The 72,089-nt window shown below is 43.5% G+C and overlaps 1 protein-coding gene across 2 annotated transcripts; it reads left to right on the top strand.

The window, feature by feature from the left end:
• The first annotated feature begins 57,905 nt into the window (after positions 1-57,905).
• On the top strand, positions 57,906-71,809 carry ALKAL2 (ALK and LTK ligand 2). Of its 2 annotated transcripts, XM_081189274.1 has the most exons (6): positions 57,906-58,221; positions 60,618-60,952; positions 67,158-67,211; positions 67,308-67,388; positions 70,177-70,242; positions 71,180-71,809. In XM_081189274.1, the coding sequence occupies exons 2-5, from the start codon at positions 60,682-60,684 to the stop codon at positions 70,239-70,241; spliced, it is 471 nt and encodes a 156-aa protein (XP_081045400.1). In that variant the 5' UTR covers positions 57,906-58,221; positions 60,618-60,681; the 3' UTR covers position 70,242; positions 71,180-71,809. The 2 variants fall into 2 exon arrangements, with proteins under 2 accessions (XP_081045400.1, XP_081045401.1); XM_081189275.1 differs by lacking the exon at positions 57,906-58,221 and having other exon boundaries at positions 60,234-60,952.
• The last annotated feature ends 280 nt before the right edge of the window (positions 71,810-72,089 follow it).

The raw sequence follows: 72,089 nt of genomic DNA, 5'->3' as shown, positions 1-72,089 counted from the left end.
TGTTGTTGTTTAGTTGTGTCCAACTCTTTGGGACCCCATGGACCAGAGCACGCCTGGCACTCCTGTCTTCCACTGCCCCCCACAGTTTGGTCAAACTCATGCTGGTAGCTTCAAGAACACTGTCCAACCATCTTGTCCTCTGTCGTCCCCTTCTCCTTGTGCCCTCCATGTTTCCCAACATCAGGGTCTTTTCCAGGGAGTCTTCTCTTCTCATGAGGTAGCCAAAGTACTGGAGCCTCAGCTTCACGATCTGTCCTTCCAGGGAGCACTCAGGGCTGATTTCCTTAAGAATGGATAGGTTTGATCTTCTTGCAGTCCATGGGACTCTCAAGAGTCTCCTCCAGCACCATAATTCAAAAGCATCAATTCTTCAGCGATCAGCCTTCTTTATGGTCCAGCTCTCACTTCCATACATCACTACTGGGAAAACCATAGCTTTAACTATACGGATCTTTATTGGCAAGGTGATGTCTCTGCTTTTTAAGATGCTGTCTAGGTTTGTCCAACATAGGCTGTCAAGTAAAAGCCCTCTGGATTGGTCAAACCAGGACTAAACATCCACCCTAGCACTTTGCCCTTATCTGATCAACAAGCAACACTGCCTATCATTTCTTAACCAGCTGCCATTGTTCATTTGCACTTGTTTGTGTTTTTTTGCTCCTGGTATCCATGGCAGTGGCCCTGAGACTGGACCACTGTTGGACATAGCTTATTCTGGAATGGATTAAATATAAGGCTTCCCATATCACTATCCTGGCTTTGACAGAAGCTCTCTTCACGTCTTCATTAGTCTGTTTATTTGGATGCTGCTTTCCCACAAAATCCTTCCCAAGTGGCTCCCAACATATCAAATGAACAATACAACAATTCAGAAACCCATATTAAGAACAATTACAAGCAATCATAATGTCGAGAAATACACACACACACACACACACACACCGTACAACATTGTATAAAACAATGCAAATAAACTAAACTTATTTAACAGCTTAAAACTAAACAGGAGTGGGAATCATGCCAACAGAAATAAACTGGCAATATGCAGGGCACTAGCACTGCACAGACTCTCAAGGAAAAGTGACTTTAGAATGCAGGGAATTTAGATCACATATCCCTTAAAATAGGTGGCACTGTGAGTTAAACCACAGAGCCTAGGGCTTGCCGATCAGAAGGTCAGCAGTTCGAATCCCCACAACGGGGTGAGCTCCCATTGTTTGGTCCCTAGCAGTTTGAAAGCACGTCAACGTGCAAGTAGTTAAATAGGTACCACTCCAGCAGGAAGGTAAACAGCGTTTCCATGCGCTTCTCTGGTTCGCCAGAAGCAGCTTAGTCATGCTGGCCACATGACCCAGAAGCTGTACGCCTGCTCCCTCGGCCAGTAAAGCGAGATGAGTGCCGCAACCCCAGAGTCGTCCGTGACTGGACCTAATGGTCAGGGGTCTCTTTATCTTTACCTTTTTTATCCCTTAAAATGCCCAATATCTTCCATTACTACAGGCTGCTTGAAATAAAAGAAACTAACTGTTTTTAATATGCATTTTATAAAGCGGTATATGAGCAGATGAATATTATTTTAATAGCTATCACAGGCATTTGTATTTTAGGAAAATATTCATTTCTGTAACAAAGTGAATCGTCCATAACAGATAGATATAAGTAGATATATGGAACGCAAGGAGGGTTGCGACAAAAAGTTGTATTAACTGCCATCAGTACTCTGTAATATCTGTAAACATTTTATTGGATAAATAGCTGTGATCGGAGACAGAAGAAGCAGAGAGACAGTGCCTGCTTTCTTTACCCAATATAATATTTACACCATCTATAAAATATATACAGTAGGTCTAGTTAGAGAGCCATACAGCAGTTGGTGGGGGGAGGGAATGTTGTTGTTCAATCCTAGTAATCTGTTCCAGTTGGCCTGCATTCCCAATATCAGTTTTATTGGACTTTGAAGAGTTTCAGAGTGATTTTTGCAGCAGCTGTGCAAATATTTTAGAATATTATCATCTGGACTAGGGGCAGAAGCTGGGATGATGTGACACATGCAGCCTTGCAAAATCAAAAAACAAGAGTTTTTGTTCAAATTCCGCTTCATCTCTAAATTCACTTTGTGGCCTTTTGTCAAAAACGTTGATTGTATGACTAAACCCGGAGTCCCAACATGCCAGTGCCTAAGGTCCTAGAGCAGGCAGACTCACTTTGATATGAACATTTCTGGGGTTCTCCCATTTTTTTCAGGTTGTGGAGGGACTGAGACAACCTTTAGGATATTTGCAGTTACTTGCGAGGGGAGAACAGGCCTGAGATGCTGGCTTCTGGTAACAACTGAGAGCAATAGCCAAGCTTTAGGATATTTTCCTATCTCTGTTCTGAATCACTGCCAGCTGGACTAGTTTTCTATTGCACAGAATCATCAATCTCCCTCTAATATTACAATACAGTATTGTCTTCTTTACGTTCCTTCATCAGTGGGCACCTTTATAAAGGGTCATAAAGGGTACTGAACTTGAAGGGACATGGTGATTTTGTTCTATGCTCAGTTAATGTATATGCTTAACAATGGACCTCTCTCTCAATGGCATACATGCAAACCTCCCCATTCACTTTAGTGAGAGGTAAAGCATAGCCTTTAACTGGAATCTGCCAGTGGGATTCCATCACTAAGAAGACCACCGTAGAAGGAAAGAGAAGGTCTGGCCATCCTTAGGATAACTCCCAGGTCCTTCATAAACAGTCATTTAAAAAATCCTCACAACATATCAAGGTCAGTGTGAAGAGATATTTAAAGCTGGAGTTTCAAAAAAAGGGGGGGGGGATGATAAGTTACATCAGTTTTCAATAGGCCTTAACATTTCTGAATTCCTTGGGAGTGTTGCCAAGTTTCAGTAGCTCCAATGCAAGCATATTTCTAGCTTAGAAATATTGGGGTTTAGGGGCAATTGTCTTTTTAAATATATAATTGGCTCCACAGTTGGAGCCACCTTCAACCTTTAGGTGTGTGAAAAGGCTGGCATCTGTAGGTGTTCTTCTCATATGATGGATAAGGAACAGAAGGTAGAACCCAATAGTACTTTCAGGGTCTCATGGGACAAGGCAGTATTCGTCCTTCATGAGATATCACATGATTTTAAAATATGAGAGAACCAGAAGATCCAACACTGTCACGAGAGGTAAAAGATTGGAAGGGATAAAGTTGGTAATGGACATGTTTAAAACACTCTTCTGATGGGGTTCTCATACAACAGGGGTAACCAAAATAGTGCCCTCAAGATGTTGTTGGGTTACAATTCCCATCAGCCCCAGTCAGCATGGCTATGATCAAGGATTATGAGAGCTGCAGTCCAGCAATATATGAAAGATGTAAGTTATTCCTGTCCTACAAACATCTTGTAGCTGATGTGTGATTCCTGTGATTTGACTGTATACACATTATACCTTTGAAGATCATTCAAAGCACATTTCCCTCCTCAGAGAATACTGGGCACTGTAGTTTGTTAAGGGTTGCTGGGAATTCGAACTCTATGAAGAATAAATTACAGTGCCCAGAATTTTTTAGGAGAGAGAATGTGAATTAAAGTTATGATATACACGCAGTCTATGCTCCCCAAACTGCTATCCCAACTGAGCACTGGTATTTTTGAGAAGGCCAAATCAAAGCCCAGCTACACTACATTTGTTCAAACATTTGGATGCAAGACTGGTGGTTAAAATGAAATTTTAAATATGGTAATAATCCTAGAAATCAAATGCAAAACCCAGCTTCCATGTATGGGCCTATTTTTCAGGTTCTGTAACATGAAGCGAGGGCCTTCTACTCTTCTCCCACAGCCCCCCTCTTTCATTCATGCAGTAGTGACCCATAAATTATGCCCTCCTGAAGATTAATTGGGCACTGCGTCAAGTGATGAAGTGCCTTGCGGGCCGTGTCATCTGACAGGATGGACTTATTCAGGCCTGATGGTGTACACTTTTCACCTGCCGGAAATGAATGTTGGTTGAAGGACCTAAAGGGGGGCATTGTAGATAGGTTGCAGTTGTAGGTCAGTTGTCAGCGAGTTGGCAATTTTGGCAACTTGGGTGGTGGATAAGGCATTGGGTAGAATCCTTGGATGGAAAACATGAGGAGGGGGGAAGTGGTGCATCACTCCCAGCCCAGAACTGTGTGATAACAGGGTATTAGAGGGTTATAGCAGGAAATCTCTGTCCAAAAACCAAGGTGGGTGGCAGATGGGCCATAGGCTTCCTTCAGCCAGTGTGGTGTAGTGGTTAAGAGCAGTAGACTCGTAATCTGGTGAACCGGGTTCACGTCTCCGCTCCTCCACATGCAGCTGCTGGGTGACCTTGGGCCAGTCACACTTCTTTGAAGTCTCTCAGCCCCACTCACCTCACAGAGTGTTTGTTGTGGGAGAGGAAGCCGTTTTGAGACTCCTTCGGGTAGTGATAAAGTGGGATATCAAATCCAAACTCCTCCTCTTCTTCTGCAGAGGCTTGGGAGGGTCATACATATAGACCTGCAGCTTACAGATAACCCATCAATCCTGGGCTTGACCCTGTCATGTGACAGCCCTCTGCCAGGGGGGCTGTGAAGGATACACACCCAATGCCTCAGCCAAATCCAACCTATATCTGGAATCAATAAAGTTGTGGCCAATTTTTAAATCCCAGAATGCTGTCCTGTTTCCCTACTTGGCTCACACGTTGCTCCCTGTGGGGTGGGTCACTGCAAGTAGGTCCATAATGAGCTAGCTGGACCAATGGTCTGACTCAGCATAAGTCAACTTCCTGTGTTCCTATTCTTGCCAATAACAAGGGTGATATGAAAATCGTGGAACTTGTGCTGGCCCCGGGGGGTTACCGTGTGGCGAGGTCCGAGTCCAGTCTGAGGTCAAGGGTGTGGTATGGAGGCTGCCCATCAAGGCTGAAGTGGGGTTCAAGGCAGGGAGTTGGGTGAGGTCAGGATCTCTGGCAAAAGAGCAGGACAGGGTGCAGGCAGGAACAGGCTACAAACAACATTGCTCCTGCATCCTAGGACTGGGCAGGCTGGCTTTTATCCGCCCCGAGGCATAGGGCGGCCCCGGTCCACAGGTGACTTGCCTCTCATGGCCTGGAGGCAAGCACTCCTCCTGCAAGAACTTAGTTCTCTCCACCTCTCTGCCCTGAGCCTCTGCTGCTCAGGAGAGGCTGGAGGGTTACCGGACCCAAAGGCAACCTCCTCTTCCCCTAACGGGGCTGAGAGTGGAGCACCTGCAGGCAATGGGTCCTCCATCACCTCAGGAGCCAGAGCAGACTCAGCTGGTGCCTGCACCTGAGGATCCAGCACAGGTGAGGACCCTTCAGGCTCATGCCCCAGCCCCGGCTCAGCTGGTTCTGGAGGCGGGGACTCCTGTGCAGGCTGGGATTCCTCAGGTTCAGTCTCTGAATCGGATTCCCAGGCCATCACAGAACTGTAATGGAAAACGGACAGGTGACCTCTGAGTGGCAGGTTGCTACTGGCAAATGATGCTCTGGATGGAGGCAACTCCTTATGAAGCAATGCAGGTTTCATGCTGCCCTGTCTTCTTGGTTATCAAGTTGGTTATCAGGTTAGTGTAAAAATGGCCCACTATGTTCCATCATTTTACACTCTGGTACCGTGAAACACATTTTCCTGGACAGAGAATTCTTAATGTGAAATAATTTAATGCAGACAAATTTCTTCCTTCCTTTTTCCATTTCTTATCCACGGCACCAAACTCCTAACATTAAGTTATTCCCTTCAGAGTCGTAGGGCAGAATCTGGCTTACTAACTTCCTGGCTAATGGATTTTTCAACACAAATTGGACTTATATGGCTCTATTTTCCTCTTGGGGGGATTACTGCTGGGTTGTGATCATTCCGCTGGTGTCCTTTATCTATTATTTACATTTCAAAAATGTGCTCTTTCCTCCCCCACCCCTCCCTAAATTGTACAGTTATTCCTGGCATCAATAAGAAGGTTTAAGTCGGTATAATAAACGGCCAATTACTGTATGTTTTCTAAGCCAGTATGTTGCAGAAACACATGTTGGGTGTGTGGTGTTTTGTCATTGAGAGTTAGCCTCTCCTGGCACAAGCAAAACAGAGTGATTAATGGTGTTCATAGGGGTCTAAGAAGTACACTAATATGAGCCACGGTACAGAGTGTCCAGGAAATCAGGATAAAATAAATGCATTGTTGGAGCATCTAAATACTCATCAAGGGAAATACTATATGACATAGCCTAGTTCAGACAAGCTCCAAACTAGAAGTCTTATACAGTGGTACCTCTGGTTAAGAACTTAATTCATTCTGGAGGTCTGTTCTTAACCTGAAACTGTTCTTAACCTGAAGCACCACTTTAGCTAATGGGGCCTCCCACTGCCGCTGCGCTGCCGCTGCACGATTTCTGTTCTCATCCTGAAGCAAAGTTCTTAACCTGAGGTACTATTTCTGGGTTAGCGGAGTCTGTAACCTGAAGCGTCTGTAACCTGAAGTGTCTGTAACCTGAAGCATCTGTAACCCAAGGTACCACTGTACAGAGATATCTGGCATCCTCCTAACAGTTACAGATAGGTAGCCGTGTTGGTCTGCCATAGTCAAAATAAAAAAATTCCTTCCTGTAGCACCTTAAAGACCAACTAAGTTAGTTCTTGGTATAAGCTTTCGTGTGCATGCACACTTCTTCAGATACACTGAAACAGAAGTTGCCAGATCCTTCTATATAGTGAGAAGGTGGGGAGGGGTATTACTCAGAAGGGTGGTGGGAATGGGAGATTGGCAGATAGCTGGGATGAGCCTGTTGACGACTCTTAACGACTGTAATAGGTCTTACAGGAAAAGGCAAGGGGTGAGAAGGTGAGAAATGGCTTAGTCATGTATAATGAGATAAGAATCCAATGTCTCTGTTCAGACCAGGTCTCTCCATTGTTTTAAGTTTGGTAATGAGTTGCAATTCAGCAGCTTCTCTTTCCAGTCTATTTCTGAAATCCCTTTGTAGTAAAACAGCTACTTTGAGATCTTGTATAGAATGTCAAGGGAGATTGAAGTGTTCTCCTACTGGTTTCTCTGTTTTGTGATTCTTGATGTCAGATTTATGTCCGTTTATTCTTTGGCGTAAGGTTTGGCCTGTTTGTCCAATATAGAGAGCTGAAGGACACTGTTGGCATTTGATGGCATACACAATGTTAGACGATGAGCAATTAAATAGTCCCGAGATGGTATGTGTGATGTTGTTGGGGCCAGTAATGGTGTTGTCCGGGTGTATGTGGCAGCAAAGTTGGCATCTGGGTTTATTGCAGGCTCTGGTGCCAGTGTCCGTGTTACGTGTGGTTGTAGTATTATTGTGGGTTAGGAGTTGTTTAAGATTGGGTGGCTGTCTGTAGGCAATGAAAGGTCTTCCTCCCAGAGCTTGAGAAAGAGAACTGTCATTGTCCAGGAGAGGTTGTAGATCTTTGATGATGCGTTGAACTGTTTTAACTTGGGAGCTGTATGTGATGACTAGTGGTGTTCTGTTATTTTCTTTTTTGGGTCTGTCTTGCAGCAAGTTCTCTCTGGGTATCAGTCTGGCTCTGTTGATCTGTTGTCTAACTTCATCTGCTGGGTATTTTAGTTCTGAAAAGGTTTGCTGTAGATCTCTTAGGTGAGAGTCTCTGTCTGTAGAATTGGAACAGATGCGGCTGTAACGTAGTGCCTGGCTATATACAATGGACTGTTTGGTATGTTTGGGATGGTAGCTAGAGGCATGTAGATATGTTTGTCGGTCAGTTGGTTTAGGGTATAAGGTGGTGTCTATGTGTCCATCCTGTATTTTTATAGTAGTGTCCAAAAAATGTATTTCTTGCATGATTCATTGTAAGGTTGATTGTGGGGTGAAAATCATTGAATTTCTGGTGAAAGGTGTCCAGGGTCTGTTGACCATGTGTCCAGATGATAAAAATATCGTCAATGTATCGCAGGTACAAGAGAGGTTTGAGTGGGTAGGAGTTTAGGAAACGTTGTTCTAAATCTGCCATGAAGATGTTGGCATACTGTGGGGCCATGCGGGTGCCCATTGCTGTGCCGCTGATCTGAAGGAACAGGTCATCACCGAATTTGAAGTTGTTGTGGGTAAGGACAAATTGGCAGAGTTTGGTGGCAAGGTCCGCTGTGGTTTTATCTGAAATGGTTTCCTTATAGCTTGTAAACCATCGTTGTGTGGGATGTTGGTATACAGAGATTCCACGTCCATAGTAGCTAGTATAGTATTGTTGGGAAGATTATTTAAAGATTGTATTTTCCTCAGAAAATCTGTGGTGTCATGTACATAGCTGGGAGCACTGATGGCATATGGTTTCAGAACAAAGTCCATATAACCGGAGACACCCACTGTAATAGTGCCAATACCTGAAATGATGGGGCGTCCTGGATTTCCTGGTTTGTGTATTTTAGGTAGAAGATAGAAAGTTCCTGGTCGAGGTTCTGTTGGTGTGTTGGTGAGGATCTGTTCTTGGATGTGTGGGGGTAGCTCCTTAACAATCTTGTTCAGTTCTTTCTTGTATTCTTGTGTGGGGTCTGAGTCCAATTTTGTGTAAAAGGCGGTATTGGAAAGTTGTCTGTGAGCTATTACTCTTAACGACCTATTAGCAGTGGCGTAGCGTGGGGGGTGCAGGGGGGGCCGGCCGCACCGGGCGCAACATCTGGGGGTTAGGGTTAGGGGGCGCAAATCCACGGGTTAGGGGGCGCAAATTACTTGACTTGCCCCGGGTGCTGACAACCCACACTACGCCACTGCCTATTACAGTCGTTAAGAGTCGTCAACAGGCTCATCCCAGCTATCTGCCAATCTCCCATTCCCACCACCCTTCTGAGTAATACCCCTCCCCACCTTCTCACTATATAGAAGGGTCTGGCAACTTCTGTTTCAGTGTATCTGAAGAAGTGTGCATGCACACGAAAGCTTATACCAAGAACTAACTTAGTTGGTCTTTAAGGTGCTACAGGAAGGAATTTTTTTATCCTCCTAACAGTATATGTAATTTAATACATCATGCAGTGAACATATGCATGTATCTCCTTTGGGGAATGTTCATAACTCAGCAGTACAGTACAATCCTTTTGTGCAGAAGTTCAGCCTCCTTCATCTCCATATACAGCTGACTGCTATCTGAAACCCTGGAGAGTCCGTGCAGATAGCTTCTTATGTACTTACTTTGCCAAATCTTTGTTAGGCATTACAAGCATAAAACATCCATACACACACACACACACACACACACACACAAATAAACACCCATGTAAAATATGTAATAACAAGGATTTTCATTGAAATTTATTCCCGCTAAATAGTGCCATTCAGCACTCTAAGGGGATGAATGGGTGGATGTTCCACAGGGCGGGCGCCACCACCGAGAAGGCCCTCTGCCTGGTTCCCTGCAACCTCACATCTCACAGTGAGGAAACCATCAGAAGGCCCTCAGAGCTGGACCTCAGTGTCCAGGCTGAACAATGGGGGTGGAGATGCTCCTTCAGGTATACTGGGCCAAGGCCATTTAGGGCTTTAAAGGTCAGCACCAACACTTTGAATTGTGCTCAGAAATATACTTAAAATTGCTCTGCTTCTTGTTTTGAAAAGAACTAAATAATAGCTACCACCGGGCTTATCTGGCTTTTCTCTAATATGTTCATTCGGTTCCATATTTGTGTGCTTGTTATTTTATACTATTTGGTGAAACCAGACATTTGTAAGTTAACAGAAAACATGTATTTGTGGTTGACTTACTAGAAGCCGCAAATTATCTTGCTTTGACAAAACACTGCTAAATATGCAGACTCCCTTGATCTGTTCCTAATCCTGACATACTTTCACATGCAATGGGATAAGAGAGAGATGCTATACTGATATTGAATCTATCCTTTCCCATAAGGAAATATAAATTCCTGTAATAAGCTGAGCCGGTCATTAAACATTTATATAGTCAATGGTATTTGACACAGTTGATACCACCGTTATGTGTTTAGAATCCACCCCCAAAAAAGAGGAAACAGCCCAGCTGTTTTCTTTCTAGCAACGCTCATGCTGTTTATGCACATATTAATAGATCACACTTTTACTGGGTTCTGCAGCCCAAATACTGAAAATATATTGATCAGCTGTTCTTCACATTCAAGCCTGTAAAATTAGAGATCATAAAAATCTGTTATTGGACCACTTCTTACATCAACAATGAACTTACAGAACAACCATATGTATGGTCTATTCATAAATAAGTCCCATGATGTTCAGTTGGTCTTACTCCTAGGTAAGCGTGTTGGGATTGCAGCGTTTGCTGACTGTCAGTTGACATCCAGCAGGCACCCTTGCTGTACTCTTTTCAGCAAGGGGACGTGGGTGGTGCTGTGGTCTAAACCACTGAGCCTCTTGGGCTTGCTGATTAGAAGGTCGGCGGTTTGAATCCCCACAATGGGATGAGCTCCCATTGCTCAGTCCCTGCTCTTGCCAACCTAGCAGTTCAAAAGCATGTCAAAGTGCAAGTAGATTAAAAGGTACCACTCCAGCAGAAAGGTAAACGGCGTTTCCGTGCGCTTTGGTTTCTGTCACTGTGTCCCATTGAACCAGAAGTGGTTTAGTCATGCTGGCCACATGACCCGGATAGCTGTCTGTGGACAAACACCGGTCTGAAAGCGAGATGAACATCACAACCCCATAGTCGCCTTTGACTGGACTTAGCCGTCCAGGGGTCCTTTACCTTTTTTTTACCTTACTCTTTTCATCACCTGCTTAAAACGCTTTTCTTTAGGCAGGCTTATCTGGACACAAAGATTTTGGTGCCTCTTGATCTCCTTACTTTTAAATATTTTTCATTCTTTTTAACTGTATTTCCTGATTAATATTTCTTGTAAACCACTTACAACCACTTGCTAAAAATCAAGAAGTGTATAACTTTAGCTAAATAAAAATAAATGAAATTAAATTTGAGAGTGACACATCACCTAGTACTACACCTAGACCAAAGCAGTGTAGAACTTAAAAGATAACTGGATAACTGAAACATTGCTGGGTGCACTCCAGACATGTGCAGTGTGCCATTGTCTCTGCCTCTCGAAGAAGAAAAATATATATTAAAAAATCAATTATTCTCTGCACAGCTATGGACAGGCAAAGAGCTTCCATGTAAAGGGGCCCAAATATGTTTTTCGGACAAGATTGACCTCTTATTTAGAAATTAAGCGGTACCACATGACACAAGTTGAATTCATGGATTGTTTACATCTACACATCTGTTGCCAAAAAAACTAAACACACATAAACTTTTAAAATGAGAGGAGAACTTGATTCGAGTTGAATGCTTCTCTACACCCAATCCATTTAACCATTCATTATCCAAAACCCTTTTGGGGCACGTGTAGGTAAAGGTAAAGGGACCCCTGACCATTAGGTCCAGTCGTGGCCGACTCTGGGGTTGCGGTGCTCATCTCGCTTTATTGGCCAAGGGAGCCTGCGTAAAGCTTCCGGGTCATGTGGCCAGCATGACTAAGCCGCTTCTGGCAAACCAGAGCAGCGCACGGAAATGCTGTTTACTTTCCCGCCGGAGCGGTACGTATTTATCTACTTGCACTTTTGACATGCTTTCAAACTGCTAGGTTGGCAGGAGCAGGGACCAAGCAAAGGGAGCTCACCCCATCGTGGGGAGCACATCAAATCATATTTGCAATGCATAGCTCAGTCCTAAAAAGTGTAGTACAGTGGTGCCTCGCAAGACGAAAAGAATCCGTTCTGTGATTCTCTTCGTCTAGCGGTTTTTTCATCTTGCGAAGCAAGCCCATTGACGGATTAGCGGATTAGCGCTATTAGCGGCTTTTAGCGGCTTATCTGCTGATCGGATCAGCTGATAAGCGGCTTAGCAGCTTAGAAAAAGGGGGGGAAAGGGGGGAAAAACCAGCAGGAACTCGCAAGACATTGTCGTCTTGCGAAGCAAGCCCATAGGAAATTCGTTTTGCGAAGCACCTCCAAAACGGAAAACTCTTTCGTCTAGCGCAGGGGTCTGCAACCCACAGCTCCGGAGCCGCATGTGGCTCTTTTACACCTTTGCCGTGGCTCCGGGGTGGATACTAGCGAGGGGAGGAGGCGCATTGTGTGCCCTGACACTCCCCACTGTGCCAGGCGCTGTACTGGCTGTGACGTCGCATGGGGGTGGTGCGTGCGTTAGTCACGCACCATCCCAACGTCACCTTCCCGCCCGCCCGCTGCATTGTAAGGGGCATGTACGCTGGTCACTGCATTGAAAGGGGGCATGTACGCTGGTCACTGTTTTGAAGGGGAGTGAAGAACACACACACAAAAAAAAGGTAACTTGTTAATTTAACGTTTATTTCTATGAGGAGGAGTAATTCTGAGGGGTCAAACAAAGAAATAATAAAAAAGTGACAAAAAGGTTATTTTTATAATGACGAGTTTTGTGGCTCCCAGTTTTTTTTTCTTCGGAAATGGGTCCAAGTGGCTCTTTTTGTCTTAAAGGTTGCAGACCCCTGGTCTAGCGAGTTTTCCGTCTTGCGAGGCATTCGTCTTGCGGGGCACCACTGTAATGATCTGCTCATGTTCAGAGTTCATCACACCAGACTAATCCTAATCAACATGTGTCATGTATGGGATTTGGGACAATATCTTCTAGGTTTGGGAAAGGGTGTGGAGTCATGTGCAGAGAGTAGATCCTCCAAGTTTCCCTATTTTCCAGGGACAGTCCCAGATTTACAGAAGTTGTTCCAGTTTCTGATTTGATTCCAGAATGTCCCACTTTTCCTTAGGATGTCTCTGTTTTCATTGGAGAAAGGGTATGGAGTTATGCAATACCCAAGCCAAGGAGATAAAAACCTTTAGAAGACATCTGAAGTCAGCTCAATATAAGGAAGTTGTTTTTTTGATGTTTAATTTTTTTTTTGTGCTTTTATATATGTTGGAAGTCGCCCAGAGTGGCTGGGGCAACCCAGTCAGATGAGTGGGATAGTAGTAGTAGTAGTAGTAGTAGTAGTAGTAAATAGGACATCCCTATTTTCACTGGAGAAATGTTGGAGGGTATGAGGTAGGCATAAAGCCCAAACTTTTCATTTTAGAAATTCCTTACTCACATGCAGATCTTTATCCCCCTAGCAAAACTGGACCCCTTAATCTAATGACTGCATCTACTGGAACTTATTTACTTGGGAGTAATTCCCCACTGAATTCACTGAGACTTACTTCTGTGTAGACATGTACAAGATTGCACTCTCAGTCTGCGGTTCTCAACTACTGAATTTGGACAAATGTAACAAATTTTGGCAGAGCTGCTTCAGAGTGGAGGGCTCTGCCATGAGTTTGATTCAGTGTTTATTTCTGATGTCAGAAACAGAACATGAAAAATGACCAAACATATTTAATTTCTGGCTATCTTTAGGTCCCAACTGTAATATAATATCCTTGTCCTGGAGCCCTAATATCTCAGTCTTAGAATCTGCATAGAAGGACATAGCCTGGACATTTGAAATTAATTAGGCCTTGCCATATATTTGGATGTGTACCAAGTTAAGTTTTAAAGACAGTTTAAATGAATTAATAAATGTGAATCCATTAATGCTTTGGTAATGCACTCACTGATAAGAAACAGTAACTGAGATATTACCCACTTCCCACAATACTTGAAAAACAAGCAAGCCCCGTGCTATTTTTCTAGAAAAAGAGGTGCCAGAACTCACCATGAACACCTCCCTTGTTCTCTTATAATGGCAATGGTATCCACTTGAGAGGTGCCGGAACTGAGTTCTGGGGAGTTCTGGCTGAATAGAAGCCCATTTGTGGCGACGACTGACAAAATGCTGAGGTAAAAGCCCTCTTCTCTAAATATTTTGGATAGCAAATGAGCCTTTCCTGAATAGTCTTAAAGCAATCTCAAATAATACTTAAAATGATATAATCACTAAATCAAATCAGGAAATGGCCTGTGGAACAGAACAAACTGAAAGTGGTGTTGGTGTCGTGATTCTGAGCAGAAAAGCTATTGGCTTCCTAAACTTGCTCCACCCAGGGTAGAAAGTGAGGGGGGTTGGTGACTGACCAGGAATGTGACCTTGCAAATCATAATGGACAGTTCAGTGAAAACGTTTAACCCAGTGTGTGGGAGCTTTGAAAAAGGCATGTTCCATGCTATGGATTATCGGGGGGGGGGGGGGACGACGACTAAAAATAAAACAGCTGCTATCATAATACCGTTATACAAATATATGGCTTGACTGCATTTGGAATAATGTGTACAGGTCTGGTTGCCTCACCTAAAATTTACATTATTGAATCAGAAAAGGTTCTGATAAGGGCAAGCAAAATGATCAAGTGGACACCCCTATGAGGGAATTATGTGTGGCATCACGAAAGTGAGAGGAGAAAATCTTTTCTTTATCCACTTTCTCCACATAGGCTTGCCATGTGTCCTCTTTTTCCAGGACACATCCTCTTTTTCAGGGGTAGAATTTCTGTTCAGGTGATTTTTTAAAAAATTGCCAAAAAGTCTCTGGCTACACTTTCCGGATGAGACATAGACATAACTGGTGGTTGAAGACTTGCTTTCCTCTTCTCTTCTCCTGCTCCCCTCAGCAATATATCACAGCTTCTACAGCCTACGTATAGTAGGGGTATTTAAAATGAGAGTCATCATAGCATCCTCTTTTTTGCTCTTCAAAATATGGCAACCCTTTTCTCTAAAATAAAAAGTCTCGAAAGTCTTGTTTATTATTTTATCATTATTCTATTTATTGTTTTTGTATTCTGTCTTTTTCATCCAAGATCTCAAGGCAGCGTAAATTGTTCTCACTTTTATCCTCAAGAGGTAAAAGGTAAAGGACCCCTGGACAGATAAGTCCAGCCAAAGGTGACTCTGGGGTTATGGTGCTCATCTCACTTTCAGGGAGCTGGCGTTTGTCTGCAGACAGCTTTCCGGGTCATGTGACCAGCATGACTAAACTGCTTCTGGCTCAACGGAACACTGTGACAGAAACCAGAGTGCATGGAAACACCGTTTATCTTCCTGCTGCAGTGGTACCTATTTATCTACTTACACTTTGACATGCTTTCGAACTGCTAGGTTGGCAGGAGCTGAGAGAGAGCAACGGGAGCTCACCCTGTTGTGGGGATTCAAACTGCCAACCTTCTGATCAGCAAACCCAAGAGGCTCAGTGGTTTAGACCACAGCACTAGGTTAGGCTGTGACAGGTCCAAGATCATCTAATGAGCTTCATCCCTAAACCTGGATTTCCCTGGTCTGACTCTCTAGCCACTACACTAGTGCTTCCTGAAAATGTTTAGCTTTGACACTGGGGGAGTCTCCAGCTTTAATGCACACTATCTGTCAAAGCAACCATGTGCTACAGGGCTTGGTCTGGCTTACATCTCTTGAAATTTGATCAATATCTAATTAGACATGTCACAACGGTAAGAAATTCTAGCCAAAAATCTGATTCCTTTACAAGCCGGCACATCCAAATGAATGCATGAATGGAAGAAATAGCAAGGTCCAGTTTCTGAATTTGAAATATTGGATTATGGTGAAACTATTTTGCATTTAAAGTATTTGGCCATGCAATTGGGACTCCACTCGGGTAATGCATCAGAAGGTGCAAACAGCCAGAGTCATTTCCCTATCCATCTGAATTATTATGTACACAATGGTTGCAATTAGAGGTAAAACAGCCTAGAAAAGCATATAGCCTGAATGCCCTAATCTTTGAATGGATTTAAATAATTTAGTAAAGCTGGAGTTAAACTAACATGGTTGTTAAAAAGCCCAGGCAGCTAGAAGTTTCTTCAATTATTTAATCTGGCAACCCAGGATGTACAGTAGACATAAGTGAAAAAGACCTTGTCCAAACACTCATCAAGATTATATTTGTTTTCATTTAAAGCATTTTGCCAGCATACAATATGAAACATGGTTTATTAAAGAGAAGTACTTGTATCTTGGCAATCTTATTCCGTTGCTTGAATATTTATCAGGAAACTGTTTCCCAACAGATTGGGTTGTGGGGTGTGTAGCACAACATTTCCTAAAAATGGAAGAAAGCCACCTCTACTCTTTCTTTACATCTTTATGCAGAATAACCCAACATTGGATTCTGCCAAACCTTGAGACCTTGTTCTAGGAGAAAGATCATTCAATAACCTAAAAAGTTATCACAGGTAGACAATCTGGGTGTTGAAATGGATCAAACCAAAAATGAAGTACAATAAAATAAAGTAGAACCCATTGCTGATCTGTAAAACTCATGGATTCGGATACTGATGACATTTATAGTGATTTATACTTCTCATATTTTTCTTTCAATCCCCTATTTTTACTGCAGCCTCAGTAACACCTCCCATGCAGTTCTGAAGCATACCCAAACTTAAGGAGCAGGTTTTAGCAGGTGCAGAGAACTTCAGAGGGAACAGCAATCTGGTTGTGCCCCACTGAAGATTGGCAAGGGCCAATCCATCTATTAGCCAAGGCTCTGTAGTGAAATTTTAAGTAGCTTTGCCACCACAGGGTTGTAAGCACTCTCCAAGGTCGGCTCTCCCACAATGCCGCATTCTGAGGAAGGACCCTCCATTCTCCAGAGAAAGACCTGGGCAAAATGGTCCCAGGGGTCTTTCAGGAGAAAAAAGAAGGTGCTGTCAGCAGTGGAAGCAGAGGAGTTTGGTTCACAGGGAGATGGTGTTCTGTCCCAGCTGGATGACTGGGTTCTAGCTCAGATGGGAGCTTGTCCTAAGTACAGGGTCTAGGGACGCCAGGTCACATACCACTAGCACCACTTCCAGATTTAAGAAACAAAGTTCTGGTGATGCAAGGTCAAGTAATGTAGAGCACAAGACCAGATGAGGAAGGTCAGGTGAAGCAGAGATCAAAGTACGAAAGGCAAACATGGAAAGTGGGTAGACTCTGGACAGCTCCAAGTGGAACCCATGCTGGAGCTTCAGATAAGACTCCAGCCTCCTTTGACCAGCCCTGATGAATGATATCTCTACACTTAAAAAGACACAGCCTTCTTTAGGAGCCATGGAATCCTGTGGTGTAGAGGAGGCTATGGCTTGGTCATGACCTCTGAGCTGGAGTCCTTAGACTCTAAAAACAGTAATGCAAAATCTTCAGACTGGAGAGTGCTGGTACCCCAAGTTCTTCTAGTGCTGGAACTTCAGCCGAGGCATGGACGTCACAGGTTGGCTCATACAGAGCATCATCCTCCCAGTTAGATGTACCTTCTGAATCCTTGACCTCTTCCTCTGATAGTGGGGAGCCAGGGCCCTCTGCCTCTGCCTCGCCTCACGTGGCACAATGATTTGTTCTGACCCTGGACTGGCACACACTGAGAACAGATAATTGAATTAGGATGGTTATATGTACTAGTTCTTAATCTATTATATATACAGTGGTACCTCGGGTTAAGTACTTAATTCGTTCCAGAGGTCTGTTCTTAACCTGAAACTGTTCTTAACCTGAAGCATCACTTTAGCTAATGGGGCCTCCCACTGCTGCCACGCTGCCGGAGCAAGATTTCTGTTTTTATCCTGAAGCAAAGTTCTTAACCTGAAGCACTATTTCTCGGTTAGCTGAGTCTGTAACCTGAAGCGTATGTAACCCGAGGTACCACTGTAAGGAAGTATTAGGTTTAGGTTTATTAAATTTTCACATCACTTTCCACTTTTAAAAAAGCCCTGAAGCAATTTACAAAGTTTAACAAAAAAATCACATAAGCATTATGATTAATCAAATTTAATAACATCTTTGGCAATGCCCAAATGCCCAGGAAAAAAATGTCTTTAATTTAGTGCTGAAAGAATGACAAGTTTGGGGCCAGGCGGGTCTCCCTGGGGAAAACATGTCATACAAATCTAGGCAACAAAGTTCAGTGTTCAATGCAAAAGCGAATTTCACTAGGGAAAATGACCATTGACAAAGGTCATGTGTTTACTGTCTGCTTGGGACAGTAAAAATAGAGCATTGGCCAAGCACCTGCAAGGCCATAATATAAGGCTACCGTTTCCACTTGCTGCTTTGCAAGCTGTATATCTTTCTTCATATACTTCATGGGACCATATTTCCTTCCCCACCAACCCACAACTTCTGTACCAATGTTGTTGTTTAGCCGTTTAGTCGTGTCCGACTCTTCATGACCCCATGGACCAGAGCACGCCAGGCACTCCTGTCTTCCACTCTGTACCAATACTTTAATATTAATGTTGTTTCAAATACTGAGAGGTTTCAAAAGTAATAAGCTGTGTTCTTGCCCTCGTCTTCCTGTTTGAACCATTATCAGAATACCACTTTCCTTACTGATCTTAGAAGAAAGCATAAATCATAAGATTTGGCTAATATAAGAAAGCTGGAATGAAGCTTCCGTTCAAATTCAGTGTAATGGATTTAGGTGTTGCTCGTGCGTAAGTTGCCGCCACTGCTGGCGAGGTTACCTGGTTTAACCCTTTCTGACTGAACAGCCTCCAGCATTGTGACTGTCTCAGTCGCTGGCAGAATCCGTCAGTGGGCGTTTCTTGAACTTCTTCCAGCACAAAAGTTCTTTGATGCCAAGTCTCCTCCTACTCTCCCTGCGCGGAAGTCTTCTGCGCAGGGAGGGTGTGGGCAGCGGAGTACCCGTACTCTCTCTGCTGGTCTCCAGAGAGGAGTCTTAGAGCCTCCTCTCCGATTCCCCCATCTGCCCCCCTTCTCTACTGGTGTTACGCTGATTTCCTTCCCCAGTGAACGGGCTGCCTCTCTCCCTACTGGGACCCTCTCCGCCATCCCTCTGGAGCCTTCCCTCCGCCTCTAGCTCCGATGGCAGTTCCCTGACATTCAGCAACTGTAGTAGGAAAGTAAAAGCTGCCCTTTGCATCATAATTAAAAGAGCATCAGCCTTTGAGTAGAAAGAAAGGAAATTCAAAGTTAATAATAATTATTATTTTTAGAGAAGTCAGAATAATAAGCTGATAATGAGCCCATGTGGTTTTGAGGAACTGTCCCAGTACTCTGGTTTATTAGAAGTCAGTTGATTCCTTTCTGGTAATTTACATGGAAAGTTGTGGACAGCAGCTATTATTACAGCCTTCTCTACAATAGAGGATGTTTTTAATTTTTCTCTGCCACTTCCTAGCAGGACAGCTTTTCTATAGTTTAATTAGCAAGAGGAGAAAAAGGAGAGGAAACAGGTTAAGCGATGCTCGTGTCTGAAAGCTTACTGGAATTCTCAACAGCAAATGAACTGCGGAGGATGCTTTACAGTTAATGATGCCACAGGATGAGGGAGTGACATGATATCTTTGTGAAAAATTTCAAGGGGAAAATGATTAGTATCTGTGAAAGAATTTCAGAATCAAACAGACAAACAAGGGTAACAACTATCTACCTGCCTGTGAATTTATCTATCTGCCTATCTCATCTTCGTTACCACAATTTGCCTTCCTGACAGGTTATGAATCATTTTAATGATACAACAATACACCTTAGGAAGCAATCCTGTGGTCTCTGAAAGGGCAACCCAGGCACAAATCTTCCTTGACCTCACTTGCAGAGAGGGAGATCTGTGGGTGGTCTGTGTCCAACTGGTTTAGGCCTGGTTTTAGATCAGAAAGTGCTTTGGAGATAGATAGATGATAGATAGATAGATAGATAGATAGATAGATAGATAGATAGATAGATGATAGATAGATATGATGAACTCTGTCGTGAGAGAAACAGGGGGAGTGTGTCCCTCTTAATTATTCTTGATCTCCAAGTGGTTTTTTTAAAAAATAAATATGACCAGTGCTATTTTTCTAGAAAAAGAGGAGCCAAAACTCAGCACGAACACCTCTCTTGTTCTCTTAGAATGGCAATGGCGCCCACTTGAGAGGTGCCAGAACTGAGTTCCGGTGAGTTCTGGCTTTTTTTATAAAAAGGGCCTGCCTTTGACCATGGTATCCTTCTGGAGCAGCTATTAGAGCTGGGACTGGGTAGCATCACTTTGAAGTGGCTGCAGTCCTAATTGAAGCCTTCCATGTGGGGTTCCTCAGCGTTGCATTCTATGGTGGTTTTAAAATACTTGTTGTTGTTGTAAGCCTCTTTGGGTTGCAATGGCAAAGAAAAGTGACAAACCAATTTGATAAATCATTATCAACAGTGCTTTTTCTTTCTTTCTAGAAAAATAGGTGCTGGTACTCATCATGAAGTTGTTACCGTAAATGCCACACTTTTAAACAACAACAACAAAAAGGGGGGTGGTACTGCGTACCCTTGCGTACCAGAAGAAGAAGAAGAAGAAGAAGAAGAAGAAGAAGAAGAAGAAGAAGAAGAAGAAGAAGAAGAAGAAGAAGAAAGCACCGATTATCCCCATTATCACTCTCAGAGGGATCCTTGTGGCAGCTTCATAAACCTATGCCCTTGGTGTTCCAGTGGGCTCAGAATGGGGGAAAGAGGCTTTGTGGGTGCATCCGGGGAAGCTTGGGATCTGCTGGATTCAAAGTCCTCCGATTCCCTTGACGCACCCCGGAACAGGAAATGGGAGTGGGGAAGGGCAGTATGCCAACCCTGGGTCATCGAACCATAGAGTTGGAAGGGTCCCAACAATATGGAAATACTGGCATATAATTTTTATAAGATTACACTGTCTTGGCATTTATCAATCCCAAAATATAAGGGACATAGCCCATTTCCCCCATAAATCTCTTTGGCTGATTTATTTGTGTTCTCTTAAGACAAGTTTATTTTATCATTGTTACAATGAACCAGATTTCCTCAATCTAATCTGATATAAGGATGGTACGTTATTCTTTTTCCAATGGGGTAAGAAGAAAGGATTTGATGCTTTTATTTAGGGAGTGCCCTATCATTCAATTTATTTATTTTTAATAAGGCCCTAATACCAGCATGTAAGTGGCAGGTTATTTTACACCTCATGACTTCAAGAGAGTATGTTTAGGGATTTGGGTATAGATGGATAGATGATAGATAGATGATAGATAGATAGATAGATAGATAGATAGATAGATAGATAGATAGACAGAGAAAATGATTTGGAGGTGGCAGTCAATTTATTAACAGCTGATTGTAGGGAGAGGAAAGGTTTTCCAAAGGCCATCACACATCTACCCTGCCAACACGAACCCAGCAAAATTTGGCTGTTCCTCTGCTTTGGTTCTCTTCCTGCTTCATTTTTGAATCTCTCTGCCCCAAAACAATAGCTTAAAACAATATAAACTAAACACCAAACCAGTTTAGAACAGGAGTTGCGCCTGCACTTGACTGTGTATGTTTCCAGCAAATGTTTTGGTTACGAATTCTATTCATGGCTTTCTAACTAGAAGGATATATTTATATCTATATATTTATGTGAATGATATGCAATATAATCCAGCTGAAATGTGCTAGTTTGTTCTTTGCAACCATATGCAGCTCTCTCAGATATATCATGGCTGTGCCTCACTTAGGATTTTTACTATATGACTCCTATATTTCTGCAAGGGACTTGGGGGGAAAAGTATGCATTCCCTAACACTGGAAATTAATTTCCTAGGCATAAGAATAACATAGCATTTATTCCTGTGCATTATAATAAAGGATTTTGGTGCTCCATTGAAAATGTAGCAATTTCCTCTCTAGCTAACAATAATTGGCTAATTGTGGCATAAACAGGGTTTTCTTTCCCCTTCTCATAAAAAAAAAAACAATAGGAAGGAAATTGCAGGGTAGAAATTCTGTGAATGAGAGTTACTGCATCCCCAAATACGAAATGAACCACTTATGAAATACGATGGAGAATTATTAGTTTATCTTCCCACGCAAAAAGGGTCAGAAGATTAGCCAGGAGCAGAGTCGCCTTTGAATTGTCCCCTTTTTGAAAGCAATTGAATTGCACAATCTGGAGGTGGCATCTCTTTTCCCGGCACCCCAGCAGAGAACAGAGGATTTCAGTGTGGCAGGGTGCTGTTTGAGTGGAGAGGGCAGGGCGTCAGGGAAAGAGAAGAGCCAGGCAGCCTTGGGCTCCTACCTTCTCAGGTCAGCCTTTTTATTATTGGTATCACTATCCATTTACATTTTTGTTGCGTCTTGTAATTAAGTAAATTCCCTTGACATGTTGCTATATTTAAGTCATGTTGTTGTTGCTTAGTCATTTAGTCGTGTCCAACTCTTCATGACCCCATGGACCAGAGCACGCCAGGCACTCCTGTCTTGCACTGCCTCCCACAGTTTGGTCAAACTCATGCTGGTAGCTTTGAGAACACTGTCCAACCATCTCGTCCTCTGTCGTCCCCTTCTCCTTGTGCCCCCCATCTTTCCCAACATCGGGTCTTTTCCATGGAGTCTTCTCTTCTCATGAGGTGGCCAAAGTATTGGAGCCTCAGCTTCACGATCTGTCCTTCCAGTGAGCACTCAGGGCTGATTTCCTTAAGAATGGAGAGGTTTGATCTTCTTGCAGTCCATGGGACTCTCAAGAGTCTCCTCCAGCACCATAATTCAAAAGCATCAATTCTTTGGCGATCAGCCTTCTTTATGGTCCAGCTCTCACTTCCATACATCACTACTGGGAAAACCATAGCTTTAACTATACGGACCTTTGTTGGCAAGGTGATGTCTCTGCTTTTTAAGATGCTGTCAAGGTTTGTCATTGCTTTTCTCCCAAGAAGCAGGCGTCTTTTAATTTCGTGGCTGCTGTCACCACCTGCAGTGATCATGGAGTTCAAGAAAGTAAAATCTCACTGCCTCCATTTCTTCCCCTTCTATTTGCCAGGAGGTGATGGGACCAGTGGCCATGATCTTGGTTTTTTTGATGTTTAGCTTCAGACCATATTTTGCACTCTCCTCTTTCACCCTCATTAAAAAGTTCTTTAATTCCTCCTCACTTTCTGCCATCAAGGTTGTGTCATCTGCATATCTGAAGTTGTTGATATTTCTTCCGGCGATCTTAATTCCAGCTTGGGATTCATCCAGCCCAGCCTTTTGCATGATGAAGTCATTTAAGTCATATACTTTATTAATAATATTTATTATGTGCTGTTGTTGGGAACCGCTTTGCTTGCTTTCTTTTTATGAATAAGCATAAAATTCATTCCTGCACAAGGATTCCACTGAACAACTCTAACACCAGCCTTGCAGACCTCAGAGACTTCAAAATAAAGCAAGAGCCCTTCAAACAGTCAGCCAGCTCCTCCAGGGTGTTTTTCAGCCTGCATATGACTCCCAGTGGCTCTAGCTACCTGCAGAGTCAACATCTTCTACATTACAGCCACCTTCTTGAGAGAGAATAGTTCAGCCAGCAGGGGCCCCTTGGAGCTGTCCAAGGTTTTGTTTTTATCTGCTCTCCTCTTGGACTTGGCACTGCTGGATTCCCCTGTGAGCCCAGAGCTCCCATGAAACTGGACAGTGACGGTGCTCTAGGGGAAAGCCCTTTGTTCTTGTCGGGGCTACTGAACAGCAAAATAGAAAAGCATACTTTGCTGAGGTCATGTGCAAAAAGAATCAGGTGCAGGGTATGATATTTTCACACATCCAGACTCCTCATATCTCCAGGTAGAAACTGAGGGCAAGCCCATCTTATGTTGAAGAGGTCAGAAAAGTTGCCAGAAAAGCTCATGGTGTGTGTGTGTGTGTGTGTGTGTGTGTGTGTGTCCCTAGCTAGAATATGTCCGTGTATGGTGGTAGAGAGAAAGAAGGGAGGATGGAACACATGTCTTGCTGGAATGTGTTCTTCACCAATCACAACCTTCCTAATCACAGAGATGAAGTTGAACCTCTGAGCTGGGGAGAGGGGTGCTGGGTGTTGAAGTGCAAGAAAAGTCTATTGTCTATCTCTGGCTGAAATGTGTCCCTGAACTGTGGTACCTGTGTGTGTGTGTCCTTTGAGAGGGAGGAGGACAGAAAAACTACAGAAAGAAAACCTGTTCTCTGTCCATGGATAAAAAAATGTGTGCGTCTGTGTGTGCGAAAGAAAGAAAGAAAGAAAGAAAGAAAGAAAGAAAGAAAGAGGGAGGGGGGAGAGAATGGGGTGTGCATTTGTGTGCATGTGGTATAATATGTTTTGGTCCCACCTTCTGCTTGTTTGTGGTCCCTGTGACATTTTCCCTAAGGGGATGGAAGGGGAGGGAGGCTTTTTAAAAATAATAATTATTATTTTTATTTGTGTTTTTTACATACAGTTCCAAAAGAATAAGTAAAAGTTAATGGGGGGTGGGAATGAAAACAAAACCACAACCTAACAGGAACACAAGACAAGACAGCTAAGGACTTCCCTTCCACTCCTTCTCTGGTGTCTTTCTTTTCCTTCTCTTCTGTGTATTCAAAGTTACCAAGTTCTACTCTTCTTATTAATTTTCTTTTATTGCCCTTTATACTGCTGAATTTATTCAAGTCCTGCTAATCTGTCCACTTGTTCATTCTGATTTTTAAAATCCTCTACAAACATTTTCCAATCCTTTTTTATATTCTTGATTGTCTTGTTCTCTTATCTGACTAGTCAGACCTGCTAGTTCCACATATTCCAATAACTTAAAGTGCCATTCCTCTTTGGTGGGTATTCTTCTGTTCTCCATTTTTGTGCAAGCAAAGTTCTGGATGCCATAGTGGCATACATAAATTATTTTCTTTTTTATATTCGGGGACTTCTGTTGTTACTGTTCCCAGAAGGAAAGCTTCTGGCTTCTTGGGAAATGTTCTCTTAAGTATTCTTTTTTTTGTTTGTTATAGATCATTTCCCAGAATCCCTTAATTACTTTACACGACATACCACATGTGGTAGAATGATCCTTCTACCTCTTTACACTTCCAGCATTTGCCTGCCTCAGCTTTAAATATTTTCACTAGTCTAAGGTAAAGGTAAAGGATCCCTGACAGTTAAGTCCAGTTGCAGACGACTCTGGGGTTGCGGCACTCATCTCGCTTTACAGGCTGAGGGAGCCGGTGTTTGTCCACAGACAGTTTTTCCGGGTCATGTGGCCAGCATGACTAAGCTGCTTCTGGTGAAACCAGAGCAGCACACGGAAACACTGTTTACCTTCCCGCCAGAGCGGTACCTATTTACCTCCTTGCACTTTTGGGGTGTGCTTTTGAACTGCTAGGTTGGCAGGAGCGGGGACCAAGCAATGGGACCTCACCCTGTTGTGGGGATTCGAACCGCCGACCTTCTGATTGGCACCATCTGTGGATCATTTTCATGTGGTTTTCCTTCAATAAATAACACACAGTATATTTGAGGTCCGTTGGGGAGGGTAGGCTTTTCACCTCTGTGCTAGGAGGTAAAAAAATTGCATCATGGTAGAGCACCTCAATAAGAGCATGGTGTTGTGATATAGGCCATGATGTGACTATGTCAGTTTTCCTGGACCATCTGCCTGAGACCTGGTAAGTTCATGGCCCTAACTTATTCCTGGTTAGATTGAGTAGAGGCTCACCAGAGTCCCTGAAGGCAGCAGGGCTTTAAGAACATTGAGTCATTGTTAAGAAGGCAAATTGGATCACCACAGTTGGTACAGCATGAGACACTTAATCTCAGGATCATGAGTTTGAGCCTCATGTTGGGCAAACGTTTCCTACATTGTAGGGGATTGGACTACTTGACCATCATGGTCCCTTCAAACTCTATGATTCTACATCTGTATGCTGTGGTGAAAAACAATCCCATACATTCCCCCCCTCCCCCCCAAAAAAGAAAGGTTGTGGAGTGATTTTTTAAAAGCAAGGTCTTGCATTCCTTCCATGTTTCATTTTTAAAAGCATTATACAACAATTACAGCTATGCCCATTAACTACCATGTAGCTGGATTGGATTGGACAGGGCCTCTTCGTGTAGCTAAAGAAGGAATGTGACAGGACTCTAGTCATCTGCTAAAACAATGTAAACACAATAAACATTTTATTGTTTATTGTGGGGGGGGGGGTGAAAGCATCCCAACAGGACTGACAAAGTAGAATCCTAAGGAAAATTGACTTCAGAAAAGGCTGGCAACAACGAGCAAGGCCAAAGCCAAATTTATAGTCTTTTCTTTCTGGGTAAAATCTCAACTACTGGAAATGAGATTAGGCCCTTGTTTCGACTCCAGTTACAAAGAAAGTCTTGTGAAACCATGGCAAAAACCAGCAGCAAATCTGCAGGTGGTAGGTTGAAAGAACAGTAATGGGAATATATTTTACATGAGGCCTAGTCATATTCTTTGCAGGAGCACAAGTGGAAAGGTGCAAAGAAGGTATCTAGAACATTTATGAAGCAAGCTGGGCAGAAACAAATTCCAAACTAAGTGGACAAAAGGTTGAAGACAGATCCCAAACCAGAAATCTCAAATCAAGAAAGAACAGAGGAGTATCACTTGATGGTACTACACGTTACACATAACAGAAGAGTCCCTTACATGCTAACAATGGACAGTTCAGTCTATGTCCAGTTGCTGTCAAGTTTTCCACAAGTCCATCTCTTCATTAATCTCTAATAATAATAATGATGATGATGATGATGATGATGATGATGAACCTGTCTGACAATTGGCACTGTTTTGAATGCATTTTTCCCTCAGGATGCACATTTTCCAACATAATATACAATGGTACCTCGGGTTAAGTACTTAATTCATTCCGGGGGTCCATTCTTAACCTGAAACTGTTCTTAACCTGAAGCACCGCTTTAGCTAATGGGGCCTCCTGCTGCCGCCGTGCCGCCGGAGCACAATTTCTGTTCTTATCCTGAAGCAAAGTTCTTAACCTGAAGCACTATTTCTGGGTTAGCGGAGTCTGTAACCTGAAGCGTCTGTAACCTGAAGCGTATGTAACCCGAGGCACCGCTGTATCCTAAAAGTGCTCACTTTTGTATGCATTTTGAGTGCGCACACACAAAATGCACTTCTGGTATATTCTTTTGAGCAGAGAATTGTAGTGCAAAATTTGGTTGATCACATGAGGTTCTCCTCAGTACCGTATCACCATGAACATAGGAAGTGGGAAAGCCTGCATGCATGAGCTTCTTCCCTGGGTCCTTGGAGCTGTGCATAGGCTCTCCCACCTCAGATGGTCATCCTAATGCATAGATGGCAAGGCTGAGAAAACCTGTGGAGCATCAGAGGTATTGCCAAAGGTGCAGTCACCCAATGGGCCTTCCAGAAGAGTGTTGTGTAAAGAGAAAAGGACTTTCGTTCTCCTCCTCTATGCCACAATGTAAGGAATCATTTTTGTGACATCATATTATGCACACACATCTATGCACACACACACACCGCCAGTTGCATCCAATAATGTGAAGCAAGAAACAGATAGGAGGTTCACCTGAGTCCCCTCATGTGTTGAACAAATGCATGAGGCAGTTGTGGGGGCCACACCACATAGCACATGAGCCGACCCCATGCAAGAGGGGATTCTGATTAATCCAGATTTCCCCCCTCGCACTGAAGAGCTCTACAGGCACACATGCAAAAAAACTCCTTTCCTATGGATGTTAATGCAATGCCAGCAGTCAGGCTGTGGGATAGGGAGGGCAAGCATGTTGATGACGCTACGACATTACACAGGAATTCCATTTTCAGTGACAGCACTGTGGTGTGCATAATGCATACTTCTATTCTCTATGTACTAGCAAACTGCGCATGATACAGTCTGATTTTACACTCCATATGGGTAGCTTTGGCTTCCTTGCCTCATGCATCCAAACTGATGTTCTTTATGGATTTTGCATACATTGCTGGTACTAGACAGACAACAAGCCTGACTTTGTACTCCATTATTCATTATTTTATGAAATTTCATTCCATTATTTCATTTCATTTTTATGAAACAAAATGAAAGCCTAAGGCCAAAACTAGTTTGGTGTGTGTGTGTGTGTGTGTGTGTGTGTGTGTGTGTGTGTTTAGTGGATTCCCCCCCCCCATTTCTAAAAGGGTTTTTTTACAATAAAAATATACTTGCACCTTCATTATGGCAATTGCAATTATTTTAGCTTAGTTTAAAAGGTTAAAAACAGACGTTTTTCGGTTTCTTATTTCAAAAGTGGTTTGGGACATCACAAGACAAGACAAAATGAGTAAGCACACCACAAATACTCCAAGTCATTTCTCAGTTATGTACTGGATACATACAATTTTTAAGAGCATCACATTTACAACCTTTCTAGCGTTTTGTAGCACCGTCGAGGTCTCAGTAATAGTGCCTGTCAAAAATTCAAAATGCTGCATCTCTATCCTTCTCTTTCTTTCCTCTTTCTGACAGCTGTAAAGTCGCTATACCATGTCTTGGGCAGTGGCGTAGGAAGGGGGTGCGGTGGGTGTGGGTTGCCCCGGGTGTCACCACTGGGGTGTGTGTGACAAAATGGCAAAAATATGAGGGTTGTGGTTTTTTGAAGAAGAAGAAGAAGAAGAAGAGGAGGAGGAGTTTGGATTTGATATCCCGCTTTATCACTACCCTAAGGAGTCTCAAAGCGGCTAACATTCTCCTTTCCCTTCCTCCCCCACAACAAACACTCTGTGAGGTGAGTGGGGCTGAGAGACTTCAAAGAAGTGTGACTGGCCCAAGGTCACCCAGCAGCTGCATGTGGAGGAGCGGAGACGCGAACCCGGTTCCCCAGATTACAAGTCTACCGCTCCTAACCACTACACCACACTGGGTCTCACGAAACTTTTTAGTTCAGTCAACAAAAGCAACGAAACGCAGCTGGCACTGGGTGACAGCGTTCCAGAGCCACACATCTCTCCTGGGAGTGACGTGGTGGCTTGGGCACCTGCAGGCTCCACGCTGCCTGAAACGGCAACGTGGGGCTTGCGTCTGCCCACCGCCTCTCCCTCAGCCTCCCTACAGCTGAGGGGGAGGTGGCAAAGAGGCTTTGCAGCTAGCTACGCCTTTGGTTGCAGGTACCAGGAGCCCTGAGGAAACTACAAGTTGCAGGAGCCCCCAGATCTGTAACATGAAGTAGCCTCATTACAGGTACCCCTCTCTCCCAGGAAAGAAGCATGGGAAAGGACAGACAAAACTGGCCCCATCTATTGGTCAGAGAAGGATCAGCTGGCAGGAGTTTGCTTTTAAAAACTCAGAACTAATAATGTTCAAGTTTTCCTTTTATCTCCAACCTCCCAATCCCTTTTGTTTTGTCTCTTTTAGATTGTTAGCTTGAGGAAAGAGGCTGTCTTATTACTGATCTTTACAAGTCACTCTGGAAGGCTTTTTTGGCTGAAGAGCAGACATGGGGAGGGGGGGAGAACCCAACTTCAAATAAATAACCTGGCTCCAATTAAAATGAAAGGTGACCCTAATGTATTGCAATGGTTTGTACTCTGAGCCAAGGAATTGTGAACTTTGGTCACATTGTTAGTAACTGCATGTGCAAGTGAGATTTTTCCTTTGTTGGCTTTTGTTGGCTTTGGAGTCCTACGGAGCTCCAATACATTCTGGTGTGGGGTTCTGAATCACAGCTCCTCATCTTTATTTGCTGGACTATATAGAGAGCAATGACAAGATGCAGAAAAGTGCAGAATAGGAAGCTTCTACTGGCGATGCATCTCTGCTGATATCTATTATGTCTAATTTCATGAACTAAAATACGTACAAAGACTTGTAATCAGTGTTTTTTTTCCTAAAAAAACATGTGTAGGGGTACTCTCATTTTGACTCAAGAAAATAACCATTTTATAGTTCAAATCGGAGAAAATTAATACAGTAAATGGACAAAAGCAGGGATGTCCAACAGGTCAATCGCGATCTCTTCCTCCTCAATCCCTTTGAGGTTTTGGTCGATTGCATTCGATCGCTGACCCCTTCCAGCCATGACCCCTTGCTCCGCCCTCCATTGATGGAGAATGGAAGACGAAGTTTACAAACTGAAGCTGTTTTCCCCCCAGTGATCCTTCGGTGAGTTGCTGTTTTTCTTTGACCCCAAAATAATGTACAAACATTGCACCTCCTCCAAAAACAAGCTAAGCAACTTCTGCCTCCCAACCCCCCCTCAAAAAAAAGCTCAAGAACTTCAACCTGCACCCCAATAAAACGGGGGCAGTTTTTAATTCACTGCCAGTTTTTAATTCTGCAAGTAGATCGCAGTCTCTTGGAAATTGGCCACCCCTGGACAAAAGTACAAAGAATATGCATTACTTCATATTACACAGCTCACAGCTCACAGTAACTTCCACATTGGCATAAGGTTGTGTGCACAAACATCTTCCCGATTCCTCTGCTTGCTGTTGGTGAAATCCACACAGCTTCACACATTATACGCTTGCTTCCGTCTGAGACTCAGGAAACACTGGGAAAGTAAATGAAGCCACCATTGGAGGTGGTAAGAACAAAACTAACCAATCACCATGCTAGATTCCAAATCCTACTTCACACATTATACGCTTGCTTCCATCTGAGGCTCAGGAAACACCAGGAAAGGAAATGAGGCTGCCATCGGGGGTAGCAACGGAACTGACGATTCACCGAGTTAGAGAAGAAACTAAAAAAAATAAGAAGTTTAGTTTCTTCTCCTGTTAGATTCACAAAATGTTTAGGGGTATGCGTACTCCTGCATCCCCCCTGAAAAGGACCACTGCTTGCAATACTTTATTATCATTATAATCAGTGAGTGGTATCCAACTAAGTAATTCTCATAGTGCACCCAATGAAATAAATGGACATTGATTTCAATTGATCTACTCCAAGGAGCTGGCTTCAGACACCAGGCCTGTTAGCACACCAACTCTGTGTTATAAAGGTGTCATGTGACATGAAGGTTGGCAACATTAACATCACTGTGTGGAAATTCCTTGCAGGTGACCACAGTCCTGGAGACAGACTGCCAAGTCATGTATCCACAGCACTGACCAGAGGAGAAATGACCGCTGGGAGGAGCGCATCTGCAGCAGCACAACCGGATGTCTTCATCTGCCCCCGCTGCAACAAAACATGTCTCTCCTGTATTGGTCTCTACAGCCACAGCAGGCGCTGTAACTCTCCAACGGTGCTCTGATGGTACACTCTTCTATTGTCTCTTGAGAAAGACAGATGCTCCAGAACAGACAGACTCCAAGGCTGATCTGCACTGGATATCTCCCCATCTATAGTCAGCTAAATGTACTCAGTAAAAGTGCTTAATAAGTTTAACGAGTCAAACTTTAGTTATTAAAATTGTGTTTTGGGATTTTTGCTTGATTACTAGCCTAAGGCTACTGAATGTTATTCTAATCCATATCAAGCATCTGTCTTCCATGCTATATGATGAGTATCTAAGGTATTTTCTGAATATTAGTCATAGAGCCAGCTTACGTAAACCTTCAAGGCAGTCTTTGAATCCAGAGGCATCATAAAACTCCCATTATGTCCCATGCACAGGCAGCAACCCTGATCGATGCCATAGTGGTGGGATACCAGACTATTCTAGGAGACAAGTGTTTTTGGTTAATCATATCCATACAGTAGATAAGTAGCATCTCAACAACTTCTGGTGTTTTACTATGAGAGCCTGTGTTCCCTTGAACACATGAGGCATTTAGAAATAACTGTTAGACCTTCAAAATGAATCTAGGATTTACTGCATTTAAATTTTTATTTATTTATTATTTCATTTGTGAATTGCTTTCTTTGAAGCATCCCAAAGCAATTCTGCAACACAATAAAAATATACACAACTCAATTATGTATGTAGACACACAGAGGAAAAATTTGTGGACCTGTGTGTTTTATTTTACTTTCTTTTTTGCTACAGACATGGGTTCCCCTTAGATCCTCTGTGATTCCTCCTACAAAGTGAAAAGGCAGCTTGGGCTAAAAAACAAACAAGCCCAACAACCAGAGGGCAAAGGGTTAAGTAGTTTTTCCCTGATGACTAAACACAGCCAACCACAAGCAGAAAGAAAGAAAGAATAATAGAGACACTTAATATGTCACTGGATGTTGACAGAGTGGACCCAATACTAAGGGCCGCAGTGGGCCTTGGATGGCTTACCTGGTGGTGACAGCACTTTAAATGAGCACCAGGTGACTGGGAGCACCATTAACATTTCCAACAGTGCCCCAGACATAGGGGCATTGTGGGAATTTTAATGGCAGCTTCCAGCTTCCCATAATTCTAGCATAAAAGGTAAAAGGTAAAGGACACCTGGACAGTTAAGTCTCCAACAACCATAATGTTATATGCCCCTAAGATCCAAGTTCCAAAAGGTTCCACAGGTCCCAAGGCTTACACTGGGGTTGGTTCCCTTTGAAATAAGGTCACTGGAGATTCTTCAGCATCTTGTTACATATTTACACCAAGGAGTAGCAGCCATTTAAAGTTCGTGGATGCATTTGGATTTTGGAGTGGGTGCCACCATCTCTCTAAAAAGGGGGGGAGGGAAAGGACCCCTGGATGATTACGTCCAGTCAAAGGTGATTATGAGGTGTGGCGCACATCTAGCTTTCAGTCCAAAGGAGCCGGCGTTTGTCCACAGACAGCTTTCTGGGTCATGTGGCCAGCATCACTAAACTGCGTCTGGCACAACAGAACACCGTGACAGCAGCCAGAATGCACGGAAATTCCATTTACCTTCCCGCCACAGTGGTACCTATTTATCTACTTGCACTGGCATGCTTTCAAACTGCTAGGTTTGCAGGAGTTGGGACAGAGCAATAGGAGCTAACTCTGTCACAGGGATTCAAACCGCCAACCTTCCGATTGGGAAGCCCAAGAGGCTAAATGGTTTAGACCACAGGGCTCCTGCCAACCTAGCAGTTAAAAAGCACGAAGTGCAACTAGATAAATAGGTACCGCTCCAGCGGGAAGGTAAACGGTGTTTCCATGCGCTGCTCTGGTTTGCCAGAAGCGGCTTAGTCATGCTGGCCACATGACCCAGCAGCTGTATGCCGGCTCCCTCGGCCAGTAAAGTGAGATGAGCGCCGCAACCCCAGAGTTGTCTGCAACTGGACCTAATGGTCAGGGGTCCCTTTACCCTTTACCTTTAAGCCTGGATACAGAATGCCACTGAGTTCATGTTGTTGGGAGAGACACGTCGGAGATGGTTACTGTCTTTGAGATCTGCTTCCCAGAGCCAATTGCTTTGCTGTTGTGGACTAGATGCTGAACTAGACAGACCCTTGATCTCATCCAGCAGAGATGCTGGAATGACACAGCATCCAGAGATCCTAAGATGCAGCCTTAACTGTTCTGAAAAATGCCCTCTCCAAACTCCTCTACTAGGTACCTTCCCCACTGGAGGCACTGGGCAGCATCTATTCAAGAAGATGTAAGGTACTCTGGATCTCGAGAAGTTAGTTTCCAGAAATGCGCAGAAGACTAGGCAAAAGTCAGAGCTATGCCCCCTCCCACCCCAGTGATTCATTTCTCCAGTTCCTGTGACGCATACTTTCTTATGAGTGCAGGATGCGAAGCAAGGCTTCTTGCTTTGCCAGTGTAATTAAAATGTTGTTTCTTTCCTGTGCTGTTTACTTCTTTCAAAACCTATCACATGCCCTCAGGATCTCAGAAAGAGAATGCAATTGTGTGGAATGAATGACAAAATCTAGAGAGTATGTAATCACTGCTTCTTTGGGTATCTTTAATCTTTTTTTCTCCTTTCCCCAAGATGAGAAGAGAAAATGGTGTTTGGTTGCCACCTGAAGAAAATGTGGTCATAAGCTCAATGGTGATACATTACCATAGAAAGAAAGGCAAGTTCTGAAGATACCTTACATAGCTTGCTTCCCACAATGCTCTCCTACATGTACAACACTTCCCTGTAATCTCCTGGTCCTTGAAAAATTTTCTTTGGCTACTTGCTTTATGATGTTCCCCCTTAGTTGTAAATGAAGGGAGAAGGAATGGAAAGCAGTAGCTGAAAGCTACAGGGTACCTTGGTTTACAACCATAATCCGTTCTGGAGGTCCGGTTGTAAACCAACACAGGTTGCAACCCAAGGTGCACTTTCGCCAGTGGGGTCTCCCTCCCAAAATTGGTAATAATCCCCAAAAAAGGGACATACACTTCTGGGTTTGATGTGGCTGTAATCCAAAACACTTGTATTCCAAAGCGGTTGCAAACCAAGGTACCACTGTACTACCTATCTTGACACTTGAACAACCATAACGTTAGGTGCCCCTAAGATTCAAGTAGCAAAGGGTTCCACAGGGCTTACCCTGGGGCTCGTTGCCTTTGAAATTAGGTCACTGGAGACTTTTCAGCATCTTGTTACATGTTTACACCAAGGAGTAGCAGCCATTTCAAGTTCATGGGCACATTTGATTTTGGAGTGGGTGCCTCCCTCTCTTCTCAGGCATCCATGTGCAACATACATACATACATACATACATACATATACATGGAGACCTAAAGAGAGAAGCACATACAGTACATGCCACTTTCCTGTGGGATCTGGGTAAAAGCAGTTGAAACTTTGTTGCAACAATAAAGATCAGGCTTACTAGCTGCTTTCTGCTTCTACAGACTCTGCTGTGGTCTCCGACCGATCCGGAATCCAAAGGACTAGATCCTAGCAAAGTTGGGACACTCCTGTATGTGTATGTCCCCAAGTTTTCTTTATCCATTGGATGTAATGTACTAGCTTGGTCTAAAGGAAGTACAGAGAAGGAATAGTCGCACTGCAAACAAGGCATAACACTAAATGCATCACTTCGAATTAACAGCAGGCCCATTTCTCTATGGGTAGGAGAGGGCTAACATGTTCCTCCCTTATAATAGTGACAGAGAAATCCCCTGCGGCTCTACTGGTGTCAGAACAGGTATAGGCAAACAGTTGCTGCTACGTGGGTTGCTTTAAATCACACATCTTGTAGGCTGCCTCAATGTAGTAACCAACCTCCTAGATTCAGGAGAGAAGCACGATAACATCCATGGTCTAAAAGAGACCACCAGTTGTGGGCTGGTATTTGTAGGAAGAAAGAAGCACAGTCTCAGACCCTCCAATTGTCCCTATTTTCCAGGCCTAGTCTTGGATTTACAGAACCCATCTGATTTGATCCTAGAATGTCCCACTTTTCCTTAGGATGTCCCTATTTTCACTGGAGAAAAGTTGGAGGGGGTGTCCCTATTTTCATTGGGGAAATGTTGGAGCGGATGTTATTTCATCAGAGAAACGTTGGAAGGCATGCAATCTTGGACATACCTCAAAATCTTCATGACGAAAACTGCGTCTTGACATTGGAAACAGGAATGAAAACTTTGCACTCCTCTTAGAAAAGAAGATTCATGTAATAATACAAAGCTTCTTAGTCCCTGGAGGACTGCAATGCGCTCGGTCTCTTCACATTACATCAGAGGCCAAGCTCTCAGCATACTGCAATCAATAAAAGCAGGAGGATGATTGAACACACCTCCTTCCAGTTTCAGCTTTCTAAATGTTACTGCCTGACTTCTGGGGCAAGTAAAATTCAGGTGTAAGATCTGGGCCTGAAACATGCTAAGGACCAAGCTGGATGAGAAACAATGCATGTAACTCAAGTAAGTGATTGTCTATTGCACACATGATTTTTAACTAGCTGGTTAAGAATATGGGACACATAGAAAAGGTCACTGAGCCCAGCCACCTCTCTTCTGACAGCAGTGCTTGATGACCTGGGAACTAGAACTCAGTTTGGCTTCAAGATTTGGAGCAACACCAAGTTCAGATTTAAAGACTTGCTTAATCAAGATAGGGTGGCTGATTACTCATTAATCGTGAGTGGCTTGGATCATGAAAAGCCTCCTCCATGGTTCAAAAGCTTCTAGATAAGATATTTGACAAATGAATATCTCAGGATTATCATTGTCAGACAAAGTTTGGGAATGTCTTCAAGTGTTGAAATAAACTTTTTTTGAAAAATGATGAAAATAAGAAGACAACAACAGTATGACTTTATGGTACACTAGAGCATTTGCGGGTCCAGGCACATTGTGTGCCTTTGTAGGTCACACACACAGAGAGAGGGGGGGCACACCAGAAGAGGACTGTTGAAGTCTGGAAGACTGGATTCTGCAAGTCCGTTTTCTGTTGATTCACTTTGAATCAGGCTCCCAGCCATCTGCAAAATCCATGAGCTCGGCATACCTTATCAGAGGCTCCCTATGAAAATGCAAGACTGAAGCATAGCATCTGGAGTCTGACTTAGTCTGAAATGGATCTGAATGAGCCTGTCCTGTCGATAATGGACCATAGTTCATAATCACTGTGGCTTCAGTCCAAGCACATTGGCAGTGCCTGGGGCCACAGTGGACTTTGAAGAGGCCATGGCTCACACCAAATTGCCGTTTGTGATCAATGGCACAGCAAGGTAATTTTAGACTAGGTGTGGGACAACCTTGACTCAGGAACCAAGCACAGTCTGATGTCCCTATTTTCACTGGAGAAATGTTGGACGGTATGGAGTTATGTGACCTCCATGCCAAGCAGATAAGTAACTATACAACCTTTAGAAGACATCTGAAGGCAGCCCTGTAGAGGGAATTTTTTCGGTAATTTATTATGTTATTGTATATGTTGGGAGTTGCCCAGAGTGGCTGGGGCAACCCAGTCAAATGGGCAGGGTATAATCGCTATCATCACCATCACCATCAAAAAGGACATCCCTATTTTCATCAGAGAAAAGTTGGAGGGTATGAGTCTTGCATACCTTGGGATTCTACACAAACCACACTCCCTCAGCCTCTCTCCAGGCCCCACCTCTCGCTGGTCTATTTCCCTGCCCTGCCTAGCTAAAATTTGTCTCTCCTGCTTGCCTGGAGGGAGGGAGGATCAGTGTCTGTTAGGGGGGTATGAAAAACCTTTGATTTTTGTGCTTGGCTGGCTAAAACTGAAATCCTGCTCAGGTGTTCTGAGGGGAATGTTGTACACCAGCACCAACGCCCAACATCCCCATTTCCACCACCTTCACCTCTGCCCTTCACAAGTTGAGTGGGAAGGTCTAAAGGAATGGGGGGGGGTTCTTTTCCATGATTCCACTTCCCCTCTGCAGCTTTTTGTGCATCACCTGAAAATCTGCCCGTGAGTGGTGGTGAGAAGTGTCAAAGGAAGCACATGAGGAAATCAGTGAAGATCACTACCTCCTTCCATTCTTGGGAGCCTCTGCTGGAATGGCAGGATCCCTTCTGGTTGTGGAAGGTATGCTCTGGAACTAAGCCACAGTGTGCAGAGCTTTGCAAACCTTTGCATATAATCCATGGCATGTGATGAGATAAAAGGATGTTTCCTCAGAAAATGGCAATTCCCACGCGTCCCTGGAGCAAAAATTTTAACTTGGAGAAGTGTCCTCCTGTTAAACTAAAACATTCCTGGTGAAAATAGAAACCAGTCTCGGCATTGTTATTAAACATTTGTGAACCCTGAAATGATTTCTTTGTACCATGAAAGAACAATTCTTGAGAAAGTACAAAAATATTCTGAAGGATTCAACAACATGAAGCCTTCGTTGTTTGAAAAACCCAAGCCGTGTTTGTTTGCTTATGCTTAAAACTAAAATTGGGGCTGGGGCAGCTATTTAAAACTTTGAAAAGTTAAACATCATTATTTTCAATGTTTCGGGCACATGTACGTGTGGGAAATTTGGACCTTTCTGGAAAGCATTAGCCTTTTATCTCTGGACATGCTCATTTCTTGAAGAGTAAAGTTCTGCTAGACTCATTGCATTCCATCCAACACTGTTGTTACACTTGCACAATAAACTTCTACTTGTGCAGCATAACTTCCCCTTTTTGATCTGCTCCCTTGCAGGCCACTGGGCACCCTCAAAATCTGTTCCAGAGGGTTATGGGACCCTCCAGGGCAGATTTTGGGCTGCATACAGCGGAAAAAAATTAAGGTAATAAGAAAAGCCTATTGCACCATCTAGTACATCATCTTGTGGCCGACCAGATACCTGTGGGGAAGCTAAAAGCAGCAATGGAATGGAAGAGGAATGGACTAAAATGAAAAGGGAATGGAAGAAGAAGAGAAGAAGAGTTTGGATTTGATATCCCACTTTATCACTACCCGAAGGAGCCTCAAAGCGGCTAACAATCTCCTTTCCCTTCCTCCCCCACAACAAACACTCTGTGAGAGGAAGCCCTGTTGCAAGGCACTCTGCGGACCGCACTGAAAACACTCTGTGAAGTTGTTGGCCATAGTCAAAGTAGACCTGTTGAAATTAATGGACATAGGTCAGCCAATTTCAATCCATCTATTCTGAGCAGAGCTTAGTTGGCTACACAACCCAATACTTTTCAGAAACTCATCACTTCTTCAAAACTCATTCTGCCTTATGGGAGGACCCTCAACCCAGCAGCAATTACCTCTTCCTCCCTACACAGAAAGGATGTAGGGAGTGGGCTGAAATCAGTCCACTGCTGCATGTGTATGAACTTTTGGAATCCAGCATTCATCCACCACTGCCATTAGAGAGGGGCTATAGGAAGCTGCCATACACCAATTCAGACCATTGGTCCATTTACCTCAGTATTATCTACACTGACCAGCAGTGGTTTTCCAGGGTTTCACTTAGTCCTATCTGGGGACTGAATATGGGACCTTCTGCATGCAAAGTGGATGCTCTGAGCTATGGTGTTCCCCTCTCCTGTGTCTTAGGTGAGAGACAAACTGCTGTGGCCAAAAGGCCTCACATATCCCTTACCTCTCTGTGACATCCAATCTCTCTGAGCCTCTGCCTGTGTCTGCTGCAGGATCCCTCCTCCCTATGCCCCAAAATACATCAAAACTTGTTTCATTTTAAACAACTTTTTGGCATGAAATGTATTTCCTCCCCAAATTAAACCATTCAGTGGAATCTCATTAGGTCGACATTGTACAGTCACACTTTGATATTGAAATTAACCTCGTACATTTACGATAAAATGAAATGACCTGTATATTATATGCAGCCTGTCTGCTTTGCATAGCCTCGAAGAGAAGAAGAAATGCAGGGAAATGTATCTGATTTCCTACCTTTGGGAACACATTGCACATATCTTCCACCTTCAAAGCAACTCATGGACTCAGCCTTTGTGGGACATATATAATACTCACCAATAATGATCCAACATATCCTGCTTTTCCAAACAGAATACGGAGGGCTGCAATATCTATTTTCCATCCTCCTGAGATCAGCTGTTGACAACCTAGCAAGTTGGCGATGAAGGAGGTTTAGCCTTGAATACAGATTATAAGCTGGAAATATTTGTGCTTTCCAGCCAAATGGATTAACCAGACGGTTTCCTGTCATAACAGGTTGAACTTGTTCACATATATTCTGTTGCATCGTTACTCATCTGATTTATCACACGTGCATGTTGTTATTTCACAAAGGGATAAGATAAGCAACATTATAAGGCTGTTGTGGCAAGAGAAGCAAATATCCTTAATGCGTTGCCAATGCATGTTGATGACACTTCATGATGTGTACACATGCTATGATCTCCCATAAATCATGTATGTCGGGAAAAACATCCTAAATTGTTTTTTTTTAAAAAAATCATATACAGGGTACATGCCAGAATAGATCTTCCATCAGTATCTGACAACACAATCCTATGCGGATCAGAAGTAAATCCTACTGAGCTCAATTGGTTTTTACTCCCAGGGACATGTGTATAGGACTGAAACCTACATATGGCATTTCAGATTCAGTGGCTGGTTTGTGCTTACGTTCAGAACTGAACTAGTCCATGCCATCTGTTTTATGATGGGCTGGACAGTTATTAGCACATTCTAGTGTTTAATAAATGTTACATAGCAGTTAAAGCCATTGGCTTAGATTAGAATGTCTATGGCAGTGGTAGTTATGCCCACCAGGTCATTTGGCCATTTCATCCAATCAACATCAGACTTTATATATGACGTCAGGTAAAGAGGTGACTGAGCCAAAATGAAGTTTGCAGCCACTGCTGACCAGCTGATCAGCAGCACCTGAAAAACCCTGTGCAAACCACAATGAACCTGGCTTTGCTCCAATGAGCAGCTGACTCTACAAGGATGTATTAAATGTGTTAAACATTTGTCATGCATAGGTTCTCAAAGCTCTAATATCCTTTATTCTACGTACACATAAATACATACACACACAAACACACATTTTCAGAAATCACCTATTGAGAACAGCCATTCAGATTTCAATATGGAACCAATGTGTTTCTTTGTTTAGGGTTATTGCTGTTGTCCAATTCTCAAGTCTCAGTTGAACTCGACATTTTATGTAATTTAGTCTGAAATCAACTGGTCTTACGCCATCTCTAGAACATTGTCCTAACTGGTCTGTGGACTAATGCTCAATTTCAGAATTAGAAAACTATGTTCTAAGAGCTTTTCAAGAATAACAAAGTCCATCGTATTTCAAATGTGTGGGGGGTGGAGGGAATCAGCCAAGCAAATTCCATTTTTGCACTCCTGGTTTCTAGATGGTTTGGGGGGTTTGGGAAAGTTATTTTGCAAAATGCAGTTAAGATCATCTGACTATATTCTTTTCCTAGTGCTTGGTGCCAAACAAGATAGTAAAATTACTCCACCTGTCATTAATTATCTCTTATTCCTAGGATTGCCTCAATTGTCTCACTAATCTTGTGAGCTTAATTTAAGCTTATTTGCCCCAAAATGATTCATCTGAACAGTCATATATGTGCCAATAATTGTGCTACATCAACATAAAATAAAGCAAGGCTGGATTCCCATGCTGCCTGGATTCTAGAAACTCTGCATTAAAAAAAGAGTGTGTCAGTAAAGGCTCTGTGGACATTTTCATGTAACATCTACATCCGTTTTACTTCATCAGTACTATTCACAGTTGTTTGCTAGTACAGATGGACTTTTAAGAAGGCATCCATAAGTTCCTTCTCCAGTCCTGCAATTTATACCTTATGGGCAAGCAATAAACCCTTGTGCTTTGCATTAATAAACCTGGAATAGACACCATATCTATTTCCGTTGATATAATTATTGATCGAGATTAGACTCGCCATTTCTCTCCAAGGCTGGTACTGAAAGGGTGGAAAACTTGTTTGACTGAATGACAGGCTGGTTAGAGTGTATAAAACTAAAAAATGTTTTTTAATGGACTGGGTATGTGGTCCTTTGGCAGCCAGAAATCTGTTTATGTTAGTAGACTCTACACGGTTGTGACAGTCCAGTTCATCTGTCATACCCTCAGTTGCAAAAAAACAGTGCCTTAGGCGTAATGAAAATTGCTTTTTAAAGAACACCAGGCCAAAAGAAATAGTCCCTTCAACTTGAAAATTCATTTTTCCCTAAAATAAATAAACTTTCCCACACAAGATTTGTTACCCAAACATGATGCCAGTGCATGAGATCATGAGAATAATACCATGGCTGATGTGAAGCTACTAAACTCACACATAGATTCATTAAGCATTATTATCTACTTGCATTTTATTTGTAATAATCTTTGCTACCATTGTGAAAAATATATGTTAAACTAGCAGTCTCATACTTGGCAATCCAAAAAATAATAATAAGTGAAGTTTTGAAATCAAAACCCAAAAGATCAGTACAATTTTGAATCTCAGTGTTCCATCTTCATTTTTAAAATGGCAAATAGACAAAATGCTGCTCCTTGATCTTATGAAAAATCTGGTTAAAGCCGGTGCAGTTTTGAAAGGTTGAGTCTGTCATCCTGATTCACAGACCCTCCAAATGTCCCTATTATCCAGGGACAGTCCCTGATTTACAGAAGCCATCCCAGTTTCTGAGTTGATCCTGTCCCTCTTTTCCACAGACGTCCTTATTTTAATAAGAGAACTGTTGAAAGGTATGGATTCAGAATGGCATCCAATAATTTCCAGACGTAGATGAAAACCTGCTGCTTCGTCTCAGGAACCAAAATTTTTGGTCAAGTGGTATAATAATAATAATAATAATAATAATAATAATAATAATAATAAGTTATTATTTATACCCCACCCATCTGGCTGGGTTTCCCTAGCTACTCTGGGCAGCTCACAGCACATATCAGAACATACTAAAACATCAAACATTTTAAACTTCCTGATATAGGGCTGCTTTCAGACATCTTCTAAAAGTCAGATAGTTGTTATATTTCCTTGACATCTGAAGGGAGGGTGTTCCATAGGGAGGGCGCCACTACCGAGAAGGCCCTCTGCTTTCTGTGTATAAATGCATAGCAAACAAACAATGTTTCATTATATATAGTAGATGAAAACCTGACACCAGTTAGAGCTTTGACTTTGCCATAAACAGAATTTCCCCCTTAGAGTTTGGTCAACTTTTGCCTCAGTGAACCCGCCCCCCTTTGATAATGCTGTGTGAGGGAAAGTGTCGGAATGACCTTTCCAAAGTGGATTGATATCCTAGCTCTGTCATTTTAGTAAGTATAGCACATATTGTAGGAACAGCTCATCATGAAAAGGGTCCATTGCGAAAATACTGGCCCCTGAGTAAGCTTGATACTCCTGACTTAGTGGGTGTACAAGTGTGGGAAGCCCGCCAAGGCCTCAGAAGCCCCACCAGCTTCCCACTGCTGAACAACTGGGCAGTGAGGGAAATAGGGTGACTGAGGTTAAAGCCGCAAGCAGAACAAAGACACTTGGCTGCACCGGGATGGCTACTCCCTGTCAGGATTGCTGCCATGAGAAGGTTAAAGTCTCCCACCTGTAGCGATCCTGATGCAGCCCAAGTCTCTGTCTCCACACTGCTAATGCCCTGCAGGCAGATGGCAATCTTGGCAGCATGGAGATCATTGGGGAATGAGAGAGGGGTAGAGTTAAAGCCTACCTAGTGATCCAGTGCAGCCTAAATGTTTCTGTGTGTGTTGAGTGAGTGAGTGAGTGAGTGAGTGAGTGAGTGAGTGTGTTTTAAAAGAGTGCATACAGTGGTACCTTGGGTTAAGTTCCGGAGGTCCGTTCTTAACTGAAACTGTTCTTAACCTGAAGCACCACTTTAGCTAATGGGGCCTCCTGCTGCCGCTCTGCCGCTGCTGCATGATTTCTGTTCTCATCCTGAAGCAAAGTTCAGGTACTATTTCTGGGTTAGCTGAGTCTGTAACCTGAAGCGTATGTAACCTGAAGCGTATGTAACCCAAGGTACCACTGTATGGGTATGTTGAGTCTATGTGCATCACTGAGTGTGTCTCTGTGCACTGAATGTTTATAGCTATTCATACTTCCAGGTTCTGCCACTCCACCAATGACATACAGACCCTAGGCAATCACCCAATGTTGCATGTAGCCCTTGGTGACAAAAAAAAATATGTTGCCCACCCCTTCTGTAAGGGAACTACAATACACACTTGATTGCTTAAACATACAAGCAATGGGTTTTGAGGGGGGAAGGTAGAATCATAGAATCATAGAATCATAGCGTTGGAAGAGAACACAAGGGCCATCGAGTCCAACCCCCTGCCAAGCAGGAAACACCATCAGAGCACTCCTGACATATGGTTGTCAAGCCTCTGCTTAAAGACCTCCAAAGTAGGAGACTCCACCACACTCCTTGGCAGCAAATTCCACTGTCGAACAGCTCCTACTGTCAGGAAGTTCTTCCTAATGTTTAGGTGGAATCTTCTTTCTTGTAGTTTGAATCCATTGCTCCGTGTCCACTTCTCTGGAGCAGCAGAAAACAACCTTTCTCCCTCCTCTATGTGACATCCTTTTATATATTTGAACATGGCTATCATATCACCCCTTAACCTCCTCTTCTCCAGGCTAAACATGCCCAGCTCCCTTAGCCATTCCTCATAAGGCATCGTTTCCAGGTGGGCATCTACGCTGCTGTGTGGCTGTTTTCCTTTCTGAACAGACCACGATAGCTGAGTTACTCCTCTCCAGGACTATAAAGCACAGCAGTATTGACCAGATTGGGCAGGAACAGGATGGTCTTCAGCAGGAACTCACAGGAACTCAGTTCCAGCACCTTTCAGGTGGAAACGTTTGCCATTCTAAGAGAACGAGGGAGGTTTCATGGTCAGTTCCGGCACTTCTTTTCCAAGAAAAAACAGCACTGGCAGGAAGAACCCTAAATCTAGAGGATATGAGAAGATCCTAACGAAGGATGGATGTCGTGTATAGCAGTGCGCTTCTCACCGTTTCTCAAGGTCCCTGGTCATGAGTGACAAGTCAAATGATAGGTTTCAACAGTGTACCAACCTCTCGTGAAAGAAAGCCAAGACTAGTCAGACCTCAGAGAAAGGGATGAACGGTTTGATACTGTTCAGACTTCCAAGCTAAGTGAATCTGACCATGGACGGAACTTTGAAAGAACTTGGATGAAGGTTGGCTGCACTGGTGTCCTGAGCTTCCAATCAGACTGGAGTCCAGTTTCACAGCCTGTGATGCATAGTGAATGACAAGAAGCAAGTTTTGACAGATGGAGTGGGAGGATGTATCCAAGCATGATCATCATAATAATGGAAGAGAAAGAGTGGTTGTAGCAGGCAGAAAAGAGAGACACAAGAGGAGGGAAATGTCTTTAGTTTTCACTGTTGGGTTGTTCCGGCAGCTGATCAGCAGAGGGGCCATTCAGATGATTCCAGAAATCCCACAAGTAGATAATGAAGACAATCAATTCTCCTTCATTATTTGCCTCCCAGCAATTGGCATTCAGAAGCATAAACTGGCTCTCAGTTTGGAGATCCTATTGAGCTCACACAGCCATTTCCCTTGTGAACAATCACCTTTTAAGGCCATCAGAATCACAACCCATCACCATTGTGGTGAATTTGTGAGTACTTGAAACTACTGGTAATCCATTTTATTGGTTCCAGTGATGCAGGAGGAGAAAAATACATATACAGTATGTCCATTTTCTCCACACCATACTATAAAACTCAGCCATATTCCTCCCGCAAATCAGATTTTCTCCCCTCTGAACTAAAACCTCAAAAGGCATTGACTTTTCCTTGTACAGAAGACTCTCCACCCCACCTGATTGTTCTGCTGTCCTTCTCTCCTCTTTGCTTTTGGCATCTTTTCCAGCCCTACAATATACTTTTTGAGATGAGGTCAGCGGATCTGTACACAGAATTCCAAACGTTACCACCCCACCATAGATTAGTATAAAGGCATTACGATGCTGGCGGATTTATTTTCAAATGCTTTCCTAATAGTTCCTAAAATGGAAGGAATTTGCCTCTTTCACCATTGCTGCACACTAAAGGGCATCAAATAAAGTAAACTGGAGCAAGCCAAGAGAAGTATTAGAAATAAAAAGCAAATGCCATATTCGGGACTAGCAAACTCGCCAAAAAGAACTACAAAAGATGGTGTTTTATAATCATTATAAACATAAGCCTTAAGATAAACTGGCTCCAAAACACAGTCCAACATGCAAACTGTGCAATGTGTGAGTGTGGCTGTGCTTCATGACGGTAAGAGTTTTGAGCTGAAGGATCATGTTATTGCATCATGGCAGAGTTATGTACGGAGAGACGGCTGTGATCCAGATGTACAATAAACATGTTGTGTCTTTTTATAAATAATGCAAAGTGACATTGCTATTCAGCCTTTACAACTCAACAAAGAGAAAGGAAAGGATTATTTAAGGGCATTGTGAGTAATGGATCAGTCCTTTCAACCACCACATTATGAAACTTGGGTAGCCCGACTTGCACGCATGTTCTGCACAAAACCTAGCACATAGTAGAGTATATGCACATGTATATTCATCTACATATATATACATTCATATTCATATACTGGTTCAGGAGGGGAGAATCTTAGGGGGGAAATCCGGTTGTGGAAGGCTCCTTGTGCAATGGAAATCCACTTGTGCAACAGGACTTCTGGTCTCTCTGTTCCCCTCCCCTCCTGCCTCCTACGTGCCCCCAAAATCTGCTATAGGACTATAATGGAGAGGAGAGGAAGGAGAACTCCTGTTGCATGAGTGGGTGCCCATGTGATGGCCTGGGATTTGGACTTGGAGGCTGAACCTGAGGGATCCCAGCCTGCACAGGAGTCCCCGCCTCCAGAACCAGCTGAGGCGGGGCTGGGGCTTGAGCCTGAAGGGTCCTCACCTGTGCTGGATCCTCAGGAGCAGACACCAGCTGAGTCTGCTCTGGCTCCTGGGGTGATGGAGGACCCATTGCCTGCAGGTGCTCCACTCTCAGCCCCATCAGGGGAAGCTGAGGTTGCCTCTGGGTCCGGTAACCCTCCAGCCTCTCCTGAGCTGCAGAGGCTCAGGGCAGAGAGGCGGAGGGAACTAAGTTCTCGCAGGAGGAGTGCTCGCCTCCAGGCCAGGAGAGGTGAGTCACCTGTGGACCAGGGCCGCCCTATGCCTCGGGGCAGATAAAAGCCAGCCAGCCCCAGTCCCAGGTTGCGGGAGCAACATTGTTGGTAGCCTGTTCCTGCCTGCACCCTGTCCTGCTCTTCTGCCAGAGTTCCTGACCTCACCCGACTCCCTGCCTTGGACCCAGCTTCAGCTTTGATGGACAGCCTCCATACCACACCCTTGGACTGGACTCGGACCTCACCCACTTGCACTGCACTGGATCTCACCCAACCAGAAATGTTCCCATTCTTTTGGTTAAAACTTTGGGATGGACGACCTATTATGGTTGAAGAGATTAAGAACTCTCCCCTCCCCCTGCTTTGAACCATGAATATCTCCATGTCGTTCAAAAGTTGTATTGGTGTATTGGTAAAGAATGCAAACTGTGAGTACAGAAATTCTCCAAGTGGCTTCTAGACAGCTATCTCAGACTCATATGCCCATATCAAGCACCCCATATGCATATTTAGAGGATGACGGTGATCTACCTTATTGGGTTGTGGTAAGGATTACAGAGATAATGTACGAGAAGTGATTCATAACTGCTGTGTAATATTATTACAATGCAGCAGCGCTAGATTACCAAATAGGCAGAGTAGGCATCAGCCTATGAGCCCCACACCTTTTAGGGGGCCCAGGACAACAGATCAAAATAATATTGATTTGATCTTGAAAGAAAATCACATTCAAGCTTTCTTAGTTCAACGTTATCCCACTAAAGCTCGCACATGAGGACCCCCTGCCCCCAAGATTTTGACTGCCTAGGGGCCTCCCTAGGGGTATAATCTGGCACTGCTACAGAGTCTTGAATTGAGTCTCAGCGTTGACTCCAACCTTCATTACTGGCTTCCTCACTTGCAACTTTAAAGAGCCAATTCACACAAGCACTTCTGGTGAATATTCTCCACCCTCGGCAACTTCATCAATCTGGTTTGCTAAAGCAATCAATTCGTCAATCCTCTATGTAACTATCCTTGATTTAGCATGCTTCTAACCCACTATTTGTGTGAAGTTAAATGGGGTCTGTGGGCTCAGCGTGGGCTCACAGCTGCTTCACAAATGTCTTTACGTAGTCAGCCAGTCAACAGATCCTCTACACCAGCGGTTCTCAACCTGTGGGTCCCCAGATGTTGTTGGACTCCAACTCCCATCATCCCTGAGCTCTGGCCTTGCTAGCTAGGGGTGATGGGAGTTGTAGTTGAACAGCGTCTGGGGACCCACAGGTTGAGAAAAGCTGCTCTACACGGTTGTGTGTATGTGCTCTAAGAGAACATAGCATCATTCAACCTTTTAAGTCAGAGTCCTAATTGGATGCAGAGAGATGGCATACCAAGAGGTACCTTTGCTGACCCTACATCAGTCAGGATCCTTTGACATTCACTGGAGTTAGGAGTACAGTCATACCTTGTACGTCGAATGGAATCCATTCCGGAAGTCCGTTCGACTTCCAAAACATTCAGAAACCAAGGTGCGGCTTCCGATTGGCTGCAGGAAGCTCCTGCAGCCAATCAGAAGCCGCGGAAGCCGCATCGAACGTTTGGGTTTCAAAGAACATTCGCAAACCGGAACACTCACTTCCGGGTTTGCTGTGTTCAGAAGTCAAAACGTTCAACTCACAAGGCGTTCGTCAACCAAGGTACGACTGTACTTAAAAAAGAAAAAGAAAATCCATTGAATTCAGCTGTCCTGCCACACTGTGAATATAAGGAATGCTTCGCAGTTCCAAGATACAAGTCCCTACAAAGAACCATACTAATCTAGAGGATGGTGAAATGGAATAAATGTCAGATGAAGAAGCACAACCTAAAACACCAGTCCTTGTTATTATTTACATTTCAAGGTTTTCTTCAAATCAAGCTAGTCCCCCCGCCATTCCATATCCTATTAGGTGGTCACATATTGTTTTCCCCTTTTCAGCAAATGAGTTGGGACCAGTTTTATATTATCCATATGGTTTTAACCGTGGGATTTTCTTCAACACAGGAAATCTCTGTAGCCTGGCAAATTGCCCTGGGAACGGTTGATATGGACTCAGAATTTACAGTACTCATCAGGTGTCCACTTAGGGCATTTCTGTACAATTATATATATAAAAAAAGTGTTTCCTAACTGCATTTTATCCTTAGGGTGATCTTGCAAGCTCCAATCGCCTGCCAATAGCACAATATCCTGTCCCCACATAATGGAAAGGAATGTAACTTTCACTCTGTGTGTCTTTAAAACAGCAGACTTTTTCTCCCAGGAGAAGGGAGTTCTACAACTGTAGAACAGCCACATTCGTTCGTTCATTCGTTCGTTTGTTGGTTCATTCATTCATTCTTGCTTTACATTGCTAAACTACACAGGACACAGAAATGCATGAATTTGTTTTTGCTCACCAGGACAGTACTGGGATAGGGGAGTGCTGAGAGTATATGTTTTCCACATGCAAAACAAGTGGAAGACACACATGAAAGACAGGAGATTTGTGAGTTAGTCAAATATTCCAAATTTGCAGTTACCTGGCCAGTGATGTAGTGGGCAGGTGAGAATGAAGCAGAAAATATCAATAATGTTCTTTGTTGCTTTGGTCCTATATGTTCCTATGCTCTGCCTGAGATGCACAGAAATCTGATTTACAAAGTTCCACTGCAACCATTTAACTAACAGAGGTGGTGACACTCTGTGAGGATTCCTTGGGTTTTGGTTCCAATGGTGATTAATGGGATTTTAATCTTCTTGGCATGTGCACCATGTAGGAAAACGGGGGAAAGTGCTCAATATGTTTGGTTACCTTAAGAATTTCTACATCTGTTGGAGTCGTAAATGTTCCCCAGCTGACTTCAGCTCTGGAGGAATTCTCAGTTCTTTGCCCTCGCCAGCAGCTGTTGATGCAGAGAATGTTAGCTTGGGAGTCAAGTGCTTCATGAGATGAGCTCGGCATACAAAAAAAAATTTACACTTATGCAAAATGAATCCTGCTGGGAACATACCATGCAACTTTGCAGTTGTATAAGGTGGAGTGGCTACACTCATTGGATGTCTAATCTGAGCTACAAAACTGTATTACTGCCCAAAAATGGAAAACGAGCGAAGTCCCAACTAAAGAAGAACGGCAACTTAAGTTGACAGAATATGCACAACTCGCATACTTAACATGTAGAATAAGAGAAGAAGAAGAACATATGTTTAAATTAGATTGGAAAAGGTTTATTGAATATATGGGAAATAATTGTGTACAGCTGAAAATGCTGGCAGCATTAAGATAAATTCAAAAGTGTAAACAAGTTTTGATGGATACAATAATGGAATACTGAATGGTATAGTTTTTGTAAAATATGCAGGGATTTATGATATGTAAAATGAACCATGGAAGGGAAGTCATTGTTATCTTAAGGATATGAGTATTTTAAATTGTAAAACAGACTACTTAATAAAATTATATACAAAAAAAATACAAAACTGTATTACTTGTGTCTAACAATGCAATACATATGAGGGAGGGAAAACATACTGAGATGCACACAAGAATTTTTTACAAAATGAAATTTCACGGTTGAATTCTATCTCCATAGACGTGGCAATTCTACAACAGGATGCAGTCTACAACTCTGAAAATTAAGTGTTGGTAGCAATAAAGGTAATGGTAAAGGGACCCCTGACCATTAGGTCCAGTCGTGGCCGACTCTGGGGTTGCGGCGCTCATCTCGCTTTATTGGCTGGCGTACAGCTTCTGGGTCATATGGCCAGCATGACTAAGCCGCTTCTGGCGAACCAGAGCAGCGCACAGAAACCCCGTTTACCTTCCTGCCGGAGTGGTACCTATTTATCTACTTGCACTTTGACATGCTTTTGAACTGCTAGGTTGGCAGGAGCAGGGACCGAGCAATGGGAACTCACCCCGTTGCGGGGATTTGAACTGCTGACCTTCTGATCGGCAAGTCCTAGGCTCTGTGGTTTAACCCACAGCGCCACCCGCGTCCCTATTGGTAACAGTAGTAGACCTCAAAAGCAAATACCAGGTGCTCCCATGTTAAAGATACAAGTGGTGGAATGTAATGCTCTGTGAATGGAAGAAGCTTCCCTCTGCAGACCATTCATGGAATATTTTTTTTAAAAAAAACTTAGCACCACCCTTTGTGTTAATTTATTTTATTTTTATTTTTGCATTTCAAAATCTACTGGGTTGAACCTTCTGAAACGTCTGCTCATGAAATGGGTTTTCTCTGTCTCTTCCCTTCCTATTCCTGCCCATATCCCCATTTGAAATCCAAGTGTTCAAGGTTGGATCCTCTAGAATAGCATTGCATGTAGCACAGCTTGGCAAGGGGAGGGAGAGAGAGGTCAGAAATTGGGGGCTCATCCCTTGTGCAATGGTAGATGTTTTTCCGCTTGTGCAGAGCATTACTGCACCCAAGCCACAGTTGCTCACTTTCTGGAGCCAATGGTGGGAAAGTAGTGTGAAGAATGAGTGAATGAACTGCATTGCATAGACAACAGAAAACAACAGATTTCACCAGTGGAGATATTCTTTAATGGTTAAGTTTTATATTTGACTTGAAATTTGATTTTTATAATGTACCTCTGTCAGTCCTTTAGAATGATAGATGGGGGCACTGATTGGCAAGTCCAGTTGTCCTGTCAGCCAGATGATATCTATTCAATGAACCAGACAGAATTACCAGCACCTCTTGTCTCAGTCAGTCTGAGAGTTTCACACAGCGCTTCTCATTTGCTTGGAGGAAGTACGCTTTTCTGTTTTGGTCTTAAAAATAAAATCTCCTGTTCCATTCTGATGTTTTAGGAAAAGAAGATTCAAATAAAATATTTGAAGATCTGTGGGTTTTAAAATAAAAAATATTTGATCCAATAATACTTTTTTTAATCATCCACATTCAGGATTGTTGTCAGCAATCTTTTTCCCCAAGCCTAGATGCTATCTGGATGTTGTTTGCATTGCAGTTACACTTAAACAGTCAACTCTGTTCCACAACTGAAGAAAGTTATAGTACTTCCTTTTATTAAATATAGATGGGAATCCTATGTCTGTTTTAATCAGCCAAAACAAGAGTGCAGTTGAAGCACTGAGCCTCTTAGCATGAAAATTTCACCAATCTTCCGTGGGCAGACTCAAATGGAGCATGTTTTGTCATTGTTTTTATATAGGCCAACTAAATCTTCAAGTCAAAACATCATTACCTTTGAAGTGGTACCCACAGAGTGAATCTATCAGGACTATGTTTAGGCAGAGAAAGTTTTATAATTTCAAATGATTACTGTCTTTTTGCTATTGATCTTAGGCACGACCTATCAATGTTAAGCACTTTTATATCCTATTGATTCTTCTAATGTGAGAGCATTTATTCTTGTCTTTAATCAGTGAAACTGAGAAGTCTCCAGTCTTGATGAGATAGATCGGGCCCATTGTTGTGTACCTATAGTCCAGTCAAGAACAGAAACTAGAAATAGTTTGGAGGAGTGATGTCAAGAGCTTTTCCCCCTGGTTTGGTATCAACTTTGTCTCCTTGTGATGTTCAGCTGTATTACAAATCAAGTACCACTTCCCTGCATGGATGTAACCAAGGGTCCCATCCGTCCCCCCCATCACGTAAAACAACAGAAATACTTAACTGACCAATCACATCAGTTCTGCCCCCACCCAACAAAAGTCCTGCCCCCCAACAAAGTCACTCCCCCCCAAAAAAAAAATCCTGGCTACCCCCATGCTCCCCTGAGTTTCCTTAGCCCAGTTTTCTCTAGCTTCAAAGCAAAATCTGTCATCATTGAGCAGACCAGCTGCTCCAAACCAGCTGATTTGCAGGTAGTGCAAAAGTACTTGAATGTCAGTCAACCTCCTTCATCAAAAGTATTGGTTGCTCTGCAAACTACAAAGGCAGCTGCTTTGGAGGCGCATGAGCAGTAGCTCTTGACAAAACTCTCATTGCTTGCTGTGAATTAAGTGGCCTAGTAACTTAGGTAGCCTTTGGTTTAAGGAGTGACTTCTCTATTGATTATTTATTTTTATTTATTTATTTATTGGCAGGTACGAATGGAATGGCGCTTCTACTTTGGGTCCATGTCAGCTTTGCATGTGTTCCTTCAGAAGTCTGTTCAATCCCATTCCTGCAGTATGCTGTGGGTTGTTTGTTTGTTTGTTTTGCTTCTAAACTGTACAAAACTAGTATTTGAATATGTAAATTTTTAGCCCGTTTTGGTACATCTTCTGAGCGAAGAATTCTACCGCATCATTTGCTGATGGGGGAAATCTGAAGCTTAACATAGGTATTTTGTCTGTGAGGTATGAATTAGGTGGGCTTGCTTAAAAATGGAGGGCACTTTGTACACGTTTCTTAACGGGAGAACTGCATTACAAAATTCAGAGCCGTGCAAATTTTGAAGGGTAGCTGCATTTCAATTTACGTATTATTTCAGAAAGTGCAAATTGGCCCTTTTCCCTCCTCAGCATAATAACAACTTCCCTTGCACTAAACCATCTCTGACAGGTGTTTAACCAGCCTTTCCTCAAAAATTTCCAGAAAAGAAAGTATCACAACTTAGCATTTATTTATTTCCTAGCCTAAAGGTGTGTCCACTATATTAAAATGCTGTTGGTACTGTGCATTAGCACAGTAGGGTCAGAAGCAGCATCTACAACAACGAGGTGCCCTACTAGTAGTATCTGGAGTTCCTCATAAGCACATTTTTCATATTATTCTAGATGTAAAATATCTAGCCCCTACCAGAGGGACAGATGAAGACTGTGCTTTTCTGTCTCCAATTTCTGTAAGTCCTTTTTTGTTCATAAATGAGTTTTGTTCATAAATCGTAGAATGATCTCTTTCCCACCTACCTATCCCTTTTCCTTTTCTTCTTCAGGTGCATAGATATCTAAAGGACTACATGTTATAAAGCAATTCTTCCTGGCTTGCACTGAAATGCTTTGCTGGGCCTCAGTCTAGCTTCCATATGCATGTTGGAATCTTCAAAAAGGTCCTCAGTAAATCTTCAACGCTTACTGGGAGGAAATGTCCTCTGAGATAACTGGGACCCAGATGGTTTAAGGGTTTAAAGGTCAAAAGTAGCATCTTAAATTAGGTCCTGAAATTACTTGGCAGCCAATACAGTTGTCTTACGATAGCTGGTGTATAAGAATATCAGGTTGAGTTGATCAAAACCAGTGTGTCCCAAACCTCCACAAGAACATAGAATACACTTATAGGAATCTTGAATGCTTAGCCATTGTCTTTAGACAGACCTAGACTTACTTCAGCTTCAGTCCTAGATTATGAAGCAACCTCCAATAGTACATGAAACAACATTTTAGCCATCTGTCTGTCTTTCCATCTGCCTGAGGATCCACCATTACCACCACCTCCATCATCAACAGACTTGCCAGTAGATGTTTGCCCAGGACTTTAAAAATGTTAAGTCTTCTATAACCATGGTTCAAACTGCCCTTTTACGTGCAGAGAGGCATGCTGGTAAAATCTTTGTGCTTCACTGCAATGATACGTTGCAGACACATTACTTGAACATCACTGAGAGAAGTATCAGATTTGTTGAGGAACTTCCCCAACAGCTGGAAAGCTGAAATTTGGCTCACACATAGTCCAAGAAACCCTGATTAAGCAGTTCTGAAAACACGGCATTTTTATGTCTACAAGTTGAAATGCACAACAGTTTTTAGCTCATAATAACAGCTAGCCCTCCAACACGGAGCAAGTCAAGCCATACATGGGGCTGAATGCTGGGCTGCAGGAGTTCCAAAACAGCCTCGGATTGGGAGGAAAGAAATTTGCAGTGGCAGGCAGGAATGCAAGTCTGAAAACGGGACAACCCATACATGTCACTTAATGCAACAGTGTGACACTTCCCCCTTCACTTGCTTTAACAATCTTGGCACTGGGAGAGAAATAATTCCCAGGGAGAGCCAGGAATATATCTCAACTTGCAGAACACAAGCTGTGTGCCTCCATCGTACAGACAGATGACACAAAACAGGGAAATACCCACATGTGTTTGTTTGAAATAGACATCTAGTCCTGATTTCATTGTATAGCTCAGAATGAGTTTTTATGTATACTTGGATCTAACAATGTGTACGATCTGTCAATTTGCTAGCTTGGAAAGACCATCGCTAACAGGCTGCAAAGTTCCCCCCAAAGTGAGCTGGCTCTTGAAAACAATGGCTAAGAGCAGGGGTCAGCAAGGTTTACCTCGCCTGGACCAGTTCACTCCAGTGGAGATCCCTCTGTGGGCTGGATTGCGATTTCTAGCATCTGCGTCTCTGCAGACATGATTTCCGGCACAGTGGAAGCGAGTTGCCGTGCCGTGCTGTGCCGTGTCGATTTAGTGCAGTGTGCAGGGGCTCGCCGAGCGGGTGGCTCAGTTTGGGGGCAGCTTGTGGGCCAGTTAAATGACCCCCATGGGCCGCTTGTGGCCGACCGCTGGTTGTGGCCGACCACAGGTTGCCGACCCCTGGCTAAGAGCAACAAATCTCTACTGCTTCTTTAAACTTTTGCACAAGATTAAGCACATGAGATAGGAATTTAAGCCTAGCAGTGGGTTCAGCGGCTTGCTGTTTCCTAAAGGGAGGCACTGCATACTTCCTTTTCTTTCCTGACTGTTTCCTTTTTTCTTGCTCATCTCAGCCAATGCTGGACTTCAGCAGCAACAGCAGCAGTGTGGGTCACTGCTCTCCTCACCTGGACAGGGCGCTTCTAAATATCTTGTCCTTTGCACCTGAAACATTATTTGCATTGGTAAGTACTTGATTATTTACCTAAGTCAACCAGAGTGCATCTTGATTATCTCTACTGCTTCTTCCCCCTCCCTATCCATTTCACGCAGGTTGGGAAAGGGTCACATCGTCTGATCCAACTTTCTATTTACTTTATTAGCAGAAAAGGGAGAGGTTTATATACACACAATTAGAGCAAATAGAGTTGTTCCGCTGGATCCTGTTTCAGTAGCATTTAGTCACATATTATATTGCTTAGGAGGCACCTTAAAGGAAATCTTTTTTCCCTGTAGGAAAATTAATGGATTTCATGGAGACAGGGGTTGTTGTTTTTTACAGCAAACATACAAACACAACCATTGTTCTTTATTATTAATCATGAGCACAAAACACTTTAACATTCCTTTATGTCTGTGGGAGGGTGTGTGGAATACCTGCTAGTCCCATTTTACAGGTGGCAAGACGAGCCTGGAAGCAAATGAAATAATTAGGAGAATCCGGTGAGTCCACATTGAGGTGGCGTTGCTTATTTCATTTCGTTGAAGAACTGTAATCCTGTGTGAATGTTTAACTGTACAGGTGAATAGACCATTTATGTAAGCAGTTTTCTTTTTTAAAAAGCTTGCCACTGTCTAATAGTTCCAAGTGACTGTAAGCTAGTTCTGAGCAAGTCACCTGTTCAGATTCAAAACTAGTACTTGATTTGACATCCACTTCACACCTTGAGTGTACACCATATGTAGCCATGATTTACACGATCACATTTAAAGGACCCATGCATGTCTGTACAAACACAGAGAGCAATGACTGTGGTTGCCCAATACAAACTACAGCTGATATGAAATAGGACTAGGCTGATATGAAATAGGACTAGACTAGGACTAGAGCTCACTGGGTGATCTTAAGCCGTTCAGCCTCTCTCACTTTAACTTACTTTTGTAGGGTTCTTCTGAAGGTAAAAATGGGGGGGGGGAGAGTTACATATTCCATACCCTTCAGCCATCTTAATTCACTTGTAATCAAGTCAATAAACAAGGCCAGCCTTTTTATACTGTTTCATTCTGTTTACGTTTGTGTTTTATGGTGCGCTGTGCAAACGGTTGCTTTTTAAAACTGTCTTAAAATTTTGTGGTGTTTTGAATTTCAACTTTTAAAACTGGGTTTTCTATTGGTATCCTATGCCATGACTGCTGCTTTGCGAGATTCTCCTAAAAAGTAGAGTATAAATAAATGCTTGTGTAGAGTATAAATAAATGCTTGTGAGAGAAGTGAAGATTTTCATATACCGTAGTTTAGTCAGCATGTGTCCCAAACTATGAGGTGCTAGTTTTCTCAGGTCTTGCATCTGTGGTGCCATCGTGCCAAAGCATTGGGCCTAAACCATTATATATTACTACTACTACTTCTATTACTGTGTATCTGAAGAAGTGTGCATGCACACGAAAGCTCATACCAAGAACTAACTTAGTTGGTCTTTAAGGTGCTACTGGAAGGATTTTTTTTTATTTTGACTATGGCAGACCAACACGGCTACCTATCTGCTACTTCTACTACTATTCATGGAATTTCTACGCCACCCTTCATTCAAAGATAGTGCTTAATTTTTTAGAAAAGAAAATGCATGTCGGGTTTCAAAGTCCTTTAACCTCTTCTTTTTACCATTAGATTGTGTGGACAGGTGTGTGGGTTGAGGACAACACGAAATAATTGGGAGCCTGAGGCAAAAAATAACAATAGCCATCCAAATGGTACCCTGAGGAGGCAGGAGGGCAATACCAATGAAGGAATTGATATCTTCTAATAGTACCCTATTGCCTGAGGCTGGCCTGCTGTGATTTGAAGAGAGATAGGCACTCTGCAAATGCTCTGAAGCACTTTGGTTGATTATTACTTCACTTGTTTCTGGATTATTGTCTTACATTTCCAACTGATAGCAGCCACTGAACACAACTGCTGGGGTTTGTGTGCCCTGCTTAGGGATTCCCAGAACCAAGCCCAGTCTGGCCTGTCACTTCTGAAGATGGCCCAGCAGGGTCCCTTGGTGGCAGGGGGTGCCAACTTGAATAAAATACTGGGGTGAGGGGGGCAGTGGCGTAGCGTGGATTGTCAGCACCCGGGGCAAGGCAAGTAATTTGCGCCCCCTAACCCGTGGATTTGCGCCCCCTAACCCGTGGATTTGCACCCCCTAACCCTAACCCCCAGATGTTGCGCCCGGTGCGGCCGGCCCCCCCTGCACCCCCCACGCTACGCCACTGGAGGGGGGCAGGTAAGCCCCACCCCACATAATTGATCCATGAAACTTTGCACAAATGCCATTGAAATGGCAACGCCCATCAACTGGGGGTGGGTGGGCGGTGGCTCCCTCAAATGTTTTTTTGGGGGGCTGAAGGTACCTCTGCCCCTAGGAGTTGGCTCCTCTGCTTGGGAAAATCCAGTCAGAACTGTCTCCTGCGACATTATAAGTGGCAAAGGCTCTCTCGCGTGGGGTCCTCGTCCCATCCGCCGGCTGTGAGGGACCCCCAACCCCACATCCGCCCGCCTTACAGCTCCTGCCACAAGTAGGGGAAGGAAGGAAGGATGGGAAAGGCTCTCTTCTTCTCTCCGACGAGTGGGAACGGCATCGATCTGCCCCTTCTCGCTCCGGAAGATTAGATAATGTAAACCAAACCCCGGCTCCTCGTCTTCGCACCCCGCCCTTTCCCGCCCCACCGAACGCAAAGCGCGCCAGGCCGGGGCGAGCGGCCAAGCCCACGAGCCGCTGCTGGTAATCCCCCCCTCAGCTAGCGGGCAGTGATGCCAGAGAGATGCAGCCCGACGGGCGGGCCGAGACGAGAAGTGCGCGAGGGAGGCTGCGCGCCCCGAGGAAACGGCGGGAAGCGAGCGAGCGGGCCGGGGTGGGGGTGGGTGGTTGGGAAGGGGGGCGAAATGAATATTTCAGGCGGAGTTTCTAATTAAAGAAACTCGGGCTGCTGGACCCCCCCCTTTCCTTCCTTCCTTCCCTCCCTCCCCCTCCCCCCCCCCTTGAGCCGGGACTGCTCGTTTTACGTCTGCGGGGAGGCAGCATAAGAAGGGACCGGGGCGGGGGAGCCGTGAGGGGAGAACTTCAGTGGCTGCGAGGCGACTCGAGGGGCTGCAGAGCGGGACTTGGGGGAGAGCCGGCCGTCCACCCACTTGCAAGTCGATACCGTCTGAGGCGGCGGCGGCGGCGGCGGCGGCCACCTCGCGGATACCCTATATAAGCCTCTATAAAAGCGCGGACATGGAGTAGGTGGCGGGAGAGCGGACGGCGTGCGCGCCGGGGAAAGGAGACAGAGCGCGGCGAGAGAAGCGAGGCTCCGGCCGGCGAGGGAGGGAGCCCCGTCACACACACCGCCTCAAAGGGCGAACGGAGGCAGGTAATGCTCCCGAGCGCTCAAGGAGCAGGAGACGACAGGGCGGACGCGCCCGGATGGCGGGAGCCACCGCGCGCCTCTCGCCAAATTCAGCCGCTCTCTGGCCAGAGGCGGCGGCGGCGCCGGGGTACTTGCGCTCGGGCACCTACGGAAGGTGTCGCTCGACTGGCTCGACTCGCCGGCACGGCCAGCCGATTCACTTGCTGAGCGGCGAGTGGAGCGAGGGGAGGGAGCCCGAGGCACCAAGCCGCCGCCCGGCAAGGAGGAGGGCCGAGCTGAGAGGGCTGTGGCGCCCCGCTCGCCCCCTTTGCCTCCCGAGTCTTTGCGCGCCGTCTTTCTCGCGGGTGGGGAAGGGAGGAGGAAGAGGAGAAGCCGAGCGCAGCAGCCGCGCTTGGAAAGGAGAGAAAGTCCTAGCCAAAGTTAAAACGCTTCGTTGAAATCGCCTTGATTTCGACGGGTGGAATCTCGGCTCTTCTCTTCGCGAAATCGACGGGGCTGAGAAGTGCAGAGACAGCCCTGGCTGGACCGAGCCGCCTTTTTCGAATGAATGGGTCGCTCTCAGCCAGCCAAATGTTCATACCTCTCTCTCGCTCTCTCCACGCCGGACTTGCTCAGCCTGGCTGCGGAGAGTCGCAGACCTCAGACAGCTGGGAGGCTCCAGGCTAGCGAAGGCTGCTCTTCCTCGAGCATCCGCAAGACACGTGGAGGAGGAGGAGGAAGGCGCGCTGGACATGGGAGGGCCGAAGGGCTTCCCAGACCCGCCGATGTGCCTGCGTAGGGTTTGGCGTCGGTGGAGAGAGGGGGTTTAGGCTGGGGGACCTGCGGCCCTCCGGATGTTGCACTCCAGCTCCTATTAGCCCCAGCCCACCGGTCAGGGATGATAGGTCGAGGGTTCAACAACATCTGGAGGACCACAAATTCCCACTCCGCTGGACCAGAGCATCTGAGCCTGCGCGCGTCGCTTTGGATTCTCTATGTATGGCCTCGGATGTAAGCATGTAACCACTTGATAAATTACTTGCCGAGCGAAGAGGGGAATCCCCGCCACATTTCCTCATCAGATTAGGGGGAGCAAAGAAGCGGCCAAGTTCTTCTCGGATCGAGGCATCCTGCTAGCTAGCCAAGCGCGTAGGGAGCGAGTAGACTTGATAGACAGCCGTCACTTGCGCGGCCCCCCCCCCCTGCAGAATGCCGTGAAAGCTTGCCAAACTTTTCCAGGCAAGACTCTATTTACCTGCCTGGCATTTTGCACTTGCTTCCCCCCTCCCTCGGGCTGCCTCTCCTTACGCAAAAACAGGTTTCCAAATTTCCAAAAGGAAAAGAGGAGGGGGGAAGGGGGGGCGGAATCCCTCAGGTCCTTTGCTTCCGCTAGAGTTTGCTTTTCATATAAAGCCATGCCGATCTCCAATAGGAAGCAGGGGGGGTCAAGCAAGGCTGTGGGGCAGGCTGCTGAGTTGGGAGAGGCGGGGTGCCTTTGGTGCGAGGCGGGCGGGAGGAACCCGTGCGGTCCCAGTTGCTGGACTTCATCTCCCATCACCCCCTGACCATTGGACATGCTGTCTGTGACTGATGGGAGTTGGAATCTGACAGCATCTCGAGGGTCCACGCTGGACCTCATCTCCGGAGTAAAGTGGCATCAGCAGTGGCGTCTCAAGGCGCCCTTTCACCACTCGGTGGCACTGCCTCTGGCTGAGAAGCATTGATTCCCGCTCTTGGGGCTTCCCAGTTAAGCGAGAGGGGTGAGTAAGCCCTTCCCCTCGTGCAAGGCTCCCTCGCGTGCCAAACAAGCAAGGAGGAGTTTCATCGCTGGAGCTCAGGTCCTGCTTTGGAAGCCGTGCGCTCAGAAGGGTGTCTTCTGCCAAGCTGATCTGAGCACTCCAGAAAGCAGCTCCTCTGCAAATAAATCTCTCCTAGCCCTCTGCTGCTTGTGGACTCAATGAGGGATAGGGCCATGCTTCTTCCTTGTTTTCTAAGCGAAAAGTTTATTGATTGATCTCCAAGTCCCACCCACTGCTTTTAAAACCCAAACAAAACCCAAACACCATGTGTTAAAAGTATTCGATATCCATCTTCCTGTCCTAAGCAAGCGCTCTTTAACTCCGTGGCACCAAGAGCAAGGGCAGTGAGTTCAGGACCAAGCGAGTGAGGCGCGAATGCCGCTGGGGAATTCTATTGCCTTCTTCTTGCTACTAGATCCTACTTGGCTAAAGAGCAGAGAGAGCTGCCAGCTGATTATCTAGGTCCTCCCCCTCTTTTAAGTAAAAGAGAGAGAGGGAGAGAAGGCAGAGGTTAGAAAATCTGGGCACTCTCAACTTGAAGGAAGAATAATTGCTTTCACTTGCCACTCACTGTTCGCGTAGATGTGACACCTGGCAGTGACACTTATCTCCCCTCCACAGCTGGTTTCAGGGAGTGGACTCGGAAAGTGGCTCCATCTATCTCTCGTTTGACCTCGGAAGCGCCATGGGCAGATTCTTGAGATCTCCTGCGTTGGTGGGGCTGGTGCTGGCGATGCTTTCAGCGGGACATTGCGAAGAGAGACCCGAATCTAGCGCAGGGCTGAAGGAAAGGCAGAACCTCTTAAACCTGATCATGGAGATCATTCAGGAACTGAAAAAATACCACCTGGAGGAGGACGAGGAGAACGGGGTTCAGTACAAACAAGACTATCTTTTGGACCGGAGAAGGGAAGTAGTACCCGATTATGGATCTTACTCAGAAGAACAGAGAGTTGGTAAGTCAAATAATACTACATTGTGTTAGAGGAGACACTGCAACCTGTTACGTTCATTTTTCTTTTTGCGTTAAACTTTACAAAACGGGGAGCTCGGTCATCAAGCTGCCAGTTTGCATCTGAGAAATCTCGGGGGTGGGGGGAGGCTTGCAAATTGCTCCAGTCCTTAATTGTGCAGCGGATTCCTCAATAACCGCTCTGAAGGCAAACGCCGGACGGACTAGCAAAGCTCCCCTCGCGTTGAACGAGGAATAACCATGCTACGCCCTCCTTCAGCGATCGATGGCGCTGAAGAGCAAATTAATAGGTTGAAATCCGAGAAGCATCATCTAAAGGAGATCACTTTGCGATGTATGTGCTCCGAGGCTCGCTAACAGTTCCTTGTCTGATACTCTAGTCTAGTCAATTGCAAATCTGAAACTCTGTTTCTTTTTAAAAGTTTTCCATAGTTCGAGGGTTCCCGCCCCAATAGACTGGTTTGCATCAGTATAAGGCAACTTCGTGTGCAAATCTACAATTGATTACTGCTAGTCACTCGGATACCTCCCACAGGTTTTCTGCTTCTTGAAAGTTTCTTTTTTTCTAGATTTTATTTTGAAGGTTAAGCAAATTTAAATTGCATTGATTTTAATAGATGAGTGAAGTAGTTACAGTATACAGTTCTGTATAAGGGGCCTGAAAAGCACAGGGCTGTGACAATATACTGATGAGGAGAAATTTAGACCAAAGCAGGAAAAATATAATTACAAGTGCAAAGTATTGTATTGAAGAATGTTCTAAACAGTTGGCTGCAGGCGAGTTTTTGGTTGACACCTGGAAACCTCCCTTAGCAACTAAATTGCATTGGTTGAATGAATATTTTTCAGTTTCTCATATGCAATGTGTTTTTTTAAGTTATCTGAGGAAGATCTTTGAAGCAGGTCTGCTATCAGCTGTTTAGAGCAGTCTTCAGTACAACAATGTTTGAGCTATGCTATTGTTTGCAAGCTTCGCGGAAATGAACACTTTGCAACTGCAATGATATTTTGTCATTTTCTGTAAACTTCTTATTAAGGCTACTTGTAGTCATACCTTGAAAGAGTAGCATGGCAGGTTTTTCGGCTGCAATGCAAGCTGTACTCCACTCCTCATGCTTTATCAACCAGAAAACAACCTCCAGCTTGCAAGCACCCTTCCCTGGCTTTGAGACAGCCAACTTTTTTTTTTTTAGTCCCCTCTAGGTATCCAACTTGTTTATTTGCTGTGGTTGTATATTGTTTAACTTTGAAATCTGATCAGATTGGGGAGATAGCTTTGTGACTGGCACAAGGGCGAACCAATCAGCATTACACATAGTCCAGCCCTTAAGAGGGAGGTGCTTCATGATTGATACAAGGGCCAGCCCATCAGTGCTGTCCAAAACTGATTTCAGCTCCAAACCAAAGCAGCAGCTATCCCGCCCCAATTCTCCAAACAAGGCTGTGTATATACATACGGTATGCAGAAAATGTGGCAGCATACTCATTGCTGAAATGTAAGCAGTTCTCTCTCTTTCCTGCTACTCTTCAGAAATCAACGATAGTGCTTGTACTGGCTGGGTTTGTCTCTGTTATGTATTGAGAAATGCTATAATTATATTTCTATGCCTGTGTTTTTGACATGTTTCTGGAAAGATGTTTCTGGAAAGAAGTCTTACCAATGGCAAATTTTCAGTTTAAGAACTGTCTGTTTCCTGGACCAGAAATCAGAACTAGTTGCAGGCTAAAAAAATAGCCAATTTTAGTCGTGCTTATATCACTGGAACTTTAATTCTTTAAAATCATACTATTTAGCTTAACTGGCCATTAGTTACTCTGAAACAGCATTTCTTTTTGGGGTTTAATTCTGCTGTAAATTATTTCAGAAATTTGGCTTTAGACTATTAGACTACAATTCTGTGTGTACTTTCCTGGGGGTAAGCGCCATTGAATTCACAGGATTGCACTGTCAAATCTTATGTATAATAATAAAAGATTTGCAGACTACACTTGCAAGTCCCTTGAAAATGGGAATTTAGGCTTATCATAAATACTTGTCAATTAGAGCAAATATAGTTGATCTGCTGGGTCCTGTTTGAGTAGTACTTAATCACATATTATATTGCTTAGGAGGCACCTTAGAGGAATGGGGAAGATTTAGACCACACCCCATGGGTGGCACTGAATTGCTCCCCCTCTGCAAGTAAATGGCTATAAAGCACGACAGGAAAAGAAAAGGGGAGATTCTAAAAGCCTGAAAAAAGTTATATACTGAAAAACACCCAAAATTCTGATGCATCTAGAACTTGGGAGGTTTTCCTTGAAAGAGTAATTGTTGTTGACAAAGTGAGAGTTCCTACAGAGAGTTCTCAATAAACACAGTACTCAAGTATACCATTGCTACTGAGCAACAATAACCAGGCAGTGGGCACTAAAATTTTCAGAAAGTGAAATTTCACTTGCAAGGGTTCCACATGCCTTTGTAGATTCAATCTATCTGTAGTTATTCTAATACAAAAACAACAATCTTTATTACAGTCCAGAGACCCAACAGTTATTCTAATAAGATACAGATCCTTCCTTCCGCTCCTGTCAGCCACTATAATATGCTAATGTCAGCTAATGTTTAATAGGATTTGCATCAAGATCTAAACAAGCTCATTTCAAAGTAAATTCTCAAAGTAATAAGGTTGCTTGGGATTGCAGCTTTGGGTTGTATACAATACTGTGCATTCGCTGACTTAAAATGCTGAGTTACTTTATAAATTTCCACAATTTTGCACAATATATGCATAATATACACAATTCAGCTAGTCACAGGAAAAGCAAGGAACTTTGCAAGACCCTGAAATCTAGGTCAGGTACCAGGCTTGAGTGACCCATCAGTGCTGTTGATGGACAGCCATGGTGCTGATGCAGATTCCCTGCCTTGTGCTCCGATTGGGTCCTTCTGGCACCGGTGCCTATTGGCCCACCCCTGTGGGCTTACCCAACAGACCAACACTCTTACTTGGGGAGCAAAAGTGGCTACTAGTTTGAATTTGTGCCTGGTGGTCACCATTTAAAATTCCCTACACCGCAACGCTCCAGAGCACCTGGCAAATTCTGCACCATTGCATTATGAGAAATATAAAATGGCAGCTGTCCAGTACTGATCAGAATCAAACAAATACCCACCTCTCCTAGGAAACCCACCATCACCAATACAATCGCTTAAGTGGCATTGGCACTAATCTGTGACATGTACTGCAGGAGGTCCAGGCAAGGTAAACTGGTCTCCCCAAAGTGTATAAGCCCCAGTATCTCCCCAAGAGTGCTGGATGTTGACTTGTTAATTGAATCTGTTAGTTGAATCCGGCCTATTATGTAGAAGAAGCCTGTAAAATTATAGGATTTATTGCTTATTGTGCTGGATATAGGTCAGAGCGTTGGTCTCCCTGCTACATGGAAAACACCCCTTCACACAGTAAACTGGCACATCAAGAACAGTCATCTAAATTTCTCCCTGTACAAGATTTTCTTTTTCTTTTGGCATGCGGGCGGATGAATTGTTTTAAATATATATATAAAGAGAGGAGCACTCAAAAATATGACTCCAGCTGCAGTTTGAAATCATAGAATCCATCACAGACTGCATCAGCCTTCCCTAACATGGTGCTATTCATGTTTTGGACAACTTTCGTGAGGAATGTGTTAGAAACAGATTCACACTGAAAACCTGCTTAACTAACGGCTTGAGCTTGATGTAGAACCACTGTGCAGCACTTAACTGGAGCACAACAGCTGAAGTAGAACCTGTTCTAATCAAAATAAAACTGTGCTGAAGCAACTTGCCAACTTCTGAAAGGCTTCCCCCCAGCAGTTTCGCTATCATTGCAAGGAACTACTAGCCAGAACTCTACCTATCAATCCTCTAATGCCTGACTGTCCCCTGAGGGACTTTTGAAAGAAGCATTTAAGGTGGTGCATGACACAATTAGGTCAAATATTATAAGGTCAATTCAACTGAGCTTGACTATGCTTAGAAGTACTGTAAATAAATGGTGAATTTCGAGAATGTCTAAAACTTACCAGTGAATCAGATCTGGTTGGAAGTAGTTCTGACTTTAAATGCAATAAAGAGGTCCCAGGAGAATTCAAAGGCCACTTAGGCATTCATTTATGGTAAAAAAAAGACAAGTGTAGCATTTCATGTGCAATCAACACGGATGTCTTAATGTAAGTAACAAAAAGCAATAAAATGTGACAGTAAATCAAGGAGACAGCCACAAGGAGCTAAAGAGGATTTCAACGAACTAGTTGCATTCCCCTCCATTTAATACAGGATGTGGGAAAGCAAACCACATGAGTAAGAAGCAAGTAAATTATGTTGTCCTCCCTTACAATACTGTGGTTACATTTCCTGAAAATATGCTCCTATTCAGTCAGTTTCTCAGACCGTGCTTGATGAATATTTGTCCTGGATAACAAAATGCAATTATTTGAGAGGAATTGAGCTTAGGAACTAAATAGGACACTGCAGATTCTGTTATGCCAAACTCCAGGTTCTTCATTATGGGTGTCTATACCTTTGTATCAGTAAGTGTACAGTCATACCTCGGGTTACAGATGCTTCAGGTTGCATGTTTTCGGGTTGCGCACTGCGCCGAACCCGGAAGTACTGGAATGGGTTACTTTCAGGTTTCGGTGCTTGCACATGCACAGAAGCCCCAAATTGTGACCTGCGCATGCGCAGACTGTGGGTCTGTGGGTTGTTCGCTATGGGTTGCAAACACGCCTCCCGCACAGATCACGTTCACAACCCTGTATGTGTAAAACCCCATGATGCAAATTTCTTTGTTAACATAAACATGGAGCAACAGCTGGTCTCTGACATGTCAGCAGATTTGCATGTTTTACTGACACTCCTATTAATCATCACATACCCAAGCAGTGGCACCTGTGTTTCAACAGCTCAACTCAGATGCACAAACATGGTGCAGTCTGAATGTCTAGAAAGGTGACTCGGAAACTACAACTAGTCCAGAATGCGGCATCTAGACTGATGACAGGGAGTGGCCGCCAGGACCATATCACATGGGTCCTAAAGGATCTTCATTGGCTCCCAGTATGTTTCCGAGCACAATTCCAAGTGTTGGTGCAGACCTTTAAAGCCCTACATGGTCTCAGCCCTGTACACCTGAGGGAGCGTCTCCACTTCCACTGTCTAGCTCCAAGGACCATCTGGCAGTTCCCTCACTGCAAGAATGAAGTTACAGGGAACGAGGCGGAAGGCCTTCTCAGTAGTGGCACTCGCCCTGTGGAACTCCCTCCTGTCAGATGTCAAACAGATAAACAACTATATGATTTTTTAGAACACATCTGAAGGCAGCCCGGTATAGGGAAGTTTTAAATATTTGGTGTTTTATTGTGGTTTTATATTCTGCTGCCCAGATTGGCTGGGGCAACCCAGTCAGATGGGTGGAAGAATGATAATGATAATGATAATACTGTATTAGGTGTTATGCAAACTAACAAAAGATGTTCATGGACTTGGAATGTGTAGGGCACATTCCTATTGTTCAGTTAAGGTGTCCTGTTTCCTCCCCCAATTACATCAGAAGAGCTAAGCCAGGAGCAGCTAGAAGAGCCATGGCATTCTTTCTTGTGAAGAAAGAGATGGGCAGCCAGAGTGCAATCCAATGGTACCACTAAATCTCTTAAAACTTGTACATACAAGAGCTGCCTAGAAGCAAGAAACATTTACATTTGGAGTAGGACAGAAGCTGACTGGTTTTGCTCAAAAGCCATCCCACTTGATTTCAATGGCACTTGCTCCCCAGAATTGTGAACAAAATTAAATTCAATCCCAGCTGTCTTTAACTCAAAATATTACTGATTTTAGTAGGTGTTAAATGCTATTAACACTTGGCTAGGTGTATCAAGGTGGGTGTTTTTTTTAGAAAATGAGAATTTTACAAAGGGCAAATAATGAGCCTACAATTGGTTTTTAAGATCCATGAAAATGCCACTGCCTTTTTCATCCAGTTTAACATCTTAAAATGAAAAACCTCTGGAAGCTAAATGTAATAATAAAATAATAATAATAATAATAATAATAATAATAATAATAATAATAATAATAATAATTTATTATTTATACCCCTGTATATAAATGTACAGAACATGAATGATGATTCTGTTACAATGTCCTTCATTCCTTTTAACAGAAATAGTTCCTAGAGATCTGAGAATGAAAGACAAGTTTTTAAACCATTTAACAGGTAAGCAGAATTTAACATTCTATCATGGTACTTTTGTCTGTAATTATCCTCATATGGTACTAATTCAACTGATCCGCTAATTCTTTTCTCCCCCAGGTCATCTTTATTTTGGTCCAAAATGCACTAAACACTTTCATAGACTTTACCATCATACAAGAGACTGCACCATTCCTGCATGTAAGTGCTATCACCCAAAAATCCATTGCCAGACATTTAATTTAGTTGCATTTAATAAAGAGCTGTCTTCCAATGCAATTATTATTCGGTTTATTTAAGGAGTTTGTGGAATTACAGTAATTAAAGAGACTGCTGTATAGTGAGACTCAAATGTCAATATTCAGTGATGTACTCAACTCGCTTTTACACAAGAGTATATGCACTGAAGCAATGGACATAAGCTAGTCATGGTTATTAATTTCAGTGGGTTGAAGATAGTTCAGTGGGTTGAAGATAGTTGAAGATAACCAGCAGTACCTATAAATGTGAACTATGAGTTTCATCTTAAATTTCTTAAGCATAGGGCAACATCCAGCATCATGTGAGCAGACGTCTCCCTACAAATCTGCTTCATAGGGTCTTCCAACCACCCAGGGCAGATGTTGGGAGTTTGCAAGTGGGAGAACCCATTCTGTCAACAGCAGTCATTCTGCTGGTAGACAGACACTGTTGGATTTCACCCACAGAGTTGCAACCCACAGAACAATATTTTAAGTGCTATTGCTGTGACTCCTGCAAGAGGTCTCATGGCTTTAACTATCAACTTAAAACATACTTTCCGCAGGCAGCTCAAATTTGTATGCCAATTATCTGTCAACTCCTTTGCCTTTGGTTTGCAATATAGTAACTTGGAACTTAATAGTACATCAGATAACAGACATTAAAGAATAAAATCTGGGTTTGCAACACTGGGATATATATATATATATATATATATATATATATATATATATAGAGAGAGAGAGAGAGAGAGAGAGAGAGAGAGAGAGAGAGGGATGCACAAGCAGTTAAGAAGTTGTTTAACTGGCAGAAGTCACAGCTGACAGCAATGCCACACTTATTAAAATGATGCATTTCCTTACATTCCAGGGATTGCCCAAAGCCAAAATCGCATATAGTCAAAACACACTGGATTCAATGGTGGGTGGGATTGCCAAAGTCATTTCTCCAAGAGCCCTGGCCCCTTTTTATTTTTCGTCATGCATGTAAAGCTGAATGTGCACAAGTTAAATGCCTGTAAATTGCGGGCTTACTGTACACCCATAATCCAAGAGCCTAAGAATGATAACTATGACTCTTAACTATTGCGTTTGGGTTCTCCCCCCCCCCAACCTATGCACACCATTTTGGGGGAAAATATATTATATAGTTATGAGGCAGCACTAATTGAACAGTTCCCATCCATCTGGTTTTACCCTGTTGCACATCACTGCTTGGGCTGCTGATTAGTTTCTCAACAGATAGCTGATAGATTATATGAGTGTGATATAGGGAGGAGTACTTAATGGTGCATCTTTAATGTCTGTTCCCCCAGTAGCCTTAGCCTGACTTGGCAGCCATTTAAATACCTTGACTCACATTTTGATTGTTTATTCTTGGCAACTGTGCATAAAAAAACTACTTGCATGTGCAAGTCAGACACATGTCATTTGCTGTGTTAGAGAAAATTACTAATTCTACTGCCAATCACAGAAGAATTAATTCCCTTACTAGATTAACTATGTTTTTGTAGTATCCAAAAACCGTAACAGCGGGGCTTTTACACACACATTAATGTTTTGGCCTTCAAAGTAGGTTGCAGAACGATTTAAGTCAAATGTGAAGGCTCCCAAAATAGTTTCTTTTCAGGCTGTAGCTCACATAAAATTGATTACCTGAATGAATTTTGCAGGTATACATCTTTCATAAGCTTAGTAGTTTGATAAGCAGCCTAAAAGTTTGATCCTTGCCATTAGATTTTACGAAGTCTAGAGGTTTCACAAATTGCTCACCTTAAGACAGTAATATGAACAAGCCCTTTCTCTGCACATGCAAGGCTCTAATTAACCAGTTTTCCATTTCATACTATGCTCACCAACTTTGGAACAAGTCATGATATTAAGCCATGGTTTGAAGCTGAGATACTATCCTAGCTCAGATGAAATGAGAAACTGCAGTTAACTGAAGACTTTCTGATTGGCTTGCTCACATCAGAAATGGAGGAGCAAAGGGCCCGTATGCATAGATCAAATCCTTGCTCATATCTTGATTTATTAACCTAGAGATATGATTATCTTACTGTGAACATTTCATTGTCCCATATTCAAGCTTTCCACCAAGTGTACATGTTATATGAGCTGGGACCAATCCTGACAGATGTATATACAGTAGCAGATACAAGTTGGCAATATTCACATTATTACATTTTTGTACACACAACTAAAATGTAATCTGTGGCTCAAATAAAGGGCAAGAAATTCAAACTGAAGATGAACAGTGCTCTAGTTTTTATCCCCTTCGAGTTTTCAGCTTCAGATTATTATCAGTCTTTGCTAGTTCATTGTAGTAGAAAATGAGAATTTTCATTTTATGGAACGAACACCACAATTTTATTTGCTATCCTGCATACCTAAGCTGTCCAGGCATGCATTGCAGCTATTTCTCCTGTGCATGTTCATAGCCATGGGAGCGAGCTGTTTACATGTTCAAGTCTGTTTCTTCTTGAGAGGTGCTTTCTTCCAGGCCAGTCAGCATAGCATTATACATGCAAAAGCATATAAAATCCCTTTAAAAACTAAAAAAAATCTCATTTATACAGCCAGATTTCTAAGCAAAGAATTCAAACTTATAACTTAAAAATAAATGGTTTCAAAATGAATTGCAACAGGCTTGCAGTTCCTTGTATAACCTTACGATAAGGAACTTAAAAATCAAACCCTCAAGTTATACCGGGTTGTTTGTTAACTTCTATTTATGATCTTTTCACTAGACTATAAAAGATGTGCCAGGCTTCTTACTCGGTTGGCAGTAAGTCCAATGTGCACGGAAGGATAAGGTAAGCTTTTTGAAAGGACCAATTGCACACTGCCTGTATATGCATAGCAACATCACCATTGTGGATTTGATACAATTAATGAGCATTGCGCAATAGCTCTTTGGAGAAGGTATTCCCCTGTCAGAGAGAATGACACAGCACCCTTCACTCGGCAAAATACCAGCCATAAATAAAAGGATACCCCCTACCGGAAAGCAGCATAAAGACTCTCAGACATCAAGGGTGAATTCATAGCTGTATGCAGTTAGCAGATAGTGAAACAAAGCACCTCCATGCACAGCTAATTTTCAGGGGCTGAGTCAGCATCCGTTTCTATGTATTGACACTGGGTCTCTATTTAAAGTTACAGGTTGATTATGCCATATTTGAATGCAGCTTAAAAATATACATGTAGGAGTGATTAATCTATCTATAATACAGTTATAATGTAGTTGAAGCATGAACAAACGTTATGTGCATTCAGCTGAATCTGTCTCCAAAACTGCACATTTATATTTCACTGAAATACCAACTTAACAACAGTAAGCAATATCAAGAATCAAAACCAATTCATTTCTCTTGGAATCAACACTGAGATTGAGATCCTTTTCAGCCCTTGTGGTCAGGGATGATGGGAATTGTAGTCCCAAAACATCTGGAGGGCCGAGTTTGGGGGTGCCTGTCATATAAGAATGATTGTCACAAGTAGGGAAATCAGTGTATTTAAGAAGAAGTAAAAATATAGCGTAGGCCTTGGAGTATCCAAGAGCTGGTCTCATGAACTGTGAAGGCTTTATCTCACTTACCTAAATCCCTATCCCTTGACAGCAAATGGTAACCGACCAAGAGTTTTGTATGCCAGATTGTGCAGCAAAAACAAAGGTGAAATATTTTGCTCACTTGAAAACCGAGAAACTAATATTTTGTGGTGGACGGTGTTGTCTTGTCTTTGCTTCAGATGTTACTACTATCAAGGGAAAAAGCTATTATCAAGAACCAAGAGAAGTGCCTTGGAAACCAACAGGGAAATTGAACTTACCATCTTTGTAACATATTCCATTGTGAACAAGAGATTTATTTTTGCAAGTTGATAGACTACTTCCCATAAAATCTTTAAAACATGTGTTTTCTATTCTGTCACCACTGTTTACAGATACACATTTTTTTCTGGTAGTTTTTCTACCATAACAATTTAAAATGTTTCATACTTTAAGGCCACCCTATATCAGAAGTGTTGCATTGCCAAAAAATTCAGTGAATTATCAGCCTCCCAAGTAAGAACATGTTTCATTTAGAGACGTCATGGGACACTTTCAAGGAAGCCTTCCTGTGGAGAAGGTTACCTTTCTTGCTTATGGAATTCAAAGTGTTTGGTTACAAATGTTTCATAAATCTGTTATGGTGTACTCTTACTGAGTACAAACTGCATGCCATGTGGAAGAGACAAACATGTTTTAAGTAAAACTTGGATTCTGCATCCACTAAAATGCCATCTGTTTCCTGTACAATAGAGGTATGAACATTCCAGCTAAATGTGCAATATGTAAATACTGTAAATAACATACATAATAAAGTGTTGGGTTTATAACTTGGCTCTTCATCATTCTTTTTCTTCCTACTTGTAGTACTTAATGTGGGAAAGAACTGCACTACACCAAAGACATCAAATTCCTTTCCAAAGTGGGGATGTTTCATGTGATGAGAACATGATGGGAACATGCCCCGAGGTGGGCTTCATGTGGGCTAACAGCATCCTTGCAAACTGTTCATTCAGAATGGTAACCCACCCATGACTCTACTTGCCTGTGCAACCACCTTTCCCATCCTGCCAAATCACCATTATCAGGGCTTCTTAAAATATCCATCTC

The sequence above is a fragment of the Podarcis bocagei genome (genome assembly GCF_964188305.1).
Source record: "Podarcis bocagei genome assembly, chromosome: 3".
Taxonomy (NCBI): domain Eukaryota; kingdom Metazoa; phylum Chordata; class Lepidosauria; order Squamata; family Lacertidae; genus Podarcis; species Podarcis bocagei.
Note: the sequence above shows the minus strand (reverse complement) of the source record. Positions and strands in the feature narration are given on the sequence as shown.

What these genes read in the sequence shown, in the direction of transcription:
- ALKAL2 (XM_081189274.1), top strand. Translation starts at nt 60,682, where the DNA reads ATGGGCAGATTCTTGAGATCTCCTGCGTTGGTGGGGCTGGTGCTGGCG. An exon ending in GTTTTTAAACCATTTAACAG is followed by an intron (nt 67,212 to 67,307) that starts GTAAGCAGAATT and finishes TTTCTCCCCCAG; the next exon opens with GTCATCTTTATTTTGGTCCA. An exon ending in AGACTGCACCATTCCTGCAT is followed by an intron (nt 67,389 to 70,176) that starts GTAAGTGCTATC and finishes TCTTTTCACTAG; the next exon opens with ACTATAAAAGATGTGCCAGG.